The 72089-nt window shown below is 36.5% G+C and overlaps 2 protein-coding genes, 1 long non-coding RNA gene and 2 pseudogenes across 3 annotated transcripts; 4 read left to right on the top strand and 1 right to left on the bottom strand.

The window, feature by feature from the left end:
• Positions 1-2728: 2728 nt before the first annotated feature.
• Positions 2729-23177, top strand: LOC122135775 (annotated as a pseudogene).
• Positions 23178-28228: 5051 nt separating this feature from the next.
• On the top strand, positions 28229-35151 carry LOC109053215 (annotated as a pseudogene).
• Positions 35152-35469: 318 nt separating this feature from the next.
• On the top strand, positions 35470-39853 carry LOC122135774. The gene is made up of 4 exons (XM_042715993.1): positions 35470-36245; positions 37232-37292; positions 38123-38446; positions 39456-39853. The coding sequence occupies exons 2-4, from the start codon at positions 37247-37249 to the stop codon at positions 39851-39853; spliced, it is 768 nt and encodes a 255-aa protein (XP_042571927.1). The 5' UTR covers positions 35470-36245; positions 37232-37246.
• A 2553-nt stretch (positions 39854-42406) lies between these two features.
• Positions 42407-43433, top strand: LOC122136076. Its single transcript, XR_006153902.1, has 5 exons — positions 42407-42452; positions 42756-42794; positions 42897-42937; positions 43074-43115; positions 43393-43433. It is a non-coding gene; the product is annotated as an uncharacterized LOC122136076 (long non-coding RNA).
• Positions 43434-45126: 1693 nt separating this feature from the next.
• On the bottom strand, positions 45127-56607 carry LOC109053131 (protein SON-like). The gene is made up of 10 exons (XM_042715992.1): positions 56487-56607; positions 54729-55111; positions 54522-54653; positions 53452-53670; positions 53267-53377; positions 51926-52042; positions 47883-48030; positions 47743-47808; positions 46901-47016; positions 45127-45698 (listed from the first exon to the last, which is right to left on the bottom strand). The coding sequence occupies exons 1-10, from the start codon at positions 56605-56607 to the stop codon at positions 45540-45542; spliced, it is 1572 nt and encodes a 523-aa protein (XP_042571926.1). The 3' UTR covers positions 45127-45539.
• Between the last annotated feature and the right edge of the window lie 15482 nt (positions 56608-72089).

Here is a 72089-nt window from a genome sequence, read left to right as displayed (position 1 = left end):
TTTAGTCCGCGTGTGCTTCCTCCGTGGCTCGACCGAACATGATCAGATATTTGTAACCCTGCAACGCTTGTCAATATATTTTATAGCCGACTACAAGCGCTATTGATTGCTCAACTCTCAGAGATCAGATTACTCCAAATCAGTAAAACACAAGACCGAGATCCTGCACATCCAAGACCTGCGGTGCCTTCGTGCTAGAAAATCATTTATGATTGGCATGCATGCTATATTATTTTCCCTGGAATTGATCTTTGCTTTCAGATTCAACCCCATTCTAACTATACTGAGCCAAAATTATTATTTATAATAATTGTATTCAGAAACTGCACTGCAGTAAGTATGTGTGTGTATACTGTTATATATATATATAAATAATATTAAAAATAATTATATGATTACTGATCTAATATGATGTACTGTATTTAGGCTATATAATATTTTTTTATTTTTTAATATATAGCCAAAAATTATTATAATTGTTTTATATTACTTAGTTACAAACTAAATAATAGTTTGTTTTTTATGAACATGTCTTTCTTGTTCTTCACTAAAAATCACTCTACGTGGATGTTTTAAGATTTTTAAACACACGAGAAGCCTCTTTATTGTCAGATTAACTGAAATGCATCATATTTGTTTACAATAAGATTCATTTCAGAGCTGAAATAAAAAGACTGACTCGAGTATGCTTTGTGTAATGAACAGGATGATTTGTACAGTGGCTGCATTTTCATTAGTATGACTGATATCAGGATTTGCATTTTTTGTTTTGTGTTTCATGTTCAGTAAAGACAACAAGGAAGATGAGACGTGAATAACACGCATCTCAAAGTGCAGCTCTTTACATTTTGAACACATGAATCAGGCCCCTGTATCCGGAGCAGAACAAGGTCTCTTAGTTCTCTGTTAGTGGTTATGAACGACTGCACAGTTTGATATGACTAATGCAACTTTATCTTGTGAATCTACAACATTCGCAGCTTTACAGATTACATAATTTAGTTTTTTAAGAAGAGTCCATCAGATGTTGCTCTTCTATTTAAATTGAACGTTCTTTCATAAAACACATGCATGCAGGTAAGTATTTACTGAAAATGTTAGATGTAGAAGTGGATTTGGCCTCAAACGTGACTGACTGCAGTATTCACATTTCCTGTAATCCGCCAGACTTGTTCTTCTTCTGTATGTACGCTTCCCATCCCGTGTTTATTCGGAGCATGAACTATTCTGAACTGGAAAAGTGCATTTCTTAAAACAAGGTGTCGAGCTATTATATTTATAATTCATTATTATACTCGTCTCAGTACTGCGCTCTCTTTTAAAGAATTGGCAGTGTTTTGTGAAGGCATGCGCTCTCAGATGAATGAACATTCTGTTCATTTTACTGAAAGATGACGAGAAACATTTCTGATGCTTGCGATTTCCACGTCATGCATCCAGCGCGAGGATCTAACAGACTCCATGTAGCGCGTGTAGATCGTCTGCTGCCCCCTTTTGGCTACAAAACACAGATTAGATCATCACCAAGTCGGTTTCGATCAGACAGGATTTCTTTTACTTATCCCCTTTTGTGTGCGACTTTTTTATTTTTTTTCTTCTTCATTCTTTTTAGGGGAAAAAAAAACCTCTAAACTTTTCTTTTTGTCCCCTGGCTATTTGCCTGGAATTCATATTTCTTGCTTTTTGTTCTTTACATTTTTTGAAGGTTTTTTTTTTCTTCTTCTTTTTTTTTAGACTGGATTTTTTTTTTTTTGATGTTCCTATAATAAAAGTTTTGTTTGCATGATTTACTAGCATCACATTAGTTTCCTGGCGAACAGCGTGATGTTCTGCTGATATCATGTTCCTTCTGATAAATAAAAACAACCATCTTGTACAAAACAAACTTTTTCTTTTTTTACCATCTAATATATGTGTACATTATACTTTTAAACATGTATATGATTTCTTAAAAATAACTATTAGATTATATATATAATTAAACAAACAGTTTTTTTTGCTTTTGTTTAGCCTACATTTTAGATGCCATTTGATAAGTAACTTAAATCCAAACAATTCAGCAGTGAAGCATTTGACGCGAGCGCGCGAGGAATTCCATTGACTGCTCAGATCCACTTTTTCCCCCGGTTCGGACCGTCTTCTGATTGGTCGAGCCTGTTGAGGTCTGTCATCGCTAACCAATTAGAACGTTCGGGGGGGAAGGACTATGCAAATGAGCTCTCCTGGCTGGCGTTCCTGCGTGGCCTTGCCAGTAAAAGCGCGTCGCTGCGAGAGATTCATTCACAACGCATCATCCTTCCACTGCGAGCGCCCGTCATGGATTTTGGAAGAACACTCTCTCTTTAAACAGCTTTATACAGTGTTAAAGAAACTGAGTGCAGGTACTTGTTATACAGTAAAGACGGTGAAAGCGAAAAGCGCTGGCGTCAGGTGCGCGGTTTGCACGGTGCGCAACTTTACGAGCCACACTTTCTAAAGGATACGCGAGCGCAAGATCATCCTCTCTTGATGGCACCTGCTGAAAGAGCAACAGCGTCACCATAAACTGTCTTGAGTTCGGTTCAGGACTGAACCGGACACGGTGTGCACTCTCACCAAACGGATCGTAATGGACGCGGCAAAATTTCCACGTTTCTCTGAGAGTCGTGCCCCTTGATCGTCTGATCAGCTGCTCGTCTGGAGCCTGGATCCTGATCCTGACTGAGAGGGTGTTTCAAAGAGATACCAAATGGTTTTTCTTTGGGACGCCAAATACGGTAAGAGCGTTTCTCAGCTCTGCGGTAACGGCGGTTTGGCGAGTCTATTTTTACGCTTCACGTTTAATGATGTCTTTTGAGTTCATAGCAGGTAATAATCACCGAAAGCTTTAACCTAAGCGAATCGTGCTGTGAATGTGACGATTCCCGATCAAAAAACACTGCAGATTCTCTCTCTCTCTCTCAACTTCAGTTTTCACTTCGCTATTGGCACGACTAAATCTATAGTTATAAACGCCAAAGCAGTTTAAAATACTTTGAATAATATAAGAAAGAAAAAGGATTAAGCAGGTAGTATTTTGAAACCAAAATAGCATTGCATTAAAGATTAGAAGTCAGTCGGCAAAATGAACAACAAAGCAATACGTTATGAATAAGTAAATAAATATGAGTTATAAAAACGAGAGAGATATTACAAAATAAGACTAAATATGAGAGGCAAATCAAATAAGCTGATCTAAAAATGCATCAAAATGTTTGACTTTTTGTATCAGATGTACGTTTTCCATGATGAAGCTTTATAAATGTCATTTTGAATTTGTAATCAGAGATGATTAAGTAGTGTTAACTGTCCCAAAAATGAAGGAAAATGTCACACAACTATTTAAAAAAATGCCAAGTGAATCAGATGGAGTGACGGAAATCAGGTGAGAAAAAAAAAAGCAAAAAAAAAAAAAAGAAGAAAAAAAACAGAGGTGGCCTGCACACACCCTCGTGACTGTCAGTCTTTTTTTTAAATATTGCATTTTTTCCTTTATTCTTAATATTGCATTTTGACCTTTTTATATCCATGAATAAGGACAAACTGGGATCATCTTGATATTTATGTATGAAAAATATTTTTAATATGAAAAATATGATTGGGCATGATTAGATTATGAAAACTTTCATAAAATCCGAAAGTGTGTGTTAGAACTATATAAAAAGCAATTTAAATATAAAGTTACATTTTTTTAGAGCTTGACAGAAGTGTTTTTAGAACAAAAGAAGAAATTATTTAAAAGTCTAGTTTTCATCCCATGAACTGTGCTGTAAGAATAAGTCTTTGCATTGTCATGGTTTTTAAATTCTCAAATGTCTGGACTATGTGTGTAAGTGTATGGCTTCCGGAATGTGTGCTGTTCTGTCTGCGGATGCAAATGTGTGTTTTCTACACCTCATCTCACTCACCCCATCATCAAACTCCAGTTTTAGCCTGATGTAGCGACTGGGTCTGTTTATATTGGGCGGTGGGTTTGGGCGAGAGTGCAGTGGCTCTCACGTGCGCGGCGCTGTAAGTGTGTGTAACTGCACTCATGTGGCATTGAGTGGGTTGGCCGAATGACTGCGGGCCACGGCACTGTCTGACTGTTTTTAATGCTTTTAACGGCCCACCAGAAGCTGCTTGGAAAAAGTTTTTAAAAATGTAGTACTTTGTGCATGACAAAAAACTAAACTACAAGAAGCTTACACCGGAGCACAGCTGCAGATGACGACATATTGTGCAGTAAAGTAAACAATGGAGTGTAAAGGATGTGCACTAAGCGGACTCGCCTGCGAAGAATATTGTTTATGTTTACTAATGTTTAAATAGTGTTATGAACGTTGGTTATGCACAGGGGGCAAAGATTAAACTTACGTGGTTAAAATAGGAGTCCAAAAGTGTCTTAGTGCTTTTAAAGACGCCAGTGGTTTTGGTGCGTCTAAATTAAAATAAAATGATTTTACTAGAAATGAAAATTTTTTTGCCTAGTAATTACAGTGCTGAGAAATTCCAACATCTGAGATTTATACGTAATTAAACTGAACGTGAAGGGTTTTTTTTTTTTTTAATTGTTCTTTCTATTGTGACCATGCCCTTACAGTGATGTTTACGGGATAGTGTTTTTTTTTTTTTTTTTGGCCCTAACTCAAAAGTAAAATCAACTGAAGGGCTTTGCCCTACAAGTACCAGTGTTTAATAAATAATTATTCATTTTACTAGAAATTATTTTGGCGTAGTAATACCAGTGGCAAAGCAAGGCAACCCCTGGTGGCAACTAATATAGAAAGTGTGGGTTAACAGTGGGTGGGCATATCAATAAGCATTAACTGTGTTTGCCTTATTTAATCCCTCAATTTTTTAGACCTGTAACTCAGTCATTTTTGAAACATTTTTGCAAAATTGGTGGACTTATACCTTTTAACGATTTTTTTCGGTCCGAAGTTTAGTGAAAGTCCTGAATGGCACGTTTGTGTTTCAGAACCTGCCGCCCCTGGGCGACGCCTTCAACCGCCTCCCTCGACCACCCTGAGCTCGGGGGAAGAAGTTTGGAGGGGTTGCCCCCTGGGGGCTCAGGAGAGCAGCGGCACCCCTGATAGGCAAACTGCGAATGGCTGAACCGGACGGCAAATGGTGGAAGGGGTGGGCTTTCCCGACCACCCAGGAGAGCCTTGGGTGCGCACCGACAGCCCCCAACTTCCTCACCCTGCTCCATCCCTGCAAAACCACACCTGGCCCCCGCTTGCAACAAGACGCTGCCCCATTGGCCCTACAAGGTAACCAGTCACACCGCAAACCGCCTGGGTTCCTGTGAATGAACATTCTTGGTTTAATAAATATTGTGGCAATATGATGAACTATGCATGCTTTTTTTTTTTTTTTCTCAGCTCGCGAGGACGTTTTAAAATCTTACAATCTGACATTGGCCTTTTTTTTAATGTGCATCCCCCTTAATTAAACTAAGAATTTTGGCGGGAAGCGTCAGTAAAAAAAAAAAATGGGTGTTTAATCTCCTGTTGGTTCACGGGGTGACCGCAAACAAACTTTCATCATCAACATCTTCCGCATTTGGCAAATGAAAAAACGGTAAAAAAACTTGCGAACCACCCCAGTTCTTGCCAAAAACCAGAGCGTAGTGCTGTGAGGCATGTGTGTGCTCCGCTCGAAAAACGTCAGAGAGGAGGTGCTCTGAAAGAATGTGCTGACATTCTTACAGTTAAATAAGCAAATAAATGAACCGCTGTCCGCTCTTTAGTTGGTGGTAGGATGTGGAGATTAGATTGCACAGGACTGTAAAAAAGAGGGATTGGAATGTTGGGTTGGTGTAAATTGGTAGTTTTTGTACCACACCCTCTGCCTTTATTAAGTAAAATACTAAGATCTTTTTGAAGTCTAATAATAGCAGGTTGCACATTTAGTGTTCAATAGTTTGGCTCAGTAAGATTGTTAAAAATAAGCAACCAAATACGTAGATCCATAAATAAATAAAAAGTAGTATGTTGAAAGTTTATGAGTATGCATGAAAATTTAAGCTCTGATCACAGCAATAAAATTTTACAAGGATTTCACAATACCCTATTCACATAGAAAACAGTTTTTATGTTTGCAAAAACCGTTGTAATAATTGAAGCACATAAATGCCAGTGTTTTTTAGTTGAGTATAAAAACTTCTTAAAAAAAAACTTATCTATATAAGTTAAAAAATTAATGGTTTTTTATATATGGATTACGAGTATTATCAAGTTATGTTTTTTGTTCGTTTTTTGCCCCCGCCTTCTTCATTGATTTCGTCCCCTACTTTTATCATTGTGGGTGGAGTTGTGATAACTGATTTTGTTTTTAAAATGCAGTTTTTTTTTGGACAAAGGTGGTTTTTAAACGTTTTACGTACTATATTTTCTTTTTCATTGGTTGACAACAGGATTGGTTGCCCTCGGTGGGACATCCCGATGGCACTTTGGTCACAGTGATGGCCGGCAATGAATGAAAAATTACTCTGCCGAACTCCGCAATGCCAACAGCTGCCATCAAGAATCAAGTGGGCTCGTTTTTAATTTGACCTGCGTTTTTCGTTTGGCCGGAGCGGAAGAGGGTAAAAAATGGCATGCATATACTGCTTAAAAAAAATAACAGATTTTGCTCCTCAACCTAGACATACACCCATGTTTTGAGAAGGAAAACAGTTTCATGTAGACTCACCACTGAGCCGTGACAGAGATATTTTTTAATGCCCAGTTGTCTGCCTTGTGTGTACATGCTGGTTAAATGTGTGTGTTTCAGTGTTGTTTTTTTTTTTGAGCATATAGAACTCTCACCCACACCTCAGTGCAGGACTGTTTACCTCCTTGTTTCGCTTTCACTTCCTGTGGGCAACGTGGCCCCAAGTGCAAGTCAAATACTGCAGTAATCTTATCCTATTTTAAATCACAACGCCTTTATATATCACTTTGCCTAGTCATCCAGTCCTTTGTACTACCCGTCCCCTATGATTGTTTTTTTTTTTTTTGGAAACCGGCCTGTGGTTCACAGAGCGATTTTTTTGTGGGCTTGTGAAATTTTTAGACATATTTTTTAAAGCAACCAAAAAACAATGTGAAAACCTTGTGAGAAAATGAGGAAGTGACTTCTTTTCCCCTTACCTGTATTTGTGATGTACATGAATCGTCCCAGCCTTTTCTATAATGACAGAGTAGTTAGTCAACAGAATGACTGCTAGGGGTCCCGCAACCCGAGTGGGTTCCCTCCCCTCAGGGCTCCTAATTCAAGGCCCGACGTGATTTCGCTGATATAGCCCTCAACGCTAAAAACCACCATAGCTTTTTTTTTAACCTACATGTTCCCCCGGGCCCTGCGATAAATCATCACGTGATGCATAACACACTCCTTTGTCCCCTGCCTCTCTTTTGTGTCTGCGTCATCATTTGAAACACAGCATAAATAGAGGGCAACAAAGTCCGATGTTTTGCAACAGGTGTGAGGTTCGCGTGGTTTGATCAAAAAAATGCATAAATTGAAAATGGAAACTGGGTTTTGTGTACAAAGAAAATCATTAATGTTAGGTCGAGATCATGTTAAACAAAACCATATTTGTGTCCCATTTTAACTGCATGAAAGTCTTGCTTTTCAGTGCATTCAGACATGCTCACAGACTGTTGTTTATCTTAGCAACGCCGATATTTGATAGCACCAAGAGCAGCTGCGGCCTGCTACGAAGGGAAAGTGATATTGAGGTTTAGTTTAGGATGCCGGAAAAGAGTGCGGAATCAAGAAAAAACGACAAATGCGAGGAGCATGTTAAGTAAGGGAGAAATGTAACTAATGTTTGCTACTCTGTATTATTCAGACGACGTAGAGTTAATACAACCAACACAGACTGGAATCTTTTGTGGCTTTTTGTCCATACATCTTTGTTTTCGCAGCATTGTGAGTCACTTGATATCTTCAGGCACATTTGTATGCACACATTTATAAAGTTTCTTGCTTTGTGAGTTTGACTTGCCCATGCACACCAACACACCGTACAGTGCTCTACAAAACAGACACATATAAACAAATTATAAACAAATTCCCCCACAACACACACGCACACACACTATGTAGGGACGTCCCCTTGAGAAACGCTCTGCACTTCCTCCCTGTTTGGCCACTGAGCCTCTCAGAAAAAAACAGAACGTCCCCCATCCAGACGCTAAACCACTGAACCACAGTCACTGTGTACGTTGTGTGTGGTGTGTGGTGTGTGTGTGTGTGTGTTAATGCAGAAGGTTTTGGTCATGATTGTGTGTTAGACAGGAACAGATGAGATTCAGTGTTTTAGCATTTTTTTTTTGCATTTATATTTCTTGAGAATTCATATACAAAATAGTACTATTATTGCCATGTACTGTATACCAGGGTAATGTAAATGTATAAAAACCAGTCATATACATGTGGAAGTACCATGGTATCAGATGATATTGACATGCACTATGGTATTTACATGGTACTCAAAATAACACCATGCTAATACCATGGCACCAAAAAAACATGAGTGATTTTTTTAAGCGATTGCTATGGTATTTAAATGATCCTCCAAGGAACTTTGTGGCAGTACCATGGTATCAGACAGTTGCTACTTTGTTGGTAAATAGAAATACCATGGCATCATGTCCAAAAAAAAAACATGTAAGTATGTTTTGGTACGTGAGGTATTATTGCATGTTTCCCATGTTCCATTGCATAAAAAAGTAAACCACAGTTAATGCCATGTTTTTTTTGGATAAGTACCATGGTTCATGAATTTTAGTATAATTTTTCACTATATTTTCATACTTAAAAAAAAAAACAGTATAGCCTGTTATATAACACATACCATGGTACTAAATGATTAACGTATTCATATATCATGAGATGATATTTACCATAATCCATATGTACAAGTACAATTTTTTTTTGGCAATAAGTGAGTTTTTTATTAAAATCAATGTAAAACCCATGGTACCTTTATACACATATCATGTTACTGATGATTTATTGAGGCTTACTTTTACACTTACAAAAAAAGTGCCCATGGTACTACCATGATTTTACATGATTTTACATGCAAAATATCATGGTACTTTTCTATAAACTGGTTTACTCTGAACGTTTAGTTGTAAAAAGCAGAGTGTTAGCTCAGTGTTACAGTGTTTATAAGTGTGTTTTTCCTGGATTGTGATGTGTGTGTGGTGTGAGATCATTGCAGACAGAAGTGGATCGGTGTTGTCACAGGCGACTGCGCTCAGAAGTAGCACCTGGCATCGCAGGGGTCGAGCGCTGATCCTTGGCGCGGCCCGTGTTTGTGTGTGGGGTGCGCCGCACATCTTTGCATATGTGTGTGGTCAGGCCTCGTAGTTTGTCAGATTTTGGGGAACAGCTTGGAGTGTTTTTTCCCAGCTCTAATTTTTGTTGTTTCTGGCTGAATAGCGCAGCTGCGCGTGGTGTGTGTAACTGTACCTTGCATTGGCTGGCGAGCTTGGGCCCGTTAGCGCCGTGTAACTCAAACCCACTGTTGGCATGCAAGCGGTCACCTCCCTGGGGTCCATCCCATCGTCATAGCGATGACTGACAGGTGAAGGCATCAGGAATTGTGGGAACCGCTCCCCATAATCCTAGTCAAATCCGTTTTTTTTGGTGTGGTTTGGCATATGTGCAGCGCCTCGCCCTCATAATGTCCAGTCCAAAACATGAGAAACAGCTCATTAATGAAATCATGCATCTCATTAGCGTTTGAATGAGTTTGTTGAGTCATAGCAAGAGCAGCCAGAGTGAATTGATATAAACACTGACTTTTAGGGCGGTCTGTGTTTTTTAAAGCTATTTTATTTTGTAAGACTCTTTAGGGGCTCTATGTTGAGGAGTTTTGTTTCACCTAATTTGGCGACAGTGGTGACAACCAAATAACAATTTATCCCAGAAACGTTTAAATAAACAATCAAATGAATGTTTTTTGTGATGCACATTTTTGTTAGGATAAGAAATACCTTTATTCTGCAATGATGCATTAAAATTGACCAAAAATGACAGGTTAAAGACATTTATAATGTTACAAAAGATTTTGAACTTTCTATTCATCAAAGAATCCTAAAAAAATAAAATGCATCATGGTTTTCACAGAAATATTGTGCAGCACAACTGTATTCAACATTGATAATAATCAGAAATGTTTCTTCAGCAGCAAATCAGCATATTAAATGAATGATTTCTGAAGATCATGTGACACTGAAGACTGGAGGTAATGAAAACGGCTGAAAATTCAGCTTTGATCACAGCGAATAATTACATTTTAACATATATTCACATAGAAAACAGCAGTTTAAAATCATAATAATTCTATTGTATTCTATTGTGGGTATTTTTTGATAAATGCTGCCTTGATGAGTCAAAAAAGAACATGAAATAACTCTCAATGACCACAAACGTTTGAATGGTTCTTTCTAATAAATCATAAATCAAAATTACTGACCATAATATAGATGGTTTTCTATGGAGTTCAAAATCAAAAGAAAAAAAAAGAAATTAATATTTTACATCAAATAAAAAATGAAGCTAGTTTTTTTTTAGCACGCTTTATGATGTTTCATGTGTCCTGATGTTTATTACTTTGATTTATAATAATTTTATTTAAATCATTGTTTTTTAAGTAATGAAATCACAAGCATAAAAAAGTAGTATTTAAAAATGTCAGCCAATAATGTGTATGCTTGGTTTAGTTATTTTTGTACTTTATTTATTTACTTTTTTTTACTTTATTTATTATGTTTTTTGGCATCACAGTATACAGTATAAGACTTTTTGCATTAAAGTGGTGATAATTTGGGCTGTGAAATGTGTTTTACTGTCCATGAAAATAATGTCAGTTTTTGCAAACGATCCTAAAAGTCCTAAATAATTACTTTCATATCTTTTTTCTTTGTGACTTGGGGGTGAAATGCAATCTTGGCTTATTTTATGACTTTCACCTTTTCTTGGTTGTTTGTTTTTTATTTGTAAGCATGTATATTATTGCGTGTGAAATCTGTCCATCTTTGTGCGCGCGGCTCCTCTCAATATTCTCACTGTATTATTCTGACCCTCTCTCTCAATTCGAGATCGTCCATGTGTCCTCTGTTTATTTGGGGATGAGGTCACATGATGCTCTGTTTGGCCCGTGTCTCTGCTGTGCTCTCTGAACTCTGTCTCTGTTTAAGGACACAACAAAGGCGACTTTAAATCCCCTTCTGTGTCTGATCGTGGGGTTTTTATCGTGACGTGTCCATCAGACAGATCAGCCATGATGTCTTCATCCAGAAATACACACGCTCAGTCTCGTCTCGCTTACTGTTGTGTTTTACAGTCCTACACTCCTTTTAAATATGTACATCTCACTTGGTAGCTGCTAATAAAAATATATCCTGTGAAACACATGCTAAATATATTCTGCAAATGCTGAATTTCTGATCTGTTTGTCTGTGTTTTTTCAGGCAAGAGTTTTCACTCTCACCATCACTGTCTTCACAAACCCTCCTCAGGTGGCCACGTATCAGAGAGCCATAAAGATCACTGTGGACGGACCCCGAGAACCACGGCGTGAGTTACCATACATGCAATATATGTTTTTACATATAAATAAAAATATAAAATAGTACATATTCACACACACACACTTTTTGAGGTGATACATGTTATATATGTACTGCCAACTTGTGTTTTTACTGTTATGTTCGTTATCAATGTCCTATTTTTCGGTGTAAAACAGCGAATTAAAGTGGTGCTCGTGTTTGTGTTTGATGTGGGTTTGGCTGTTGGTGGCCCAGGATGGGTTTCGTTTTGTCTCTTCTGTGATTTCAGTCAGTTTGTCGGAGTAACGGGTGAGATTTGAGTATGATTAGTATGCTGGTTCACACGGAAACTTTTTATGCCACTTACAAGCCAGTACATTGTAATAGTGATGGTATCTTGCGCGAATACTATGGTACTGAATGTTTTTAAACCATATTTTTAGACGGTATTCAAGGTATGGTAACGAAAACCTGGTGTTAATTTTTGTTTAGTAGAATGTTTTTATTTAAAATAATACTTTAAAAATGACAACTGAAACAGGAAAAAGACATGACTAATATTAATATTGACAGTCAAAACACTGATTTTATTATCTTTTAATTATATTATTATAAGTTTTTTAAATAATAATTTATAATATATATTTATGTCTTGAGATTTTCATTGTTTATAATAATTTTTATTATTATTATTATTTATAGTTTATTTTAACTTGACTTTGGTATATTACATTATTATTAGTAGTAGTAGAAGTATTACTTCTACTTATTAGTAATTTAATTTTTAATAATAATAATTTAATAATTATATCAGTTACTTTAAAAATTAAAAAAAATATATAATATGCATTAAATTAATTATTATTATTTTATTATTATTAAGTGTATTTTTATTAAAGTACCAGGAATGGCCATTAAAGATTGAGTTATCTTTCCCACAAATTATTTGTATTAGTATGTCTCTGTATCGCAGTGGTCAGACTAGTGTACAGTGTGTGTGTGAGTGTGTTTTAATAGCATGTGTCTTTATATGAGTGTGTATCACGCTTGTGCTCTCGTGTTTGGTGGCTGTGGCGGCACATTCCCCGTTGGTCCGTTATTCCGGTCGGGAATCCGTCGGACGGCGCCACCCCACATATTCTGGATCCGCCTGGCGGGATGCGCTGGCCTCGTCTTCAAAGCGCTCAGACACGCTCTCTGGTTTCAGCAGGACTTCCTTTCCTCGCGTGCGCAGGCGCCTGCGCGGATGAGTGCGGCTGATGGTTTCACACAGCTGCGACCGCGTCTTTTCCGTTTGCCTCTTTCTCTCATCGCCTGTGATCATTAATCCCACCGTGCTCTATGTGTGAGGTCAGAGCGCCTCACCCACTCACACACACATCAGACACCACAGCGCCCCCTACTGGAGCAATGCCACGCTCAGTCAGCATCATTAGTAGCATGTGAGATGTACAGAAGTGTGTGTGTGGTCAGATCATGGTGTACATGTTGTGTGTGTGTGTGTGTTTAAGTGACTTTGATTGTGTTAATGGACAGTCAGTAACTAAATCGTTCTCTTTCATCTCCGTTCTGTGTGTGTGTGTGTGGTGTGTGTGTGTGTGTGTGTGTGTGTGTCCAGCCACCGACAGAAGCCGGATGAAGCAAGTAAAGCCAGGCGCGTTAGCTTTCTCTGAACAGTTTGCGGCGAAGTGCCATGATGCGGTGCAGTCCACACCATGGCCCCCGCCACAACCCCCGCCCCACCCCCTCAACACGCCCCCCTTCAGCAGCTCCGCCCACAGCCAGATTTCCGGTGAGTTAGACGGCAAAACCTCTGTACCTCACGCACATCTACATCACAGAGCAACTCGAAGGGCAGAGCTGTTTTTGTTAGCTCTATTCAATTCCCTTCTGCTATTCTATTCTACTCTTCTACTAAAGGAAGACCTGTTTGTTATTCTGTTAAAAAACACCATTCTTCTCTCCCATACTCTTCTATATACTCCTCTCCCACACAGAGCAAAACTGTTTGTTAATTCTATTCCTAATTTCTATTTCCGTTCTATTCACTTCCATTCTATTCTCTTCGGTTTTGTCTTATTCTGTTCTATATTCTACTCTTCTACTGAGGGAAGACCTGATTGTCAATATTGTTCAGTTCTATTCAATTCTATTATATTCCCTTCTGTTTTGTCCTATTCTATTCTATATTCTACTTTTTTTTTGTTTACTGAGGGCAGAGCTGATTGTTAATTGTATTTCAATTCCATTGTATTTTCCATTCCGTTTAGTAGTTTTCGGTCCCTGTTTCTATTCTATATTCCCTACTCTTCTGCCCCTGTGGGCAGAGCCATTTTGTTAGTTTTTTATGTTTGTTTTTCTATTCAATTCCATTCTCAATTCCTGTTCCGCTGTTCTGTCTGTCTTCTATTCTGTTCTGTTCTACTACTCTAATAAAGACGTTCTACAATTCCCCCCCCCCTATTCAGTTGTGTTTATTCAGTTTTCCATTCTATTCCCCCTTTCTGTTTTGTCTTATTTGTTTTCTATATTTCTACTCTTATCCTGTGGGCAGACCTGTTTTTGGTTTAATTCCCCTATTTTAAATTTCCTTTCTTTCTTTTTCCCTTGGCTTTTTTTTTGCTTTTCTGTCCTATTCTATTCTGTGTTCTACTCTTCTACTGAGGGCAGACTATTCTATTCTATTCTATTCTATTCTATTCTATTCTATTGTAGAGGATTTTACAAAAGACTCATTAGAATCAATATTAAAGGTACAGACCTTTAATTTCTGTTTGATAGTGTTCTTCAGTTCCATTTATTTCTATTCCAGGGATTCCCAAACTTTTTTAAATTTCCTGGGTAAGTTTTATTTATTTTCTTTTATTTATTTATTTTATTTTATTTACTTTATTTACTAAAATCTAAGAACATTTTATATAAGTGCGAATATAAATTAGAAATTAACATAAATCAAAAATTAGAAAAAGGAAACAAATAGAAAACTTTCTATAGTTCTCTCACAAACCTGTTTGGGAAACCCAACTATTCTATTGGTTTTGTTTTGTTTCATTTCACTTCTATTCATTTCTATTTGTTTCTATTAATTTCGTTTCATAGTCTTTCAACCCTCATAATCCATCTATAGATAATTCTAGGCATCACTGACCTCATTAGAGTCAGTTTTAAAATCATATTAATTGATTTGCTGGAATAGGAACATTTCATTAAATCAATCAGAATTTCCTGCAAATACTCATGCTGTGCTTTTGCGTTAGTGTGTAATAGTTCAGGGATAGTGAAGGAAGTGTGTGTGTGTGTGTGTGTGTGTGTGTGTGTGTGTGTGTGTGTGTGTGTGTGTGTGTGTGTGTGTGTGTGTGAGTGTGCGCGGCATGTTGTTTTTGGTTCTGCTTGTTCCTGGCAGGTGACGGGGGGAAGTGGGGACACATCACACATCATCGGACGTTCAGACATAACAAATACAGTGAACAAGGCCTTCTTTGATTGGAGCTTAGACAAGCATGCCAGAGCGTGCCGACACACACACACACACACACACATGCAGTAGAAGGGAAAGTTTACAATCAGCAAAAGCCTCGTGGGGGCCCCAAATGTGTCTTTTGCTGCTCTTTCATCATTTCTTTTTTCATACTACAGAGAAGCCAGACTTAAACATTTTGTACAGAAGAACGTTTGAAATTACATGTTTGCTTCAATTAAAGCAGTGGCAGTGCGTTTGTTTCACACAGTCTGAACACTTGAGCATTACAGCATACGCATTAATCCTGCAGATTTATGCCATTCAGAAGTGTGATGCCTTGTGTGAAGCATATTCATTTATTAAATATTTCTGGTAATTTGATTATGCTTTCAGTTATTAATAAGCGGCATTCACACACAATGAGTATTTCGCATTGAAAACAGCCAGATGGAGTGCAGTGTTTTTGAAAGAAGTCTCTTCTGCTCACTAAGGCTGCATTTTATTTAATGAAAAACACAGGGAAAATAGTACATATTATTGTGATTTTTAAATAGCTGTTTTCTATGTGAATATATAGTTAAATGAAATTTATTTCTGTGATCTAATCTGAAATTTCAGCATCATTACTGCAGTCTTCAGTGTCACATGATCTTCAGAAATCATTCTAATATGATGATTTGCTGCTCGAGAAACATTTCTGAGGTCACCGTCCTGGATGAGACCGATGACCTGCACAATATTTGTTTGTGGAACCTTGAGACATTTTTATTTTTCAGGATTCACAGATGAATAGAAAGTTTCAAAGAACAGCGTGTTAATTTGAAAACGGAAATCTTTTGTAACATTATAAAATTGTCTTTACTGTCACTTTTTAATCAGTTTAATGCATCCTTGATGAACAAAACAATAATTTCTTTCAGTCTTTTAGAACAGTAGTGTATATATTAAGAGCCAATCTTCTGAGAAATCGACTGATTACAGCTCTAAGTTTGGCCTCAGCAGCACTTCTGCTTTTCATGCGTTGTTTAAAACATTTCCCAAACTGTAAACACAGACCTCCCGCCGCCGAAATACTCAGATCCTCTCAGTTTCTCTCTCCCCTTCATGGGTGCAGATGGGAGAAAGGTGTGTGAGAGAGAGAACGACAGAAAGACGAACACCACCTTGCAAATGCGTAACGAGGAGGGAGGGCAGAAACACAGGAAAAGAGGAAGTGAGACGTGTTTGACAGGAAGCAGGCTTGTGTGAAAATCCCTCATTCAAAGTGCAACCAAATCTAGCGCTGTTTGATTTTATTCATGGAAATAAGGCCATTTAAAGAAACAAACAGTTTTTAAACCAAAGTGATGTTAGTGCTGGTACCAGTCTTCCTAAATCACCAAAGTGTGCATTTAAAAATCATTTTACAGCTCTGCGTGACAACTAGTGACTCACTGGTGACCGTTTTGATTTCCGCAAAGGAATTTTCTAAGAAACATCGGACGAACTGATGATGGAGTGATGAAAGGCCTGCACAGGGCTGGACTGCATGTTTCCTGCCGGCCAGAAATAGCAGCGGGATTACGACCAGCGGAAACCGTTATTAAGTCATTCAAGAGCACTCTTTTTCTCTCCTCCTTTGCTACTTCTCTTTTCATACCATGGAGATCAGAAGCAGCTGCTCGCTTGGGCCCGATGTGTTAGCGTGCCGGCGTGTTCGGACGAGATCTGCAGTGTGCAGAATTGAGGATGTGCATTTATTTAAATGTGCATCTGCTTTTGTCGCTCGACCTAAAGTGTGCTTAGATTAGGAAAGTTTGGTAGTATTTTTATGTGCTCATTTTTCTTTTTTTAGTGCTTTAAAATTTCTAATTTTAGCTTCTGCTTATATGTGACCCTGGAGCACAAAACCAGTCATAGTCTCATTATATGAAAGCTGAATATATAATCTTTCCATTGATGTAATGGTTTGTTAGGAGGACAGTCCTTTGTCTGAGATACAACTATTTGTTGAAAAATCTGGAATCTGAGGGTGCAAAAAAAACTCTAAATATTGAGAAAAAATCATCTTTAAAGTTTGTTTCAACATGAAAGTTCTTTAGCAATGCATATTATTAATCAAAAATTAAGTTTTTTTATATATTTACAGTAGGAGATTTACAAAACATCTTCATGGAACATGATCTTTACTTAATATCCTAATGAGTTTTGGGCATAAAAGAAAAAATTGATAATTTTGACCCATACGATGTATGTTTTGGCTATTACTACAAAATATACCTGTGCTACTTATGACTGCTTTTGTGCTGCAGGGACACAAAAATTTTTTATTATATTTTAATTAAATTATTTTAGTATCTTTATGGTGCTTTTTTATTAGTATAAACTATTTAATTTATAACTATTTAATTTTATTTTCATTTCAGTTTTAGCTATAGTTTATATTTTTTTCAGTTACATGTATAATTTTAGTTTAGTGTAAGCTTTTATTCTGATATATATTAATACTATTCATTTGGAAACTTTTGGTGTAACGGGAACTTCTATAGTTTTTTTTTTTTTTTTTGTTTGGTCTCACATCACTAAAACAATGTGACATTAACAAACTCTCAGCCAAACTTCTCGAATGTCCTCAGATGCTTTGATTTTTCCCAGTAGTTTTCCGAAACTGAATGAATGGGACGTGAATGGAACTGGAAAGTCTGCTGTCGGATAACTGAGACTTTGGTAACAGCATTCACAACTTTGATCATTCCCACAAATCGAACCTCAGAGGATCGCAATGAATTCTTCTCAGGAAAATGATTTCAGAGCCACTTCTAAAAGACTGGTTTCCCAGTCATTACAAGGAACACATTCCCCAAGTCCCCAGCACTTCTCACTTCCCATCTAGAAAATTATTAGTTTTCATAACCCGTATTGCTGTTCATTTTTTTTTCCATGGATGGACAGAATGCGTTTAGTGGAGCTGGCCAATGATCAGTTTAATAATCAAAATCTGCATGATGCATCTTTCAAAGAAACAGATTTTAAATATATGATAAAAAGAGGTTAGGGCAGATTTAAATATCAGTCTGTTTTACACACAGACCTACTGTATAACTGTAATATAGTGTATATAGATTCATACAGACAGGTTCCTTTTATTTTAGTACTAATATACCTTTCATTTTATTTATGTAGATTTTAATTTTACAATTTCAGTTTTCATTTGAATTTTATTTGTAGTTTGTCGTCCATTTTAATGTTTTTTTTTTTTTTTTTTCATTTGTTATATATAATATATATATATATATAGATATATATATATATAATGAAAATATTTCCAGTTTACTAAAACATTTTTCCGGCTAATATTTTTATTTATTAATATATTTTTTATTACATTTTTAAATTAGTTTTTATTTTTATATACTTTTTTATTTTAGTTTAAGTTTTAACACCATTTTTATGTTTTATATATATTTTATATGTATTAAGTGCTGGGCAATTATTAAACGCTTTTTTAATTATTAAAGTTTTTGTGTTGTATTTTTATAATATATGTGTGTGTACTGTTGTATATTTATAATGTACTTATATATAAGACACACATAGAGTATATATTTGAAAATTTTACATGCAGTGGACATGTATTTATTTATATTCATATAATATATTTAATATAAAAACATTTTTTCTTAATATATATAAATGCATGTGTGTGTATTTATATATACATAATAAATACTACACAGTACACACAATATATAACTTATGTACACAAAAAAAATATAAATAGTTTTAAAAGATTTAAAAGTTAGTTTAGTAATTTTAATACATCAACATAAATCTATTTTAGTTTCTGTTGCCAAGAAGATTTATTTCATTTGTTTTTTCTTTTATTATTATTAATATTTTTGGGTAAAGCTTTAAAGCTTCATTTCAAATCTTTTATTTTTAATTTTAAATAGTTTTAAGTATTAGTTAACAATAACAGCACTGATTTAGTATGTACTTATATTTGGTGTGGTGTGTGGGTGGTGGTGTGTGGGTGTGTGTGTGCTGTGTGTGGGGTGTGTGTGTGTGTGTGTGTGCGGTGTGTGTGTGTGTGTGTGTGGGTGTTGTGTGTGGTGTGTGTGTGTGTGTAAAAAATGAGTCCCTCTCACACCGGGATGCCGAATCTGCCTCCAGCCACCCACCCAGCCATGTGTGGACTCCTGCTCCAGGATCAGCAGGCCCTGAGCCTGGGGAGGGAGGCAGGAAAAGAGTGGGTTTTCTGGGGGGCCTGGCAGCGGGGCCGCGCTGCTCCGTTCATGGCTGCACTTGAAACGGGGCCGCACACATCTTTTGGGCTGCTGTGCATAATTGTCTGCCTTCCTCTCTGATGGCTCTCCCTCCCCTTCTGTCTGGAAGTCTCTGCAGGGTCGATCGGCGAGCGTTTATTAAACCGCGGGGAGAGAGAGAGAGAGACTCATACTGAGAGAATGTCTTCTCCTCCTCCTGTTCCTCTCACTCCATTATTCAGTGTCCTCGTGTTTGTCTTTATTAGAGATCCTTTTTTAATACTCTACTGATTTTGACTGGTATGCACCCTGCCATTCCAAAGAACGTTTTTAAAGAAATAAATACTTTTATTCAGCAGGACACACCCTTAAACTGATCAAAAGTGACAGTAAAGACATTTATAATGTGATAAAAGATTTTATAATAATCACGAATAAACGCTGTTCTTTTGAACTTTCTGTTCATTAAATAATCCTGAAAAATAAAATGTATCTCAGTTTCCACAAAAAAATATTGTGCAGCACAACTGTTTTCAACATTGATAATAATCAGAAATGTTTCTTGAGCAGCAAAATCATCCTATTTGAATGATTTCTGAAGATCATGTGACACTGAAGACTGGAGTAATGATGCTGGGAAATACAGCTATCACTGCGCATCACAGAATAAATTACTTTTTCACACATATATTCACATAGGAAAACAGCTGTTTAAATAGTAATAATATTTCACAATTTTTACTGTATTTTTGATCAAATACAGGCAGCCTTTGTGAGTGCATTAATATGGCAATCTTTATTGCAGTATATTATCATCTGATACCAACACTGCACTGGACGGAAAAACTGTAATGCATAAAAATGTGTATTTGTGCAGGTGTGTGTTTGTTCTCAGTAGCCATTAATAATATTTCTGTACTTCTGAGTGTATTTCTTGGATTTGCTAGTGAAACGGAGTGGTCATAAGCCATTTATTGAGTATGAATGTTTGGTTTCAGATTCTCGGCAGATGCAGACGTCTCCATCCTGGTCGTACGAGCAGTCGTACCCTTACCTGGGTCCCATCTCCACCCCAGCGGTTCACCCCACCACACCCATCTCCCCCAGCCGCAGCGCTATACACTGTGAGTTCCTCCGTGCTGCAGGGACACTCATTCTCTACTTTCTGTGAGGGCTTTGATAAACCAAAACAATACTTATTTTTTTCTTCTTGTACTCCAATGATTATGTGTTTTATTTCTTCTTTTTTTGACATTAAATAAGTATTTAAATAATTAAAATAAATATTGCTTCAGTTATCAAACTCTTAATAAAATTAAGTGTATGATTAATTAATTATGAAATTATTAATATTAGAAAACAACATTAGTTGATCTCTAATCAGTATTCCTGATATAAACATGCAAAAGAACAGTGCATGCCATAAATTTACAGAATTAATAATTACATATAACTAAATCAAAGGTTCACTATTAGATTAAATTTCCATTCTAGGCCAAAATTTGCAATGTGTTATTTTAGTATTGTTTATATATTATAATAGTTTTGTATATATATATATATTTTTTTTTTTACTTATTTAGTTTAAATTCTAGTAAATTTGTGCTTTTGCGTGTTTTTGTACTATTAATTTTAACTAATTAATTAATTTAATTATTATTTATTATTTTGTTTATTTGTTAAACAAGCTTAACTTTATACATATATAAATGCAATATATATATATATATATATATATATAAATATATATATATAATAGATATATGATATATATATATAATATATATATTTATTTCCGCTTTACATTTCATAGAAAAAAAAAAAAAATATTTATATATATATATTTTGAGTTTTAGTTAACAATTATATCCCTGTTTTGCACAAAAATGAGATGTTACTGCAGACAAAAAGACCCCAGTAATCTCACACGCATCTCCTCTAAAGTTTCAGATCTCAACAATCAGAACTCAGAGATCTCAATATGAACTCAAAACATTTCTCATCACATGATATGAGCTGCTCCACATTCATTTTCAGCTTTGAACTCTTACTAAATGACGACTACTAACTCATTGGGGCCTGTCTTTAAAGGAGTTAGTTCACCCAAAAATTAAAATTCTGTTATTAATTACTCACCCTCATTTTATTCCAAACCCGTAAGACCTTCATTCGTCTTCACAACACAAATTACGATATTTTTGATGAAATCCGAGAGCTCTCTGACCCTGCATAGACAGCAAAACAACTGAAATGTTCCTGAACGACATGAGGGTGACTAATTAATGTCTAAATCCAAATTTTTGGGTGAACTAACCCTTTAATTGTCCAAAGGAGGAGTTTTTTAACAATATAACCATTCGAGTGTTTTGTGTTCTTGCAGGTCCAGATCTGACGGCGTTCACTGACCCTCGCATGGGTCTGGAGCGTTCCTTCCCGTCGCTGCCCTCGCTCCCAGACGGCCGTTTCTCGGACCCGCGTGTGCCGTACCCCGCCGGAGCGTTCACATACACACCCACACCCGTCACCAGCGCCATCGGCATCAGCATGTCGGCCATGAGCAGCCCGGCGGGCCGCTATCACACGTACTTACCCCCGGCGTACCCCGCGGGCTCCTCGCAGGCTCAGGCCGGCCCCTTCCAGCCCGGCTCGTCCCCGTATCACCTGTACTACAGCAGCGCCGCCGGATCCTACCAGTTCTCCATGATGCCGGCCGGAGGAGGAGGAGGAGAGCGCTCGCCCCCGCGCATCTTACCGCCCTGCACCAACGCCTCCACAGGCTCCGCCCTCCTGCACCCCTCGCTGCCCAATCAGAGCGAGGGTCCTGGTGGAGGGCCGAGGGAAGCCACAGCAGTTCGCCAACCAGCCTGTCGGTGGAAGCCGTCTGGAGGCCATATTGATGCTCGCTCGACCAGTAGGAGGAGGCAGGGCCGGATTTACACATTCTCACGGGCCTATGCTCGCTCGTCCAGGGAGGCCCAGACACCATAATATTTTTTTTATATCATGTGCTATATCTACAACAGTAAAAGAACCAAAACCCAAGAAGACGAATGTGACCCTGGACCACATAAAAGTCATAAGGGTCAATTTTTGGAAATTGAGATTTATGCCTTTTTAAAGCTGAATAAATAATGATTTTTGGCGTAAAAGATAATTTTGACAAATACGATATATTGTTGGCTATTGCTACAAATATACCTGTGCTGCTTGAGACTAGTTTTGTGCTCCAGGGTCACATATAACAAATAATAGGCTAAAAAATGACAAACAATTTCCATGTTTTCCACCTTTTTTTAATGTACGGAAATCACACTGTCACAGTACAGACATGCACTCGCCCCGTGAATTTATGGCATCGCTGTTCTTGATGCAGTTTAACTTACAGATTATTCGCTATTAGTAGACACTGCTGCTGAACACAGATGAGAGATATCAATGCATATCAGTGGCAAAATAATATTTGTTGTTCTCTGGGGTGTAATATTATATAATAGGGAAGGGGGCCCAAAAATTTGTTATGCCTGTGTCACCATAAGAAGTAAATCCGGCCCTGGGGGTCTGATTGGACTCGACAGATGGACTTTTGTTTTTCACAGCGCAGCATGAGACTCGTTTGTTTTTTAAAGTTGTGGATAGTTTGTATTGTTATTATTAATATTATTGTTATTGTTATTATTATTACTGTTGTCTGTCTCGTCATCACTGTAAAACTTTGTTCATCAGTGCCAGATACGTTTAATGTCAAAAAAAAAACCTCAAGGTCGGAAACAGACTCTACGCAAGTACTCAAACGCTTAGCCGACGTGATGCAAGAAAATTAACACAATTTTGGTGTTAATAAATGTCCCATCAAACAAAAATAAAATATACTAGACTTTGCATAAATATGGTATAATAAAGTAAAATATTAATAATGAATTTTATGTTTTTTATTGTACTCTACTAATTGTTATATTTCTTGCTTTTGTTATTCTCACGATAATTCAATATTTAAATAATTAAATATTTAGATAAATTTTGCTTCAATTATCAGACACTTCATAAAATAAGGCAACAGTTGCAAATTATCATTGCATAAACATAATGCTATATGCCATGAATTTAAATAATTAATAAAATATTTATAATGCATTTTATATTTTGTTAAAGATGATTTAATGTCCGTCTACAGTATCGTGCATTGCATTCTGACACATTTCTGAATGTAACGATGCATGAAATTGATCTTGTTTGTGTTGAACTTGTGTAGAGTCTGTTTCAGGTCTAATACTTTTAAACTGATCTGCAATGAAGAATCCAAATGCGATCCGTTCACGACTGAATGATGTGAATGTGTCGACAGATGCTCAGTACGTTTCACTGTGTTCTGTTCCTGCAGTTGAAGTGAAGAAAGCGAAGCCTCGCTCTTAAGAGCTTCAGCAGATTTCTGACTCTTTACATTTCCAGGTTTACGAGACTTCGCCCGGTCACTGCCTTTCACGCTCGTTCTCTCCGCTAGATTTACAGCGAATTCAAGCTTTCCGACCGATGCGCTCATGTCACGCTTTGCTGGATGGGAGATGGGAGAATCATGGACCTGATTTTTGTGTAAATAGATTGTAAAAGACTCACAAACACTAAAACACTCTAAACTTCCATCAAAAACCACAAAAAATTCAGAAATCAATCTTCATCCTTTTTTCCTTTTGTCCCTTTTCAACATTTCTTTGTTGTGAAGAAACTGCTTATTTCTACATCATGTGTGCTGTGTTTCTTTCTTATTAGTGGTGTATCCTACTGTAGTTCATTATTACATTCACACAACATGGACCTCACACGCTCCAAAAGTACATGCACTGTATGTAATCCAGTTATCGTAGTACCTGGTCCAAAAAATTTAATACCATAGTACTTTTTTAATCTTAAAGAGACCATTGCAATTGCTTGGTGAATTTTTTTCACAGACAAGCAACACTCCAGTTTCCTTTAGAAAGTGATACTGAAGCACACAAAACTATTATTTTAAGGCCAACAAGAAATCAAAACTGGCTCAAATTGTAAACACCTTTCTGTGAACGACTGATGGGTCATTTGAAGTTTTAACCATGCAATCAAGATTTTTATTTGTCACATACTCAGTAAAACCTGGTCAGCTGCTTCGATTGAGCATTAATTATAAATAGGTAAAAAATGTTAACATATGCAACATAATAATAATAGCAAAATACAGCAGCAATATGGTAATAAATCAACTGTTATTTTAGTATCATTGAGATACTATTAGTTTTTATTCTTATTTTGATTTAGTTTTAATTTTATATTTTAATTTTAGTTACAATTTTAGAAATCACTGTTAAATGTGTTTCATTTTTAGTAGATTTTTTAATATGTTCATAGTTGTTATTGATTTTTATTGTAGTTTTAGTTATTTTAGTACAGCAAGATAACTAAACAACTAAACTAAATGAAAATTATATTTTTTATATATATTTTATTTTAGTAAAAGTTTATTTCAAGCAACAAAAATTATTTTTTTTTTATTTATTTTTTTAGGTTTAATTATAACTCCTCCGATATCAGCAGTGCAGTTAAATCAGTAATATTACTGAATATTACTATATATTGTTAATGAGTGACAAGTAGTTAAATGTACAGAGAAGTGTAACCAACAAACAAAAATATGTTCAAAACACGTTTTACCAACATTCCCATTATGTAATGAAAACATTATTTCTGAACATTCTTTTAATATTTATTTATTTTTTTTTTAATTCTTGGTTATGTTGACATTTAAAGAACTAAATGTTAATTTAGAATATTTTAAACCATGTAACATTTAAAAAAAAATATATATATGCTAGATGAATGTCCAGCTGAAGTGTTTCAGAGGGAAAAAAAAACCCCTAACATTTTGAGAACATTTTAAAAGAAAACCACAAAACACACACACACACACACACACACATACACACACACACACATATATATATATATATATATATATATATATATATATATATATATATATATATATGTATATGTATATGTATATATATATATATATATATATATAGTATATGTATATATGTATATGATATATATATATATATATATATTATATATATATATATATATATATATATATATATATATATATGTATATATAAAGAATACTTTGCTCTGATTAAGTTACAAAAATGTTATTTCTGAATATTCTCTGAACTTTCAAAACATCCAGTTTGTAATGGTTTTAAAAACTTTTTAAAACATTATACAGACATTACGGGAACATTCTGTTTGATCACTTTGCAAACATTATATGAAAGTTACTTTTTTAGAATGTTCCCTGTAACAAAACATTTACACCAACATTCCATGAACCATAAATAATGCTTTAAGAACATTCAACCAGATAATATATCCTGATGGATGAAATCAAGCCCTTTACTACATTTATTTTAGAAATACAGTCAAACCAAAAATAATTCCGACACCTTTAACATTTCTCACATTATCACAGCTTATTGGCTATAGTTAAGAAAATGGTAATAAAATATGACAAGAACTGTGTCAGAACAAATTCATCTTGATAATATCAGATAACTTCGATAGAAAGGAATGGAATGAATTTTACTGAGTAACTGTCAGCTGTTAAATTTAAGTACACAATACGATAATACCAATTTAGCTCAACTAATTACCAAGCAGTGTTTCAATTTGTTCAGTCTGGTGTAAAATGTCACGTTAGCAATTAAAGGTCAAAATGTCTTAATAATTTTTAGTTCCCAAATTTTTATCACTTTTACTGTATGAAGAATTATTGGGTATGTCACAGTTTATTTTGCTATCCTCTCTTACATAAAAGATCTATAGTGTCCTGCACTGCATATATCAAAAGTTATATCTGCTGTCTGAATCTGTTTGGTTTGACTGACAGTAAAGTGGCGTTTCATATTGACTTGAGCATCTGGTTTTTCCAACTGCTGTGTGTCGTCTCGTGCGGATCTGACAGGATCTGTTGGTCTAGCGAGCATGTGCCGGTGTACTATTCTCAACCCAGGAAGAATTCACACAGAGACGAGCCTCGACCTGCCCGCGGCCTGCAGATACCACTGATAAACCGCTCTCGCTTAGCTTACAGTGATCCTTCTCCTCGGCTTGTACTTCAGAATCAAACACACTGACCCGCAGGAGACGTGAGGCTAAATAAAGGCAGACCTGTCCCAGGACGCTGTGGTCTAGGAGTCGGGCCAAGGCCTATAAAATCAACTCACTTTTATAAAAAGAGCTGAGGGTGAGAGAGAACATGACAGAAACACACTCCACCGCCGGCCGTCTGTCTGACAGAGAGAGAGAGAGAGAGAAATACTCGGCTGAATGTGTTTTAAAGTGGGCCGGAGTCTGTCTGATGCTTTCTATGCATGGCTTCCTTTGGAAAGAAAGTCCACCGAACAAAAAAAACAAAACAACATCGCATACACACACTCTAATGGTACAGTATATGCCATGAATTAAATAAATTAATAAAAAATATTCATAGTGGATATTCATAATACTCATTGTACTCTAACAATGTTATATATTTTAATAATTAAAAAAATATTTAAATTAATGTTGCTTCCGATACTTAAAACAATATCAGTTCATTTCTGTTTATTATTCCATTCAGGTAGCTGACAGAAACATGCAAAATTACTTTGCTATAAACATGCCATATACATTAAAATAATTACTATTATAATGCATTTTGTGATTTAATTGTTTTGGGTTTAAATACATTTTACATACATAATACATACATTAATTTTTGACAATCATTTAACAATATTTATTTATTTAATTAATTAATTTCCAAATGTACATTTTCGGAAACACAGTAAGCTCATATAAAAAGCACAAAAAATGAGGAAAGGGCATCTAAAAGCAATTTTAGGTATTAAATGAAAATAAAGTAATAAAAAAAAAAATAATAATAAACATATTAAATCTTAGCTATTTTCAGTTGAAAAATTAAATAAAAAACAATTAACTGTACCTACTGTCCCTTTACTTCTTACAGTTGAAATAAACGTCAAAAAAAAGTTGCATTCTTGTTTTAAAATACATATTTATGTACATACGGAGCTTTAAAATGAATACAGATCAGCTCAGATCATTATATCAGAAATGACTGAGTTCTTAAACTGACGTTTGATCCCAGGTTTGGGCTTCTGGAGCAAATCTGAGGCCAGTTTGAGACATTGTTGAGCTCTCTTCTGAACTCTTCAAACACAAGCTTTCTGCATTTTACAAAGCTAACTTTGTGTAAATATATTCTTCAGAATCCAAGTCTAATCTCTATATTATTATAAAAATGCCCAAATGTAGCTCGGGGTCAGGCGGTCATCCATCAGGCGTGTCATCAGGATCGATCTGAAGAGCCAGAACCTTGCACACAATATCCAGCTCCTGACACCTCACATCCTCATTAATCACTGATGAATATGATGAAGAGCGGGCAATTAATCCTGACATTCTCTCATTAATCTAGATGCTGACAGACAGCGCTGACAGAGGAAGTTCTGCTGGCTTGCATAAAAAATAAATAAATACATAAAATGAAAACGCTGGAAAATACTTTAAATCTTTACTGATTAAATAAATCAATATATTATTATATTACATTATTATATTATATTACATAGGCGAAGTTAAATTATTGTAGTCTACAAAATCCACACAATCTTAGTAGACCTACACAATATTTCTGGACAATGTACGTGCAAAACTAAATCCTTGGAATGTATTTATTTAATAATTAACTGTTAATATTAGAAAAACAGATATGTAACAGCAGTGACTTTACGATCATAAACTTATACACTGTACGCAATCTACCAGAATACATGGAGTGTTTTATTTGTTAGGCAATGTGTGCATATTTTATGTTCTTTATTGTCTTACTGCCCGAAATAAACATGAGACAGTGGAGACTTTACATTTGTCGGGTGTTTCGCTGGTACCTCAACGCGCTTATTTGCGTCATCACGCAACGCGCTGACGCAATTACGCTACGCGGGAAATTTGGAGCGTTGTGTTCCAAACAAAACAAGAGACGGTTCCCGCTTCACACGGTGATAAATTAACCGACTGGAGCGTCCAGAATGGCGGAGCTGGGCTGCTACTCTCCCAGCTTTAAAAAACCGTCCGATGTTCTGCGGATGAGACGGAAGCGCGCGCGCGCATGCACCGGAGCACGACGGAGTTCGTCCGTTCTCTCCGGGGCCGCTGCTGGACGCTCCGAGACGAGCGAGCGGCGGCGGGAAGCGCAGAAATCCGTTCGTCAACATCGAGAACACGTACAGCAGTCCCAAGAAGAGAGCGTTATCATCACACAGCGGCGCTCTGGACGGTAGAACGGCGGCAGCTGCGGCTCTGGGCGGGAAACTCGGGGAAGAGCGCGCGAACGCTGCAACATCATTCAGAGAGGAATGAACTGTTCAACACGGAGCGACAAACACAACACGAGATAGAGGTGAGAGAACGGTACATTACAGTCAACTGTACACTGTGTGCGCGTGTGTGTGTGACATTTGTTTCCCATGATATTAAAATGACATTTTAATATACATGTAAATAAATAACACATAACTTTCGACATGTGTATAAATAGAATGCTATTTTTATTATGTTTGATATAAAATATATATTGATTTTTATATATATATATATATATATATATATATATATATATATATATATATATATATATATATATGTATATGTTGGGTACTGTTTTCTATCATGTTAAAATGTTAATTCATATAGTTTTATTATTTGTAGTTTTAAAATAGATTTAGCATATCAAAATGTATTTTATTTTTAGATTCAATGAAAACATATTAAATGTATTATCTTACCTTTTTATTATTATTAGTAAATCATGTTTTTTAAAGCTATTTTTATTATTTTTATAAAATAAAATAATATATTTGCATTTTTTGGTTAAAAATATTTTTCTGTAGACATTTATAAGTCATATTATTCATAATTGATTCTGTACATAAAGTTTTGATTTAAAAAAAATTTAGTAGTGTTTTTGATAATTACATAAAGTGTACTTTTTTATAATAAATATTAATATGTTTAAATTTTTTTTAATTATATACCAAATCAAAAAAGTTTTTATATTCACATTTTGTATTCAGTTTTATTGTTTTTATATATATATATATATATATATGTATGTTAGTATTTGTAGTTTATTTAATATTTATTAATAGTTTTAAGTAGTGGGCTCATTGGGGTCGTGACAATTCATATTTACTCATAATTATAATCATAGTTATTTATAATTTCTCACAATAGAAAGTTTTGATGTATGCAAACTTTGATGTAAGCATGCATTTCTAAATCAGACATGTACTGTGAAAGCTGCTGTATAATATCATATTGGTTATCGACATTATGATAAAAAAATAAATATTGAAGTAATGTGCTAATTCTGTTGTGCTCTGTCTGCAGACGCCTGCTCCTCTGTCTGAAGATGTGGGTTTGTTTGAGGAGGAGAGATCCGCTGCGGCGCTGAAGGTGTGTGTCACAGCTCCTCCTGGTTTCTGTGTTGATGAGCTCCTCTGACGTGTGTTTGTCTCTAGAGTCCCGCTGAAGTGTGTCTGGAGTTCCCCGCCGACTGGTCTCTGAAAACGCGTCTGTTGTTCACGTCTCCTCGGTCGTTCTCCTGGGCCGAGCATCTGAAGGCGCAGGAGGAGGCGCAGGGCTCGAGCTCTCACTGCAGGGCGCGGTTCTCCAGCTTACCTGCTCAGATACAGGTGTGCACACAGATAAAGTGAAGCACGATGTCGATTGCACATTAGCTCCACCCACTAATTTGAGAGAGCTCTTAAGAACTCCATTATTTTGACCGGAAAATACAGCAAAGTATCTTGTTTACGTATAGTGCGTCAGTTCTGCATGGTATGTGAGACTCTCTCGCTCGGTCTCTCTCTCCGCGCGTGTGTGTAAGTATTTGTGGTGTGTGCTGCAGGAGCCGCGGGGCTGTGTGGAGCTGCGCTGTGGCTTTCATCAGTGTCTTCAGTACTGGCAGCATCCGTCGCTGCCCTGGCTCTCGCTCTTCCCGCAGATCGGAGCGGAGTGCATGTTCTCTGGCAAGTGTGTGCCGTGGGCGCAGGACCCCGCGCTGCAGCAGAGTCTGAGGAGCGACTGTTAGGTGTGAAGTGCGTGTAGGGACGGGCGATATCTTATCGTTTCAGAGAGGGATGCACGATATTATCGGACCGATATCTGAATCTGACGATAGTGGACACACATACACTCTCACACACACATGCACATACACACACACACATACACTCTCACACACACATGCACACACACACATACACTCTCACACACACACATATACTCTCACACACACATACACTCTCACACACACACATACACTCTCACACACACACATACACTCTCACACACACATGCACACACACACACACATACACTCTCACACACACACACATACACTCGCGCACACATGCACACACACACATACACTCTCTCACACACACACACATGCATACACACACATACACTCTCACACACACATGCACATACACTCTCACACACACATGCACACACACTCTCACACACACACGCACACATACACTCTCACACACACATGCACACACACACACACACACACACACACACACACACACACATGCACACACACACACACATACACTCTCACACACACATGCACACACACACATACACTCTCACACACACATGCACACACACACACATACACTCTCACACACACATGCACACACACACACACAAAGCAAGAGCTGCTGGTCAGAATACACACGTGTGAGTGCCCGTCGGTGTGCCGCTGGTGTGTCAGAGTCTCATTCAGCTCCTGCAGCTCAGCGTCAGAGCAAATGCTTTCTGCTGACACTCTCTCACACACACACACATACACTCTCACACACGCATGCACACACGCACACACATGCATGCACATGCACACACACACACACACACATACACTCTCACACACACATGCACACACACACACACATGCACTCTCACACACACATACACACATACATACACTCTCACACACACATGCACACACACACAAATACACTCTCACACACACATGCACACACACGCACATACACTCTCACACACACATGCACATACACTCTCACACACACATGCACATAGTATACGTCAGAATGATAGATTTCTCTTTTATGACAAAAATCATTAGGATATTAAGTAAAGATCATGTTCCATGAACATATTTTGTAAATTTCCTACTGTAAATATATCAAAACTTAATTTTTGATTAGTAATATGCATTGCTAAGAACTTCATTTGAACAACTTTAAAGATGATTTTCTCAATATTTAGATTTTTTTGCACTCTCAGATTCCAGATTTTCAAATATTGTCCTTATAACAAAACATAAATCAATGGAAAGCTATTTATTCAACATTCAGATGTTGCACCTCAATTTTGAAAAATGAACCCTTATGACTGTTTTTGTTGTCCAAGGTCACAAATGTTGGGAGTAATAATTAATAGTATCATTTTTCGTTTGATAGAAAGTGAAAACGGCTCCCACAGACCCGAACACCATCGAAGGGTTAAATCTGGCGTGTGTGTTTCTGACTGAGGGTTTGTGTGTGTGGTAGGTCTGTGAGTCTGACGTCTCTCTACAGTCTGCTGAAGGCTCGTCTCTGTCCGTATTTCTATCTGTGCTCGTATCAGTTGACGGTGCTGTTCAGAGCGGCCGGTCTGAGCGGAGCTGAGGGCCTCAGTGCACTGCTGTCCCCCACCACTAGAGGGCTGCGCGAGGCCATGAAAGCCGAGGGTAAGAGCTAGGGTTGGGTACCGTCATGTTTTAACCAGTTCTGTACCTGAAAATTGGTGCAGTTACCCAAAAGATCCTTTTTTCGATATTTTACTCTCTGTAATAACAAAAACATTTATTTCAGTGAAAGTCCAAAACTCTCAATTTCAACATTTTGAACAATAGGGCCTTACAATCTTTTGCAGAAATGCTTGTTTACATTTTTCTGAAAGTCAAATGAAGGCATTAAACATTTATTTATTTATTTTTAATCAAATGAAAACTAAACTCTTTTATTTTTTTGGCAAACACGCAGAGGTTTACAGTTAAAATTAATACATGGAAGAAATTTTTTGTGAATATTCCTTTAAATTTTTTTTAATATTAACTGAATTACAATTAAGTGGTTAATCTGGTTGTAATATTTATTTTTATCCTTCGATTGTTTTATTTAAATTTGCCAGAAAATAGAATATATATATATATATATATATATATAATAAGACGTACATTATACTGTACAAAAATAATGCAAGAGTAATATATTTCTGTTAAATGTTAAGCTGGACTTTTATTTTGACAGGTTGCCGTGATGTTTGTGTGTGTGTACAGTATGATATGATGTTTGTGAGCATGTGTGTTTGTGTTCAGGGATAGAGTTCTGTCTCCCTCTGCTGGAGGACAGGAGGAAGAGCGAGGACTTGTCCGGCGGCGCTGTGTGAGTACAGGACCGCTGACCGCGTGTGGATCTGCTTTCAGTGCTCATCAGTGCGTTCCTCGTCTTTGCTTTCACAGACTGAGTGAGCACAGTGAAGAAGAGGAGGAGGAGGTTTTATAATTATAGTTTTATAAATTATTGCATTTTCTACTTTTTATCACTTTTAATTTTATTTTATTATAATGTTGTTTTATTTATTATTATTATTTTTCTTTTTTTCTTTTTTTCTTTTTTTTTACCAGCGTCAGTATATTGAGGCTATTACTGGACCCAGAATACATCATGTATATTTCTAATGAGAGTGATTTGTCTGTGTCTCTTCTGCTGTGCATGGAAACGCTTCAGGCCCGGGCTGTGAATGTGAAGACTCGGGTGAGAAAGGGCTATCAGGACGTGTGCAGTCTGGAGGTGACGGGACCCATCATGCCCCACACGCTCCACGCGCTGACGCAGCTCCTCAAACCCGCTCAGAAAGGAGAGTTTTCTGTGGGTCTGTACACACACGAGCCCACGGCTGTGCTGAACGTGCCCCTCAGCCGGACCTCTGAACCTCAGCAGCTGGTGCGTTCTAACACATGCACTGTTGCTCTGAATTTGGGTTACATCCACACTGCAAAACAAACTTGTAGGATTTACTTTAAATCATTTTTACAATTAATTTCAAAGAAACGGTAAGTCACACATTGAATTAAATATGAAATTTAGGTTGTAGAAAAACTGAAATAATATTTTCTTCTAAAACATGGCACCAATGTTTTTATTTCTTTTAATAATCATATTTTCAGTGTGCAAATGCATTCAAATTCTAGTCCGGGCCAGGCATTCCCAAACTTTTATTGTCAGGCATAACTCTTATTTTCTTGAAATACCCCTGAAATTTTCAGATTATATTTAAATTAAGCAACACATTTGCATATTAACGGTTTTCTGATGTTGGCTTTTTTTATTTATTTTTTTAATAGTAAGTGGATTTATTTATTTATTTATTATTTATCTTATTTAGGGCCGCATGAAAAAAAAAATTAATTGTGATTATTTTGTCACATTTTGATTTGAACTGTTATTTTTATTATTTTAGTAGTTTTTAAAGTTAAAATGGTTTTTAAAATGCTGTTTGAAAATACATAATTTAACAAAGTAAATAATTTTTTATTTATTGTTTATATATTGTATATATTAATCATTTATAGTTTGTTTACTGCTAAATAATTTTAATTAATATGTTATTAAATAAATACGTTTTTAGTTTATATATTTTTATAAATTTATATACAATTTTATTAATATTGCTGATTAACTAATTATGAAAAAAACATTTAAAATTATAAATATTAAAATGATAATAGTTTATATTACACTAAATTATAATAATAGTAATATTTCTGTCATAAATTCTCATAAACTCTTTAAAATAAAAGCTTTTATTTTGGCGAAATGCTGTAAACATCTGTCCACAAAACTGCTGGAAATGATGCAGATGTGTATTTAAAGTAAACTTGGTGCCCATTGCATTCCCAAACACACATTAATCAGTTCATTTTTCAGTATTGCATGCTTTTTGGTTTTATTAATTCCTCTCGTGTGTGTGTGTGTGTGTGTGTAGTCAGAAGCGCTCATGTTCTGGTTTGGTCTTTGGTTTCCAGGAGTCTGTGGTACAGGATCTGTGCAGATGTGGCCTCCAGCAGAGCTCCATTCAGCAGCTGGCGACGCCGAGCATGCTGGGAAAGAGTGTGCTCAAACAGCTGCACATGAGAGACTATTCGTACAGCTGGAAGTGCTGAGACCAGGCCTCCCTATTAATATCTGTGGCGTATCAGGCTTCCTGTGACACTCACTCACTGTAGTTATCTTGTATATAGTGTTGCTTTTAGGTCTAACTTGTTGTTTTAAATCAGTTATATTTTTATGGGCTGCAATAATGTGATTTAAAGTAGAATTTTTAATCAGCGTCTCTTGATGAGAAACAATGAATGACTTCCTTGGGAAGTAAAATAAGCTCTCATGATTATATTTCTGACTGTTGAAATCCTTTCTGCCAGTGTATTTATCACACTTGTATGAATTTATTAAATTAATAAGTTGAATATTTTCTGCTGTGTATTTCTCTTAATTATGGAGGACGAGAAATCACTTGTGTAAATAAATGAAGAAATAATTAAATGCTGAAATAAATAGATGTAGAAATGACTTAAGTATGAATAAATACATAAATGCAGGAGTGAATAAATAAATGTAGAAATACATGAATAAGTATAAAAAAAAAGGTACAAAAATAGCACAATTGAAAATGACACTTGACAAATTATTAATTCATGCATGTCTGCATTTATGTATTTCTACATTTATTTATTTCAGCATTTATTTATCGATGCTTTTCTGCATTTATGTATTGATTCATTTCTGCATTTATATTTTTCATTTATTAATTAATACTTCATTTATTTAGGTTTTTAATTATTTATTAATTCATTTATTTATTTATGTATTTCTACATTTATTTATTTATACTAAAGCCATTTCTCTTTAAAAAAAATATAAATTGGAAAAATCTAAGATTAAAATCTAGATTACTAATAATATTTTTTATTGCATTTTTAGGGCCATAAAGACCATTTTCGTGAAAAAATATAAAAAAAAAAAATATTTTTTTTTTTTTATGTAAGATTTAATATCATAACATGCATATATATGTGTGTGTGTGTACTTATTTACATTTTAAAATGTTTAATGGCATTTCAGTGGGTGAAATGGACATTTTTGTAGCCTTTAAACGTGCAGTTTAATATATCAGTCTACCAGACAAAATAAAACGTTAATTGGTGCAGGTTTTTGTTCTTTTGTAAGTCGCTTTAGGTTTAAACTATTAAAGCAGCTAGGCTTCTACAAACTGCTCGGTCTTTGTGTCATTGTCGTCGTGTGAGTCCGATCAGTCTTAAAATAGAGCCAGAAGTGTTGAAGAGTGTAAATACTTGAGCTCAGGCCAAGAGATGCCATCATTCAGAAGATGATCCTGGAGCTGTGTGCCTCCACGTCTAACGTTTCACAGCCACGACTTAAACATTAAAAATACTCAGAGTGCTGGACAAAACATGCGTGAAGGACGAATCAAGCCTAAGCTATCAAACCCATACCAATGCACTGCAGTATTGTAAAGGCAGTATTGTTGCTGCAGTGTAATGTAATTAATTGTGACGTTGCTTCAGGTCGTATATTAGCACCCGTGTCACCTCGAGTCCTAAACATAAAGCAGCATCTGTGCAGCATGACCCTCACGGACAGATCTTCTGGATTCATGTTCTCTCTGTTCAGCATGTTACTCGGCCCTCAGGAGCACTGGACTTCATTGTGAACTCAAGACGAGGTGAGAGTGGCTTTAAAAACACTGAATGAAGGAGAGGGAATATAAAGCACCAGCTGAATAACTGAAGACTTGGTAAGCGCTGCCTAATTTCCTCATTATATCTTACGTACTGTAATACAGTCTATTAATGCATTTTTTTTAGGTTTAATTTTTATTTCCTCAAATTTGTTTGCCTTTCCATCTAACTTGATTTACTAATATAAAATATATCCGATGCATACACTGTTAGTCAACATCAATGGTTAAATACAGGTTAAGTCTCTAATTCTGATGACTAAAGTACGTAAGTGTTGTAATTGTTAACTAAGATTTAAATTTAATTTAAAACATCTTATCTTGGCAAAAAACTGATATAAGTTCAAATAAATAAAATGTAAATTACATTTTAAAATAAATTTAAACAAAAATGCAAGCTTAATAGATTTTTAAAAATACAAATAAAAAATAAGCTAACTCAAAATAATAAATACTAATAAGTAAAATAAATTAAATATGAATTAAAATTTTAAATAATAAATTAAATAATTAAACATTTTAAATAATGAACTATAAAACAAAAATGCAAGCTAAATAGATTTTTAAAAATACAAATAAAAAATAAGCTAACTCAAAATAATAAATACTAATAGTATATAAATGCAAAAATAAATTTTTTAATCAATAATGGCTTAAATCCCTTGAGCTTAAGACAAACTTTTGCTGCTTTGTGTCTAACAATTATATCTATAAAAAATATATATAAAAAAAGTAAAACAAATATTTTTTGTAACTAAGCCGCCAGTCACCCGCAGGCCGCGCTGCATGAGATAATTCATCTGCGGAGTGTGGAGTGTTTAGTGTGGCTCTGGTTTCAGGCTCAGGGTGACACACGTCAGCACGATTAAATAAAGCTTTGGAAGTGTTTGTGAGAGTCACGGATCACTGGATGATCCTTCTGCTGCTCAAAACACCACTCACCACGTGCACCCAACAATATACCTGATTATTCATATTATTCAGAAGCATAATAGCATGTATTAGGTTTCAAATAATAGGTTTTTTCTTTCACTATTTCATAGGTTTTCTGAGAGGAAATGCATATTCTTGGGACTACTTTCTTTTTTATTATAGCCCTCAAGGGTAAGTGTTCTTCTGTTTAGTGTCTGTGTATTTGCTGATATTAAAGGAACAGTTCACCCAAAAATGAACATTTGTTGAATTTACTCACTGTCAGGACATCCGAGATGTAGATGAGTTTGTTTTTGTAGAAATGTAGCATTGCATCAGTGTCTCAGCAATGGATGCTCTGCAGTGAATGGGTGCCGTCAGAATGAGAGTCCAAACAGCTGATAAAAACATCACAATAATCCACAAGTAATCCACAGCACTCCAGTCCATCAGGTAACACCTGGAGAAGACCAAAGATGAAACAAATCCAGCATTAAGATGTTTTTAACTAAAACACGAGTCCATAATCCATAATAACACTTCCTCCAGTGAAAAAGTGCAATCCTCTGTTGTCTCTTACATCAAAATCCAGACACATATTAGTTTAGAGCTGTTTAAACGCTGCTTGATCTGTGCAGATTTCTCTCCTGATTCACACCAGAACACTTTTTCACTGGACAAAGTGTTTTTATGGATTATGGACTCCGATTTTAGTTAAAAACATCTTAATGCTGGATGTGTTTCATCTTTTGTCTTCTCCAGATGTTATCTGATGGACTGGAGTGGTGTGGATTACTTGTGGATTATTGTGATGTTTTTATCAGCTGTTTGGACTCTCATTCTGACGGCACCCATTCACTGCAGAGCATCCATTGCTGAGACACTGATGCAATGCTACATTTCTCCAAACCTGATGAAGAAACAAACTCATCTAACTTTCGAAAAAGCAAATTTTCAGTGTTTGGGTGAACTGTTCCTTCTAAAAGCTGTGGTTTGAGGAATTCCTGCACTTCCTCCTGCAGTCTGTGTAGGTTTCTTCCTTCAGACGTCGGAGGTCCAGGTGTATGTTGGAGAAAGTGTGGTCTTGCGCTGCAATGGTTCAGGGTTCCCTGTGGAGGAGCTGCATGTTCACTGGGAGGCGATGGGCAAAGACGTGATCTCTCTGCGAGGAGACGCGGTCGCGGTCGGGAGAGGGTTTGAAGACCGGGTGAACTTCCTCAGAGATCCTGCAGAGTCCGAGGACTTTTCCCTCATTCTGTCAGATGTGATGCTGAACGATGGAGACATATACGAATGTCTCTGGGAGGGAACAAAACCCATTTGCTTTGTGTTTCTACAAGTGTCCAGTAAGCTGACAAATAATAGTTATAAACATCTCAGGAAACAGTGCCTTAATTATTTTTTATTGTTTAATTTGTAAAAAGGTATACTTCTGGACTGTCAGGCTTAAAGTATAAATGTGTTTTCATTGAAATAATAAAAATAATTGTTATTTTATAAATAAGTTTTTTTTTTAAATAAACTAAAAAAATTACTTGAAATAAAAATAAATGTAAACCTAATAAAACTAAACCTGAAATAAAAATACATAAAAACTATATGGAGAAAACTAACAAAATTGACAAAAACACAACAAAATAACTATAACTTTAACTATAAATTTAACTAAATACATTTTTATTTAAATGTAACTCAAATTAAAAACAAATTTAAACTATAATATTATTTAAATGATACTAAAATAAGTATATTATTTCAGGATTGACTTTATTTCTGTAAACCATAGATATTTTTAATATTCTCATGTTTTCTTTTTTCATTACATACCAGTAGACTTCAGTTTATCAATAAATGTGTCTAAGTTCAGAGAGAATTAAAAAATGTAAAAATGTAATTCTTAAAAATATAGGTTCCTCAACAAATTTGCAATAAAGAACTTGTAATTAATTATATTAATTGTACAGAGTTTTTGAATCGACTGTTTGGTTAAAATAATAAAATAAAATTAAATTAAATTAAATTAAATGAAATTAAAAATAAATAAATAATTAATTGTACAGTAATTGTTTGTGAACTGCTGTTTAGTATAAAAATAGATTTAATATAATAAAAATAATAATAAAAAAAACATAAAGTTCTTGAAAAAATAGTAAACATGTCTCATTTGTTAAGAAATACAAAGATTTCACCAAAGTTTCTCTTTTGAAATCAGAACCTGTTTTGGAACTTTATTTTTAAGAAAGTAACGAGTCTTGATGACGTCATAATATCAATGTTCCTGTAGAAAAAGCTTCAACAGGTTAAAAAAGGTGTAATATAAAACTCAGTCTCTCTGTCTCTCTTGTGTTTGTGCAGCACCAGCGGTTTTCACTGATCATGTCCAAGTGTTTGAGGGCGTCGATATCACTTTGGACTGCTTTGGAGATATCCCTAAAAACAAGCCATGGGAAGAGATTTACATCCAGTGGCTGAAGGATGACCGAGAGATCCTGCGCTTGAGCTCTGGACAGATGGACGTCAGTGTCGATTACAGCGTGCTGAGGTTACCGGCCAAACACGACATCAGTCGCGGCATCTTCTCGCTGAGCATCGCGTCGGTCAGTGTCTTCGACCGCGGCGTGTATCAGTGCCGGTACAAGAGCACCGATTACGAGGCGCCGCGGAGCGGGTTCCCGGAGACACAAACGCTCACGCAACCTCTTCACTCTAAACAACCACTAATCGCATCCAAAGTAAAAGCTTTGTATACATAATATGTGTGTTTATATCAAAATGTGTGTGTGTGTGTGTGTGTGTGTGTGCGTGCGTGTATATATAAATACACACACATGCATGTATACATTTCAGAAAAATGGTATGTTTTTTATATCAAATTGTTATATTTATATATACTATAAATTGTATGAATATAAATATACACACACACACATATATATATATGTGTGTGTGTGTGTGTGTGTGTGTATACATGTACATATTTACAAAATATATAGCCTACTGTATGTGTGTATATTTATACATAGGCCTACATAATAAATATACAAAGTACACACTTATATATTATGTAAACAAAAACTTTATTTTGGATTAATCGCGATTAATCGTTTGACAGCACTACTAAACAATTACTTTTATTTTATTATTTATCTGTGTGATGATTCTCTTGAAATTAAACATATTTATGTCTGAAGTATGTCATTTCTGTTGGCTTTGCAGCCGAAATATTTAAAGATAAAATACTATTGGTCGATAGCCACGCCCCCAACTCACGCTATTGGTCGAGCCAGTTGTGTAGAATAAGCAAACAAACAGACAAACAAAGGTCAGTGTAGAAAGTATAGAATTATTTAAAATAATTCTATGTCTCAATTATATCTCATGTTTTATAAAATTATTACTATAATATATTTTTATACCATATTACAGTAAAAATTTAAATAAATAATTGTTTTTTCAGTAAATATAACACAAGGGCAGTACCAAAAAAATATATATATTTACATATTTAATCATTTATATATATTTATATATTTTTGTAATTTTTACAGCAGATCTCATTACTCTAATACATCATTTTTATACAAAAACCAAAACATGATACAGCTGTTATTTCAGTAAGCATAAAACAGCATAAGACAGTACAACAAATGCAATACATAAATACTTCATAATTCAAATACTGTATAATATTATATTTATATTATGTATTACATATTATTATTTACTGGTTTTAGTAATTTTATGCTGTTTCTCTCATTCAACTCCCCTTCTAGTGATGGATACGTCCGTCACAGAGACAGACACTGATTCTGGTAAGTGCCTTCTTGTTTCTGTTTGACTAATAAACACTGAGAGTCTTTTATATTTCTGTTCTCATTTTTACAACAATTATCTTTAGTTTAACTGAAGTTTTATATACTGTATATATAATTATTTCAGCGTGAAATAGCATTGAGGTAGTACAATACATTTCTTACATAAATATTACATAATTGAAATATGTGACGCTGGAGCACAAAACCAGTCAGAAGGGTAATGTATACACTTAGGAGGAAAGCTGAATAAATAATCTCTCCATTGATGTCTGGTTTGTTAGGAGGACATTATTTGAAAATCTGGTATCTGAGGGAGCAAAAAAATCTAAATATTGAGAAAATCATCTTTAAAGTTGTTCAAATGAAGTTCTAAGCAATGCATATTACTAATCAAAAATTAAGTTTGAATACATTTACGGTAGGATATTTACAAAATATCTTCATGGAACATGATCTTTACTTAATATCCTAATGATTTTTGGCATAAAAGAGAAATCGATAATTTTGACCCATACAATGTATTGTTGTCTATTGCTACAAATATACCCCAGAGACTTAAGACTGGTTTTGTTAATGATACTTTGGAGGTAAAAGTGTTAATTGTCATTATTTTTGAGACCTGCACGTCAATGTTGTCATATAACCTCTCTCTCTCTCTCTCTCTCTCTATGCTCTCTCTATGCTCTCTCTCTCTCTATGCTCTCTCTCTCTCTCTCTCTCTCTCTCTCTCTCTCCGCAATGCTCTCCTCCTCTCTCTCTCTCTCTCTCCTCTCTCTCTCTCTCTCTCTCTCTCTCTCGCTCTCTCTCTCCGTCCTTCAGAGGTGTGGAGCAGCACAGTGTCTCTCTCTCATACTCAGACGGTTTGGGCTCAGACTGAAAGCACAGCTCTGTGCTAAACACTGACATACGCTGAGAGAGATGGAGGTACTGTTGACTACAGATGCTCCTCACACACACACACACACACACACACACACCTGTCCTGACTGATTGTTTTAATGTCACTCTGCTGCTGCGGTCTAATCTAATCTTGCTTGTATCTGTGGTTTCTCTGTCAGCTCTGTTCTGGTGAGAGTGTGCATTTCAGAGGTGTATTTTACATTACTCAAGTAAATTAGTAAAAAGTAGTTGTTTGATATACCTTTAATACTCAAGAACATTAAAAATGTAGTTCTTTCTTGTACTCAAATAAATCTTTGAATGACTTTTAATTGAGTAAAAGTAAGAAAGTAATAGATTTTTTAATGCAATTAAGTATTAAATGATATTTAATATGCAGTAAAAAGTACAATATTATGCTTTGGAATGTTGTGAAGTAAAGTTTTCTAAAGAAAAACACTTGAAAAGTACTTTTAAAGCAGAGTAAAAATACCTCACTGCTGTCCGCCTCTGTGCATGTGTGTGTTATCTAGTTATTGTATCTATATTCCTTTTATTATTATAAATATTAGTTAGTAGTTTTATTCATTGTAGTCTTTCAACTCCTCTTCTAGCGCCCAACAGATACATCGGTCACAGAGACAGACCACCGATTCGTGTAAGAGCTGAATTTGTTTCTTTGTGACTGTACAGTAATAATCATAAACACTGAGACACATTTATGCATTCAGAGAGTCGTTTATAAATGTTATGTAGGGATAACTGGGATGTTTATTAAAGCTTTTTATCATATTTTGAATGCTTTTTTTTTTTTCGATTTTAATTTTAATTTTAGTTAAACTTTTAGTCATTTTGTTGGGATTTTAAAAAAGTAGTTTAATTTATTAATTTATTATTATTATTATATAGCAGTTTTATTCATTTTAGCATGTGTTTTTCACTTTTTTAACTCTACTTCTAGTGACAGATACATCAGTCCCAGAGACAGTCACTGATTCTGGTAAGTATATGCATGTGTGAGTTATTTGGGTATTATTTCAATATTTTAGTATTTATTATTTTTTATCAGCTTTATTAATTTTTTTCCCTGCTCTGCTTCTAGTGACGACGGATACATCAGTCCCAGAGACAGACATGATTCTGGTTAGTATATGTACAGTATGTGTGTGTTATCTACTGTAGATATTATCTATATATTTAGTTTTACAATTATTTACTGTATTATTATTCCTCAGATTTATTCATTTATTTCTGAGTTTGTTTTCTGCTCTAATTTTAGTGACGACAGCTTTATCAATTCCAGACACAGACACCGATTCTTGTAAGAGCTGAGTTTAGTAATAATAATACTAAACACCTGAGACACATTTATGCATTCAGAGAGTCGTTTATAAATCTAATTTATAATATTATCTGCATATCCCTGGGATGTTATTAAAGTTTTTATTAATATTTTGAAATGTTCCCCCCCTCCCCATTTCTGTTTTAATTTTAGTAAGTGTTTTAATAATGTTGTTGTACTTTTTAATAGTTTAAGTTATTAATTTAGTCGTTTTATTAATTTTAGTCTGTGTTTTTTTCTTTCAACTCTATGAAAGATACGTTGTCAGTCACTGAGACACACACTGATTCTGGTAAGAATTGAGTTTGTTTCTGTTTTACTGTAATAATAATAATAATAATAAACACTCAAAACACATTCATGCATTTTAAGGAGTTATGTATAAGTTATAAACATAGTTTTTGAGGTAGTCCATGCATACTGAACACAACATTAGTGTGTGTGTGTGTGTGTGTGTGTGTGTGTGTGTGTGTGTTTTATCTGGATATTATTTATATATTGTTGCATTAAACAGCGAACAGTGGCAGCTCCTGTTCCTCTCGAGCTGAAGCTTTAGAGGTGAAGAAGGAGGGGAATAGGTCTCCGTGTGTTTTAATGTGAGAACTCATGTTCCTCTCAGCTCTCAGCTGTTCTCGGATGAGATTCCCTGGATCCGCATCGCTCATCAGAGCGGCGTTTCTGCTCCTTACCGCTGTCTTTCTGGCTTTATTGCTGGTGTTTGGAAGAATCTGAGTCGTCGAGAGAAAACCATTGTTGCAGACATTTCCAGGAAACAGCTGATTTTGTGAACTGTGAAATCTACAAGTAGTTCAACAAAATATGATGTATTTTTATCTGCTGTTTATTTACAGAACTTAAAACTGTTTGATGCTTTATCTTGATAGCTTAAAACATATTTGTGACCCTGGAGCGCAAAAGCAGTCTTAAGTCTCTGGGGTATATTTGTAGCAATAGACAACAAAACATTGTATGAGTCACAATTATTGATTTTTCTTTTATGCCAAAAATCATTAGGATATTAAGTAAGAGATCATGTTCCATGAAGATATTTTGTAAATGTTCCTGCTGTAAATATATCAAAACTTAATTTTTGATTAGTAATATGCATTGCTAAGAAAAATTCATTTGAACAACTGTAAAGAATGATTTTCTCAATATTTAGATTTTTTTGCACCCTCAGATTCCAGATTTTCAAATATTGTCCTCCTAACAAACCATACATCAATGGAGAGATTATTTATTCAGCTTTCAGATGATGTATAAATCTCAATTTTGGAAAAATTGACCTTTATGACTGGTTTTGTGCTCCAGGGTCACATATATCCTGTAAATATATTATATTTTCATCTATTCATATAGTTTTAAAGAGCTCTGTCATGATTTTAACTAAGCTCACATTTTCACTAAAAACAGACTGAAATGGGGAGTTTGTAATTTGTTTTATATGAACCTCTTGAACCTTTAAATATGGTGCTATTCATTTCTAAAGCTGTAAATGGTGCTGCTCATTTTTCTGTATGTTCGTAAAGGTTTCTTTTATTTTTTTGTGCCTGATCATTAAAGCACAAGGCAAAATATGGCTCAGTAAAATCAAAGCCTGTGTAGATCTACTAATGTGTGTTTTTTTTTTTTTTTTAAGTATTCATTTTTTTTGCAGCGCATGCAAGATTTAATGCCATTAATTTATGATTTTAAGTCTTTCTGCTCTGATTTAAGGCCTTTTTTGTGGAAGAGTGAATTAAGACCCACAAAAACCCTGATTATAAACTACGTTTTTGCTAAACTGCTAAAATTGAAAATTAGGAACATGCATTTTTTTTTTTTGCTGTTTGTATGAATTTAACACTGAAACTGATGACCTAAAATGAGTTTTACATATTTTGTACAAAGCTACTTAAGCTTCGTGTGAAGTGAAAGCTAATGTAAATTATGATGTAATTTTCATCTAAACAGTAGATGTGAAACTGACCAGACACAATAAAGAGCTTTGTTTTCCAGTGACAAGATATCTCATTTATTGTTTCATCACAAAACATGTTCTCTGCCAGCAACAGAACACAAGCCTTCAGAAATAAAAGAAGTAATGAACTGGGGCTGGTTAAACTTTAAAGCAAAGAAAAAAAAAAAAAAACATTTATAAAGATAAAACAATTTTACAGCATGCATGAAACATTTACAAGTTTAAAACAATGATGCCGTTCAGTCAAATGCATCAAACACAAACCTTCACAGTTCAAACCTAGTCAAATACGAAGTCTCATTCTCACTGGTGTGTCGAAGGCCATCGCTTTACCAAACCGAGGAGGACATGGGTGAAGGAAATGAACAAAGTACTGATAGATATGCCTTATCCAGATGATATTGCTTTAACGGAAACATGGGAAGTGAAATGTTCGGGGCGTGTCATGTGCTGGTGGCGGCGGTGAAGACGGGGCCCGCATGAACACCGTCTCCAGCCACCTCTCCCATCGCCTGCAGAGCCACCGTCGCTGCCATCGCCTTGGCATGCTTCTTATTGGGACTGGCCGTCTGAGGCTGATAATCACACCCGTTCACCACCACCTGATACACACACACACATATATCTGACTGACAGCAAACAACACATCTGTGCACTCAGCCCCAAATCCTTAACGTCAAAAACAATTCTTTAGCATTAACGGATCACAAAATTAAAATCATATCTCTCATATACTTTCAGTTAAGGGATGCATGATGTATTCAAGTCAGTAAGCATGTCCCAAACCTGTAACAGGAAGCATTCATAAAGCAGCTGTACAAGTTTTAATTGCTCCCTGTGGTTTTTCTCCAAAAAAAAAAAAAAAAATTAAATTAAATTATATATTATATATATATATATATATATATATATATATATATATATATATATATATATAAATTTTTTAATTTATTTTTATTTATTCTATTTATATATATATATATATAACATACATATATATATATATATATATACATATATATATAGTAAACATTATTGTAATTTATAGTTGTACTTTAAAAGGAAATTATAGTATTTATTTTACAATGCAATAATATTACAGTAGTAATATTTTAGAAATATACTAGATTTTTATGTATTTTACTAATTATTTATTTTTAATAAATATAAAAAAAATTTAATAAAATGATGACAGAGATGAACACAAATTATTTATCCTATTAGGTTTTTTTTTAATTATTACTTTAAATAATAGTTCATTTTATTTATTTAAAAATATTATTGAATAATTATTTTATTTCATCATTTAAAATTTACAGAATAATAAGAAAACATTTGAATAAAATTATTTTAAGGATACATTTAACAATAAAAATCAGACTGAAATACTGGATTATAAATCACAATAGGAACAAGTGGAAAAGTCGCCTCTGATTTCTCAGAGATTATAAACTCATTTTATTGGTACTGAAAGTTGTCTGAGTTTATTTCAAGTGTGAAAGCTCAAATTTGTACTAAATTGTTTAGCGATTAAAAAGTTTTTTTTTTTATTATTTTCTATGTAAATACACTCCCCTCCAAAATCACCACAGCCACTCTAGAATGATTAATTATGTCCAAATATTCAAGTTATATAGTGAACATTATTGTCGTTTTTCATATGGCAGAAAAACTAAATATTGCAGCTGTAGTTTCAATTATAATATTGCAATGTCTACATTCACATTCACACTACTGGTTTCACTTGAGTGTGTTGTACATCATTTTTAACGATGATATTGAAAGTAATCCCTCTTAAACTAACCTTGAAGAGGAAGTTCTTGCGGTGGTCTGGTCCGCTGTGGTGCACCATCACAAACTCCGGCTGTGGCCACTTCTTCTTATTGCACATCTCCATCAGAGCAGACACCGGATGCTTCCCTGCAGAATAAACATCACGTCAGGATTCCCGTGAACCAGCCGGAGCGGAGATGTGTTTGTTTTTGTATTTTTATAAACGGAACAGTTAATAGAACCTCAGGCAAAATCTAAAAGTCTAAAGAAACAAGTTTGAAAACAAGTGTTTTCTCTTTGATCCATCAGGCTTTTATGCCTCATATAGTGAGAATATGGAGGAAAAACTGCTCAAACTCAAACTGAGCAAAAATATGCAACTTGCTGCAGATGCTGATATTTATATAATGAAATTCATCAAATGTAAATCAATGAGATTTTTATAAAAGTACAGCAGACGCTGACATAAAATGCAAAAAAATAAAGGCTCCTCAGAAGATCAAAAATGCAAATATCAGCGCTCGCTCTATATCTGCAGTAATGTGTCTCAGTAAGATGAGATGTAAATGATCCAAACATATAATGCAAGTGATTGAGAGATGAAGAAATAAAGGCTCCTCAGAAGATGTGAGATGTTCTGGAGGCTTGTGAAGATCATTCCTCCGCTGAGGAACAGTGAAAATAAAGCTTCTGGAAACAAACGCTCCTCAAAAGATCCTGATGATCAGATTTGAGACTCTAAAACATGATTGATGGAGAATCAAGTGAAGTCCAGTAAGAGTTCATCTGGAGATATTACTGCAGTTATTCTGACCTTTACGTGATGAACATTGTTTGATCATAAACACGCGCGTCTCGTGATCAAACACTCACCTAGAAGATCCTTCATCACGACGATGTTGCCAGATTTCTGGGTTTTCTCTCCTTCTGCTACGAGGCCTGCGCGGAGCGAAACATGAGCATTAAGATCTCAGTGATGATCATATGACACGCTGATCCCGGTCTCTTCTTACCCTTGCGGTCGGTTTTGAAGTCGATGATGATGGGCTCCACCGTCCCTTCCCTGTGCTTCCCCAAACCCTCCCCCGACCTCCATCCCATCTTCCTCATCAGTAACTCCCCCATCCCGCCCGAGACCGGCGCCGCCCGCAGGAACTGGTCCTGAGTGGAACGGGACAGATCCAGACAGAGAGAAAGAGAGGCAAACCAAGAGAGACGGGAAGCAGTGAGAGAATGGCTCATTCGGTGAAGTCAGGTCACTTCAGCTGGAGCCGTTTAAATTAATATCAGATATCAGATAGAATAGCCTTCTGTTTTAACTATGTCAAGAATATGCATAATGTTTAAATGCAGAGTCCTTTATTTCTCACCTGCTGCAGGTCTAAGTGACTAAACAAGTACAAATAGAAATAAATAAACAAATACACAATACCGGCCAAAAGTTTGGAATGATTAAGATTTTGAATGTTTTTAAATAAAGTCTCTTCTTCTCACCGAGGCTTCATTTATTTGATTAAAAATGCACTAAAAACAGCAATATTTGTGAAATATTTTTACAATTTAAAACAGATGTTTTCTGAGTGAATGTATGTTAATCTGTAATTTATTTCTGTGATGTGCAGCTGTATTTTCAGCGTCATTACTCCAGTCTTCAGTGTCACGTGATCTTCAGAAATCATTCTAATATTTGCTGCTTGAGAGACATTTCTGATTATCATTGTTAAAAAGGTTTCTGCTGCTTAATATTTATGTGGAAGCACATTTATCTAAGATTACGTTTATTCAGCAAGGATGCATTAAATTGCTCAAAATAACAGTAAAGACATTTATAATGCTACAAAAGATTTACATTTCAAATAAATACTGTTCTTTTAAACTTTCTATTCATCTGTGAATCCTGAAAAATATTTATAACATTGATAATAATCAGAAATGTTTCTCGAGCAGCAAATCATCATATTATTATGATTTCTGAAGATCACGTGACACTGAAGACCGGAGTAATGATGCTGAAAATACAGCTGCGCATCACAGAAATAAATTACAGCTTAAAAGATACTTGCATAAAAAGCAGCTATTTTAAACAGCAAAAATATTTCACAATTTTCAAACAAATAAACACCGCCTTGATGAGCAGAAGAGGCTTCTTTCAAAAAACAATCCCCATCTTTTGACCGGCAGTGTCATATTTTCCATCACACATGAGTAATAAGTTGCGAGCCTTCAGCAGGGCGAAGCATGATCGCTGTCCCGAGAACAGATCTCAGGCTCTGAGTCGGTTCAGCGCAAACAAACAGGAGGACAAGGCAGAAATGCATCAGTTCACACACAAATCCACATGAATAGAAGGAAGGGTGCTGGAGGACGTACGTACCTAGGCCCCCATCACCGGCCGAGCATCTGACGTGAATAGAAGGGGCCTGACTGTGACCATGGCAAAGAGGCAGCTACAAGGACTGACCCTGCAACAAGTTTCCATACAGAGGGGTGAGAGTTCACAGGTCAAACTGTGAGCCCCCGCCCCTCGTCCATCCGTGTCCCAACCCCACCATCCCGAGCATTGAGCTTGAACCTCGCACCCACTGGATGCCAAACCCCACACATTCTTTTGACTGCAGTTAGTGCATGACCAGGCCCTTTTGACACGCCAATCACATTTGGACTAAAAACCGGGAATCAGATGCAACCTTCGGTGTTTGGACCCCGCTCTCAAGTCAAGAGTGAGCTCCAAACATATCCCAGTCGTATCTAGGCAAAGTTGGCCATTTGCGTGAGACTGCCAGAGCTGTATTTGGTTGTGTGAACGTCTGGTGTCTCTAAATAGAGACCGTGCTATTCTGCAAGCGTGTATTTACCATCACGAGTCTAAATAAAAACTGTGTCTTAATGTAAAGGTCTGCATCCAAAGCCTTCAGGATGTTGTGTACATTTAATACGGTTAACACATGAAGGCAGTGATTTTATTTTTTTAGAAACGTCTAAAAACTCTTTGAATAACTATAACAAACAACTCCCAAGTGATTTATTGCTTTAATCATATGACAGGAAACATCTATATAATAAAACACTCATTCATTTTCAATGAATAACTACACCGCTGTTCAATATTTGGGGTCAGTAACTGTTACTTTTATTAAGCAAGGATGCTTTAAATCGATCAAGATTGACAGTGGAGACATTTAGAACGTTACAAATGTGTTCTATTTTCATTTCAAGTTTTAGTCATTTTGTTACATGCTTTTAGATATTTTAATATATAACCGTATTTTTATTTAAGTTTAAGTAACTTTAGTATTTAAGTAACACTTATTTAGTTCATTTAATATTCGTTTTACATGATTTAGATACTATTATAGTATTTATGAATGTTTTGAAACGAGCCTTTATTTTTATATATTTAGTTAAGTTTTAATTTTGTTATCTGCATTTGTCATTTTTAATTTTTTTTTATATTTCTATATATCTTTATTCTATTTCAGTGCTAGAATTTTTTGTCTAGGCAATATTTAAAAAAAAAATCTATTTATATTTTATATTATTTAAATCCTATTACATTATGCATATTTTGAATGCCCTTTTATTTTATATTTTTTGTCAAATTTTAGTATCTGCTTTTGTCATTTTTATTAGTTTTTTTAATATGTCTATATTTCTTTATTCTACTTCAGTTTTAGAAATTTTTTGTCAAGGCAATATTTAAAAAAAAAATCTATTTATATTTTATATTATTTAAATCCTATTACATTATTTATGAATATTTTGAATGCCCTTTTATTTTATATTTTTTGTCAAATTTTAGTATCTGCTTTTGTCATTTTTATTAGTATTTTAATGTCTATATAACTATTTTTATTTAAATTTTAGAAATTTTACAAACTTTCAAATAAATGCAGCTCTATTCCACTTTCTATACATCAAAGAATAAAATGTAAAAAAACGTAAAATGTATCACAAATGTTTCAACAAAAATATAAAAGCTGTTTTCAACATTGATAATCAGAAATGTTTCTTGAGCAGCAAATCAGTATATTATTATGATTTCTGAAGATCATGTGACACTGAAGACTGGAGTAATGATGCTGAAAATACAGCTTTGATCTCAGAAATAAATTACATTTTACTGTAGATTCACATAAAAACAGCTATTTGAAATTTAAATAATATTTCACAATTGTTACTGTATTTTTGATCAAATAAATGCAGCCTCTGTGAGCAGAAACACCTCTTTTTTAATCTCACTGACCCCATATTTGTAAACAATAGTGTCAAGATTAATACATATCATGAATCTAACTGTAGGCTGTAAACGTGTGGTCACAGGTGTGCTCATCCAATCAGATTTCGGCTCCTGATGCGCATGTCTCTCCTCATTGGTCAATCAGAGGAGGGGGCAGAGAGAGACATCCTCTTCCGTCCTCCCCTCTCTCAAAAGACACTTTTAGAGGAGTACTGTGGGTTGCGTTGCCCATCCATCATTGCATCTGCCACGACAGAATTTCAGATTTAACACATCTGTGTGACCGTGCACAAGTGGTGTACCTGTTCAACCGCTCCCGCGCCCAACGGTTTCATCAGAGAGACTCAAAACATGCCGATCAGGTCTAATATTTGCACTTTTATTTGCCGTTTTATTTCTTTCAGCTGACGTCAGTAAAACAAGTCTATTTCCAAGGACACCCTGACGTCATCTTCAGTGCAAAATCGAAATGAAAAGCGCTCTGATCGACGACTCGGAAGGGTACACCAATTGGCAAAGCAATCACAGATGACAATTCTTATGTTTATGACTTTATAAGAGTGCATGATGGGTGTTTTGAGCGTTTCAGGGTCGGTTTCACCCTCCGTGTGTGACGTGAGCGTATGTCAGAAGAGTGCAATTCTCAATTAAGCACAAGAAGTCAAAAGGGTCTGACTGTACTATGCCAACTTGCATGAGGAAATGACGTCTACTTTGATTCTTGGGAATTTAACACACAAATATGATGCAAAACACAAACCGTCAAGCACAATATATGTCCAACATCGTAGTAGGAGTGGTGCCGTCGATTTGCTGTACCTTCTTAATCCAGGCCTGCGGGCCGCTGTTGGAGAGCTCATCGGACGAGAGCACTTGAGCGCCGGTGGAGCCTGTGAAGAGGCCGGGGATCGTGTTGGACTGGGCCCATGCATCAACCTGTGAACCACAAGTAATAAATACAAAACCACAATTCTCAAAGTCTCCAGCCCAGGCTGAAGTTGAGCAGTTCACATGGAGAGCTTTGAAAATTGTGCCAATGTGTTATACGTGACCCTGGAGCACAAAACCAGGCATAAGGGACAATTCTTCAAAATTATGATTTATGCATCATCTGAAAGCTGAATATATATAGCTTTTCATTGATGTCTGGTTTGTGAGGAGGACAATATTTGAAAATCTGGAATCTGAGGGTGCAAAAAAATCTAAATATTGAGAAAAAAATTTTTCAAGTTGTTCAGATGCAGTTCTTAGCAATGCATATTACTAATCAAAAATTAAGTTTTGATATATTTATAGTAGCAAATATCCTAAAGATTTTTGGCATTAAAGAAAAATGTATAATTTGACCCATACAACGTATTTTTAGTTATTGCTATAAATATACCCGTGTATATAAATATGACTGCTTTTGTGCCCAGAGTCACATTTTAGTATTATTCATATACTTTAGCATTTATTAATATTTTTTAAATGAGGTTTAAGTTTTATATTGTCCATTTTCATATCAGGTTTTAGTAATTTTGGGATTGTGCTTTTGCTATTAGTTTTTGTCTATATATATATAATATATATATAATATATATATATATATATATATATATATATATATATATATATATATATATATATATATATAGATATCTATATATATATATATATATATTCTATAGGAATTTATTATTATTTATTATTTTAGTCATTTTACTATGACAACACTTATTTAGTTCATCTAATATTTGTTTAATATTCTAATATTACACTATTATGATTTTCATGAATATTTTTGAATGCCTTTATTTTTTATTTTTTTTTCAGTTTTCATTTTAATCTTAGGTGGAGTTTTAGTTTATATGCTTTTGTCATTTTTATTCGTTTTTTTTTTTTTTTTTTACATTTCTACATATTTCTTTATTTAGATTTCAGTTTTAGTAATTTTTATAAGCTAAATCAATCATATTTAATTTAATCAAGGCAACATTTCTAATATTTAATATAAGGTTTTCATCTAATATTTAAATTTTATATCATTTAAATATTACATTTATGAAAATTTTGTAAAAGCCTTTATTTTTATATTTTCTGATTCATATTTTAGTACAAAATTTGTCAATTATATAACACACGAGCTTCTCAAACCAGTGTCCTTGAGAGGAAACGTACTTGCTCCTGAGCCCGATTTAGCATACACATGGCATTGATGTCGAAAGGGTTTTCCGCCAGTCTCTTCTGAGCGACCGCTCTCTCACTGACGGCCAAAGTGATGTCCACCGGCTGGAAACCAAAGACAAGAGCTCGGACAAGCTGAACCAAATCCTCATCTGAGATTTGAGAAGCTGAACACTTACCTGAGAAGGCGCTTCAGGAAAGACACTATCACTGTCCTTGCTGGTCTCCTCAGGCCCAGAAGAACTCGATGCAGATGGCTTTTCTATTTTCTTTTCGACCGGCACCCACTCTCCATACGCACCATCGGCCTCCTTCTTCCTGTGCTGGGAGCCGGAGGACACCGGGAACTCCTTAGCGAAGACCGCTTCGGTTCGGACGGACGGCTTTATGGAGGTGTTCTGAAGGAAAAGAGGCATATGGGACACAGCAATAATAAATCACGTACAATACATTTAACAGTGTTATTAAAATATTAGATTAACTTAGACGAGCATTAAGAAGCTGTATATAAAATAAATAAATAAATAAATCAAATATCCAATATCAACCAATACTGATAAATCACTACAACTGAATTCAGGCATCACAGCATTATAATATACAGAATGCAGAAATATTCATTTTATAATCTGCTGGTGTTATTAGAGTTTTTAAAGAATTATTTTGTATGAGCATCAGATGATGCAAAGGAATTCTAAATGCAAGCATAATTAAAAATATCCAATATCGACCAATGAAAATAGATTTGTAAAAATCTGAGATAAAATTCATGTTTAATCGGAACCATTCAAATTCTATATCCTTTTGTCTAAACAAATAAAAATAAAAACTACCAAAAAAAAAAAAAAAAAAAAAAAAAAAAATCAAATAAACATAAAAGCTCTCTCATAATTTGACAAAATTCTGTCTACAGAAATATATTAAAATTCTATACTATTTTGTCTAAATAAAAGATAAAAGAAACAAAATGCAAATGCAATTTTTTGTGTTTTTTTTTTTTTTTTTGTAAATTTTTGGTGAAACTGATTTTTTTAAAAATGCTACAAGTTAATTTAGGCATCACAGCACATATAATTTGCAGTATAAAAAATAGATATAATAGGGTTAAACTATCAAGCTGCATAATTCAATGCAAAATTCATGTTTATAACATAAACAGCTTATGCCAAGATGTAACAGGATTAAAGCTAACCCCTAAACTCGAGTATGAAGGACAGTAACAGTTTTGAAGCAAAACGTCGAGACTTACACCGAGACTGAACGCGATGCCTTTATTCTCCTTGAGGGAAGCTCCGACTAGCCTTTCATCGTCCTCATCGTCCGACACGTGTGGTTTTGCGATGGCCATCTCTTCCTTGCTCTCGGCGATCTTCTTGCATCTCTGAAGGATTAAATAAAGCATGGATTCAATGCAGATCAAGAAACACTAAAGTGCGGGGACACGCACAAGCCTTACCTCGGTCAGCTCTTTAATGCTGAAGCTGTTCGCCTGCTTCGTGACTTTCTTTTTGGCTTCTTCGATACTGGCGAGGTTGGGTGTGGCGGAGGACGGCGGCTTGTTGACGATTGTCGGTAACGGGGCCAGCTGTGGCAAGGAAGCCAGAGCACCCATGCTGGACAAAGCAGCGGTCATGGTGGCGGCGGTCATACTAGCCATAGCAGCGTTCATCGTCATGCTTGACATCACTGGCAACTGTAAAGACAAGGATGTGGGATTTGGGGTTTGCAAGGGCATCTGAAGAACCGATCTGGGCCTGAGACTCTCTGGGATCGGCACGCCGGCCTTGGCACACATAGCCGCAGCATTAGCCTTCGCTATTTCCAGCAACTGCTCCTTATCTGAGAAAAAAGAGATTAAGAGAAGACCAATGCAAGATACAGTACTGTGCAAAAGATGGAATAATTAAGTTTTTTTTATGTTTTTGAAAGAAGTTTTTTCTGCTCACCAAGGCTGCTTTTATTTGATCAAAAATGCAGTACAAATTATTAAATATTATTACAATTTAAATAAACTTTTTTTCTATGTGAATATATAGTAAAACGTAATTTATTCTTGCCAGTTTTCAGCATCATTAATCCAGTCTTCAGTGTCACATGATCCTTCATAAATCATATTTTTCAGGATTTTTTTTTCAATGAATAGAAAGTTTAAAACAACAGCATTTATTTGGAATAGAAATATTTTATAAATGTATTTACTTTCACTTTTAATCAATTCAATGCATCCTAAGTTAATGCAATTAAAGTGTTAATTTTATTATTTTTTTAATTTTAACTTGTCTGTTTTTTTATTAAGCAGCAAAACATTCATAATAATGTTTTCAACACTGAAAATAAGAAACGCTTTAAGAGCTGAAAATCTTTACTTTTTTTATGAAAGAAATACATACTTTTATTCAGCAAGGATGCATTAAATTGATCAAAAGTGACAGTAAAGACATTTAAATGTTAAAAAATAATCCTGAAAAATAAAATAAAATGTATGATGGTTTTCACAAAAAATACTCGGCAGCACAACTGTTTTCAACATTGATAATAATCAGAAATGTTTCTTGAGCAGCAAATTAGCATATTAGAATGATTTCTGAAGATCATGTGACACTGAAGACTGGAGTAATGATGCTGAAAATACAGCTGCGCATCACAGAAATAAATTACATTTTACTAAATATGTGTCCCTGCAGCACAAAAGCAGTCTTAAGTCGCTGGGGTATATTTGTAGCAATAGACAACAATACACTGTATGGGTCAAAATTATTGATTTTTCTTTTAAGCCAAAAATCATTAGGATATTAAGTAAAGATCATGTTCCATGAAGATATTCTGTAAATATCCTACTGTAAATATATCAAAACTTAATTTTTGATTAGTAATATGCATTGCTAAGAATTCATTTGAACAACTTTAAAGATGATTTTCTCAATATTTAGATTTTTTTGCACCCTCAGATTCCAGATTTACAAATAGTTGTATCTCAGACAAATATTATCCTCCTAACAAACCACACATCAATGGAAAGATTATTTATTCATCTTTCAGATGATGCACCCAGGGTCACATATTCCCATAGAAAACAATGGTGAATATTTCACAATCTTAATGTTTTTACTGATTGGTGAGCAGAAGAGAAATCTTTCTAAAAACACATATAATAATTCCAAACTTTTGACCTGCAGTGTAAAAGCAAAGAAAAGACTATCGATAGTTTACTCACCAAGTTCTGTAAGACGTGGCGGCGTCTTGCTGGTGCTTCGTCGAGTCCCGGACGCTGATCTTTTCTTCTCCTCTCCGGAGGGATGAGGGAACGGAGATCGGACTGGGTTCCCGTTTCGCATCGGTCCCGCTGGTTCAGCGCGCGGCTTCCGAAACCTCTCCTCCCAGCGCGAGCCGGATCGGGATTCCTCTATCGAAATCGCTTTCGCGCGAGCGGCGACCCTCTTCCTCGACTTCGACCGTCTGCTTCTGTCCGGGGGTCCGAGACTTCCTCCGACGGGTCCGACCGCGCGAGCGATCGATCTCGACTTTCTTCTTCTTCTTAGGCGAGACCGAAGACTTCGAGCGCTTGCTTCTCGTCCGGACTTGTGCGATTTCCTCCCTCAGGGGGCGAGCGAGGACTGAACAGCGCGAAGGCGACCTGGATTTTTCTCTTCTTCGCTGGCGGACTTTGATCTGGACCGCACAAGGTCGACGGCCGCTCTGGATATTCTGTGACTGGGATTTGGACGGCGATGTCTCGCTTGAAGTCAAAAGTTGGGTGCGGCGCTGGTTTGCTTTCTTCTCGGGGTTGGCGGCACTCTGGGAATCTTCTGGCGCAGCGGTGGAGGACGTCGAAGGTTCTTCGGACACATCGGTCACTTCCGAAGGCACCTCTGGTGTAATGCACTTTTGGGAAGACTTGGTCTCAGGCAAGAAGGGAACCGGTCGCCAAGATCCTTTAAAGCCCGGATTCGAGATGTTGGACGGCGTTTCAGAGTTTGCAGCCAACTGTCGGCGCCCCTGACTTTCTCTATTCTCAGTTGTGTCTTGAGACACATCTGTTTGCATTTTCAGAACTTTTACTTTCGTCCACTGGCTTCCGACTCAGTTTCCCAGTTTCAAATCAGACTTCAGAAAGGACCTGCTTCGAGACTTACTCCCGGCGGACTCGGGGGAACGGCGTCCACAGTGTACCCCCCAATTCGCCGTGGCATCGAGCGGGACGGGACCTAGATTTTCGACGTAGACCTTCTGTTCCTCCTTAAGATCACGACGGACACCTCGATCTGGTCCGCCCTGGATCTTGAGCGCTTGCCTCTAGCCTGACGCAGAATGTCGAGATCAGGACAGCGAGTCTTAGACCTCGATCTACTTCTCTCTGACTCCGTTGGTGAGAGTCTCTTTTTGGAGCTATTTCTAGACTTGGATTTGGCGTTGTCGTTTTTCGGGGACCTCGATCTGCGTTCTGACTTCCGTCGGGGTGATCTAGATCTGGATCGTCGTCCTCTGGAGCCTCCTTAACTTTTCGATGTCCTGCTAGAAAAAACTCTATTTTCTTTTTTCTCTTTTTTCTCTTCCTCTCCCTCGGGCCTTTTGATGTGCCGTGCTCCGTGGACCCGAGAATTCTCAATCTTGGGGAATAATGTCAGCAACTCCGCGAGGCTTCGGCCAACAGCACACGAGTCTTTTGAGCTCGGGGCTTCGAAGACCGAGCTGCTGAAGACGGCTTCGTATTTTCACTCGGTGCTTTCGACTCGGACTCGGACTCGGAAGCAGACGCCGAAGAGCTTTCGGATCGGAAGAGCCCAGGTCTTTGAACTTTGTCTGCATCTTTGCTTTTTTTCTTCTTTTTTCTTTCTTTTTCTTCTCTTTCCACTTTAAACAACCCACACACGTGGGAACAAAAAACAGCAAAACGTAAGAAAACGAAAGGAACATTGGAGTTAATTCTCGCAGTGGGTCAGAATTTAATTTTAATTTTTGGACAAAGTGGGACGTTAAAATCATCTGTGTGTACGCTAACGTATTTGTTCATTTGTAATCGCCCCTTTCTTGAGTCTCTTTGTCGGACTGTGGTGTCTGAGGAACTGCTGTCTTTTTTTTTTTTTTTTTTTCCCCACCCTTCTCTGCGTTTCTTTTTGTTCGTTTCTTTTTGCTTTTGTGTTTTTTTTTGCTTTGTGAGTTTTTTGTGCTTCTTTACTCTTCCTGTGTTTGGTGCTGGATGTCCTCTCTTATCGTGTGCTATCTCGGAGGTCAGAGTCGCGTTGTAGACTTTATCTGACCGTGCCAGAAGGAACATCACACACTATTGGTCACAAACGGACAGGACACTCGTGTCAGCCATCGAAGCATTCCAGTGTGACAGAAGAATCGGTGAGTAACTGCTTGGCCAGAGACCCTGCGCTCATTGTGTTCCTCCTTCAGTCCGTCTTCTCTGTTCTCCGTCACCAGGCTCAGCACTGTGGCGTCATCTGGCACACTGCATCAAAAGCATTGTATTATTCACTTTTTAAACATGATTTTGTGAATTAATATCGTGTGTCTGGGCATCTATAAAATGTACAAGTGATCTTTGAAAAACAAAAAAAAAACGTACACGCCTTTCGAGTAACATGTAACTGACAACATACACCTGTAAGGCACTAATATAGCATATATTAGTATAGTATTGCCATCTTTTCCTCACTGTACTGTACTGTACTGTAGTGTAGATGTACTGTAAGTACAATACTTTGCAGCATATTTCTGCATAGCAACGCAAACATTAAGAGCAAACGCTATATATATATAGATATACCTATATATATATATATATATATATATATATATATATAATATATATATAATCCAGTCACGACATAATTCAACTTTAGTATGTTAAGACGCGTTTGTTTGTATTTGTATTTACATGATCATTTAGCGCTAATGTTTGGCTACCGTTAGCCGGCTTAGAACAAAAACCAAGTAACCGTTACGCTGCGAATAATCGTTACGGTACAACGCGAGGCACTGGCAAAAGATCGGGGAGTTTTACTGTGTTTCTTGAGTCTCATCTTCGATTTCTTTAATCTTATTCATTACGAAAATCCCTGAAAATATGCTACGATATTGGTTCGCCATCACGTAGTTAAGAGTGTTGTGGGGTTCGCCAGATCCCAGAAGGCCTCAGCCAGATTCTTCTTCCGGTCACCGCAGCGGGCCAAAATTACGGGCGCGAAACGGCGTGCACGGCGGCCACAATCCGAAATGTGAAGAATGGTATTGTATTGTACATTTAAAACGATTATAACAATATAACTTTGGGTTTTTGTTTCTATTAAACATTAATTTAATACCAGATATACTCGAGGATCGACATCAAAGTAATCTTGACAAAGATAATAATAATGATGAAAAACTATTATTATTTATAATAAATCAATGTGGAATATATTTTTCTCTTATACGTAGTGACAAGTTACCCCAGTTTTGATCTTCGATTATCCCTCTTAAGCTGATATTGTTTTGATATGGCCAAAAAGTAAGATTAAATTCTGGTAAATCATAATCGGGTAAACTTAACTTGCTTCAGTCCAGCTTTTTTTTCTTTTTTCTTTTTTTTTTTTCTTCTTCTTCAGTAAGTGTTCATTTTTGTAATATAACTTAGAATGGAACAATTAGTATTAAAATTTAACTCATAAAATCAGTAAAAAATTTGACAGCAAAAAGACACGTGAAACACTAGTTGAAAGGTGATGTTTGTACAAATTAATATATATCTAAAAAATAAACTTTTTCACTTGATGATGAAAAGTCATAAAACTACAGGCCAGTGTGAACCCACGGAAGCAGGTACTAGATTGTGTGCAACAGAGTTTTTCAGTAAAGTTTTGATAATGTTGATCATTTTAAAGGCTCACTTAGAAGCTTCATATTAGATATGATCATAGTACGAGCGCTGTAATATGTGAGGGTTCACGCAGCTTAGACTAACCTACGTATCTTGGTACAGCCATTGGCAAATTAGAACAGCTTTTGATCATCATGTGATTGTTTCTCATGTCTGAGACAAGTGCATGACAATGCGCGGTAGGGTCAGCTGCGCGCCCGTCAAGCAGTGATTCTACCGTTACGCAAGAGGTATTCCCAGTAGGAAGAAGAACGAGCTGGAACAGTTTGAACCGTTGGATGTCTTATCTGCGGGCTGCATAGCAAACAGTTGTGTCTTATCCCCCACACAACTCTAAGACAGCCAAAAAAAAAAGGGAGTACAGTTATGCGCCAAAAAAATATTGGACCACACTTGGTAAATAGGATCAGACTTGTAAGGCTGGCGAACAATTCCATCTGCATTGTTAATCCTATATGATCTTGTTATTTTAACATTCAGAAATACTCACAGAAATCTGATAATACGCATTTAAACTGGGTCATTTGATATAAGATTTTCAAAATTAGGGGGAAATCTCAGTATGAAAATTAATGTTTTTCTCAAATACACATCTGCGACACAATTATTGGCACCCCCCTAGAAATTCTTATTGGAGTAAAATAATCTCTGAAGTCATATTCCCATTCTATTCACAATTTTTTTGAGCCACTCCAAGGGTGATTATGAAACATGCCCCTTATCGATCATTAGGCTTCCCTGTTTCACAGGAAATATAAATCTGAGTGCTTGAAAACAAAGCCAAATTCCCTTCATCATCCATCACCATGATGAAAAACCAAAGAATATATTTCTGAGTGCAGGTGCCCGAAGCACCTATTGGCTTGCGCCAAACTTCCCCCCATTCCCATTCCAGCCAACAGGGCAATAATTAAACCGAATTCCACGCCACACAGAAAATGTTATTATAAATCTGCCTGCCGAACGAGGACGTGTGTACTATATCGTCCTATCTGCACGGGTGAGGAGGAGAGCGTTTGAGTGGCTAACAGGACTCTGAGTGGCATAAGACTCTCCCCGGCGTCACAGCTGGAGACATTGCCCGGAAAAATAGTTTGAGTCCTCTGGCCGTCCACGAACCCTTTTTTTTTTTTCCACAAATGTCAAACCAGCACCTACATCAACACATGCTGTTTGCGGAGGTGTTTCAAGAAAAATTCTCCTTCGCCTTCCCCCCTCAAAAACAACCCCTCCCTGCAATTCCGTTATCAGACACTCCTGGAACTTCAAATGGTGCCTGGCTTCTATGGTCCGACTCCCCTCCCCCCTTTTGCTTTTTAGCCCGCAAACACTCCACGTATTGGTTTGGTGAACACAGCCCCGCCGCTTAAAAAGTATACCCATGTGCTCCCCCTGAAAGTATACCTGCTGTATCGTTTGCTGTTGTGGCGCCTATACCTGGACATCTTGTTTTAGCCTACTGTGGTCATCATGGATTCTATCAAATACCAACAGATAAAACCCCTCAGTAAGTTTGATCTGACTACTTATAATGGGTCCCTGTTTAGGATCTTCCCCCCGTACAATCAACCCAAACTCAAACCTCAAAAACAACACAGAAATGGGGTCACGAGTCTCAAAACCACGCTTCTGCCTCCAGCCAGTTCCAGTCCTCTGCCCCTGAAACCCTACCAGAAACTGCCGAGGATGGTGCTGAATCCTTCGGCGAAGAAGTCTGAGCACCCCCCCTTTGAGCGTGGGCTCCTCCTCCCTAGGCTGTTCTGGAGTCTCTCTGGCGTGACCGGTCCTGGTCTCTGTTCTCTTGTTCAGGTGTTCTCCCCCCTCATCAGGCCTTTAGGACGAACATTTAACTCTGTCTAACAGATGGGTCTGCCAACCTGGAGGTTTTTTCGTTGTTTCCCCTACGCTTGAACTAACAAGGGGATGACCCTTACGTGTGACCAAGGTGTGGCTTCAGAGAAAAAACATTTAGTTTTCTTAATGATAATTTCCCCCCATTGTTAAATTTCGTATTATCCAATGAAAGCGTTAGATTTTTGAGTTTTTTTTTTTTAATATAAAAGATCAAAAGGATTAACCAATGCCGATTAATTTTCACAGCCTTCTTTGATCATATTTGACCAAGGTGTGCAGATATTTTTCGGCCATGACTGATATGTCTCATCCAGCCCCGTCACTAAAACGTAAAAAAACATGTTAACAAAAGACCAAAAATATGATTCTTGCGTAATTGCCCATCTTATTTTGTTTTTTACAGATATAACTTGCTGCAGGTCATTCCAAACTATCGCATGACCACTTTTTATTGCATTGATGAAACCTGCTGAATTACAACAGTACAGTCAACTAGATGTTCTGAGCATGAGTCTTCATGCAGTCATAGGGCGTACGAACACAGCCAAAACGTTTTGTCCACCAGGCAAGCTCATCTGGGGAAAAAAATGCACCAAAAAAAATCAGTATTTCCTGCATGCGTGCAAGGCCATTTTTTAATAATAGCACACAAAGTTCAAACATGTTCCAAATGATGATGACAATGAATAGTTATGCTACTTAATGGTGTCATATTAGCCCAACAAGGAACGATAACGTCCATTGCATAAGGAAAAGCTCACCAATTCTAAAACACGGCTGACTTTGCTAACGTTATTAAGCCGCTTTACTGTTTGCGTCTATACAATTGTCATGCATACTGAGCATCTGCAGGGTGTGCGGCTGGGCTAACTTCAGGCTTGTCTGCAACTCAAATCCGGACTGGAAGAACACACCAGTATTGTAAAGATAGTTCACACAAACAATGACATTTTTTTAAGCTTCCTTCTCTAGCATTGAAAGTTCTGAGCTTAAAAAAATGGTAAGATAAATGGCACTCTTAAAAGATAAGGTGGACCCGCAACAGCTCTTACCAGCTGACCAGTTACATAAAAAAAACATTCAAGTCTTAGAACATGGCTGATATCACGGTTCGAAGGCACTCACATGGCGCTGCGTTCCTCTGGAGCTCTGTTAGAGATTTCCAGCCGTTGTCCAGTTCTGGGATCCACCAGAGTGGCGCAAGAGAATTCTGGGTATCCCTTCCCTCATCTCATCAGTGGAGGGATTGTAGACTGTGGAGAGAAACAAAAAAAACCCTAGTTAAATATGCCCAAAAGGGCTACTAGGTGCACGGATATTTAAAAAAAATGACTTTAGCAGACATTACAGCCGGGAAACTCTTCTGTTCCATTTCGCTACCTTCGTGTGCTTGAGCATCCCAGTGTCCATGGGCCCTCAGGAAGCGTCTGGAAGGGTTCTGTTCCCTTGCCTTCTTCTCAATAGCTGCTGGATTGTAGACTGTGGATGAAAATAACACCTCTATTAAAGGTATCCAAAAAATTCTATTCAATGTCATTGTTATACTTGATTTCTCTTAAGAACAGCTTGAGTGTTTTTCCATGCAGTTTGCATGTTCATGCTTGACATTATATATAATACGTAGGGGTTTTAACAAAGCAAAGCACCACTAAATTCTATAATGCAAATTATTTGCAGACTTAACAGCCGGAAACTCTGTTAATGTTCATTTCGCTGAGTTCCTCCTTGGGCATACAGTGTTTGTGTCAATCAGGATGCGTCTGGAAGGTTCTGCTTCCTTGCCTAAGGATTCTCAAACAGGAACTGCTTTGTGGTTCTCCTTATGTTCAGAAGAAGTCCATCTTATTTTCGTGTGTTCGAGTATAGGCCGGCGTTCAGGTCCATCAGGAGGTTTCTGGAAGGTTCAGTGTCTTGTTTTGTTCATCTGAGTTCTGTAGGATGTAAGGCTGGTACCAGGCCTTTGTCTAATCATCCACTGTAGAAGAAAAAAAAAAAACAGAAAGCAGAAAAAAAAAAACATTTGTAAATTTTAGAGATGGTACGAATAGCATGAATTCATATTTTTGAGAATCTTTATAATATACCAAAATTACAAGTAGTGTAAAACTTCCAGTCTTAGACACATGGCTGATTCATGGTTCGAAGCACTCACATGGCGTGCGTTCTTTATCTCTGTTAGAGATTCCAGCAGTTGGTCCAGTTTCTGGGATCCCCACCAGAGTAGTGCGAGAATTCTGTGTTTCCTTCATCATCTAATAAGCTGGAGGATTGTAGACTGTGGAGAAAACAAAAAACTGATTACATATAGTCAAAATCTATTATATGCATTGACATTTTAAAGTACTTTAGAGAGACATACAGCCGGAACTTCTTCTGTTCATTTCTGCTAACTTCGTGCTTGAGCATCCAGTGTCCATGTCCATCAGGAAGCCGTCTGGAAGGTTCTGTTCCTTGCCTCTTCTCAATAGCTGCTGGATTTGTAGACTGTGGAGAAAATAACTTACACTATTAAAGGGTATCCAAAATCTATTCAGTGTCATTGTTATACTTGATTTCTCTTAAGAACAGCTTGAGTGTTTGTCCATGCACAGTTTTGCATGTTCATGTTGTCCTTAATATAATACGTAGAGGTTTTGAAAAAAGCAAAGCACCACTAAAATCTTTAATGCAAATTATTTTGCAGACTTCACAGCCAGAAACCCTCTGTGAATTTCGCTGAGTTCCTCCTTGGGCATCCCAGTGGTCAAGTCATCAGGATGGTTGGAAGGTTCTAGTTCCCTGTCTGCGGATTTTCCCCCCTCAACCGGAAATCTTTTGTGTTTCCTTATGCTCAGAAGAGTCTTGGGCGCTTCTTATGTTCTCAGGCTCAGAAACCACTTCCCATTTAGCTGGCTACTACAGGTGGAAAAAGAAAACACTTAGTCCGGACAGGAAGAAAGCTAAAATTCTATGTAAAAAGACCAGTTTATTTATTTATTTATTGGTGTTTCGTGCAGTTGGTATGGTTTGTCACTTCTGTACTGAGGCATATCAATGGACAATCTCCATTAGAAAGTTGAGACTTACAGCCCCCTACTCTCCTGTCCATCTCATTTCCTGTGTTCTTTGAGCAGACACCGGCGCGTTAAGGGCCATCAGGAGGTTTCTGGAAAGGTTCCAGTGTCTGGTTGTGTTTGTTTTGCCGTCTGAGCCTCACCTGTAGGATGCATGGCTTGGTACTTCAGTGCCTTGTGTCTGAAATCATTCCACTGTAGAGGAAAAAAAAAACAGGGAAAAATTGTTGTAGCAATTTGAAAAAGGATAGGTCTTACCTCCACTCAACGTTAAGTTTCTTCGAGTGCGTGAACAGTTCAGCTCTGAAGATTTCTGTTGGAACACAAGACAACAAAAAACATTTTGGGGGGAAAAATGGGTTACGATGGTAAGAAATTAGAACAAATTTTAAATTTTTTTTTGTGATGAATTCCCCTTTAGATCCAAAAGTGCAATATATGTACTGTGACGTTTTATATAACTTTACAAGTCTGTAGAACAGGGCTTATATAACGTTTTGAAGGCACTCACATGGCGCACCGCTGGCGCTCCTCTGGAGGCGTCTGATTATTGAGAGAGGTCAAAGAGTAGATTGTTACATTTCGGGGACTCCAAGCCCGAGCTGGCGCCGAGAATTCTGGCGTCCATGAAGTAGATCACTTAAAGTTGGAGGGAGTGTAGGCTGGAGAGAAACAAAAAAACATGAGTAAACTCCATAAGAGCCCAAGTCCTATTATGCCATCATTGATATGTAACAAACGCAGGAAGGACACTTATGCATGAAGCATTACAGAAACGGAGGGAGAACGAGGGAGAAAGTAGAGGATATTGCGATGTGGTTCAGTGTTATCGGGCGTTTAACGTTGTTGCGTGTCATGAGCGTCGTCTGAGAAGGCTTTCAGTGTGGTAGAGCGGCTGTGGCGTAGGTCTTTCGAATAGCTGCTGGAGTGTACAGAGTGCTGGAAGAGAAGGAAAAAATCAGAGGCAGCGAGTAAACTAAATCGTCTAAATATCTATTCTCAATGTTAAATTGGTATACCTTGGATTTCTTCTTAAGAACAAGTTTGAATACTTGTCCATGCAGTGGGGGGTTGAGAAAAAAAAAAAAAGATAGAGAAAGGGAGAAGGGTCTGAGAGCAAGCAAGCAAAACACTAAAAATCGTAGGGTATGCAAAATATATTGGTTTGCAAGACGCATCTTACGGAGCCCAGAAAACTCTTCTGGGTCACACGTTTCGCGGATGTTACGCTACATGGGGATCCCGGTTATAAGGCAATCAGGATGCGTCCTGAAAGGTTATGTCACCCTGGTTGCGAAGATCTACTAAAAACGTGGATGCAGCCGTATCTGTGATTCCCTATATCGGAATGTTGCGGGAAAGAGTCTTGGCTTGTTATAACATGCGATCACAGGCTCAGCATAAATCATTCGCCACATTTTAGGGAAACGCTAATGAAATCGGTTTCCTAAGAGAGAAAATGAGACCAGACAAGGTAACGTACTGTCTGAGGAACCCACAGAATGAGCTGCTAATGCGGTGCAAGAAGAATTAAAACGAAGAATGAAGGACGGCCAGACTGGCGTTGTAAAGGATAGCTGCTTGAGGTAGACCAAATTGACGCTGCCCATTACACAGTGAGATCCACTAAGCCCTTTACTTTCCTGTCCTCTTGTTCATGTATGCTTTTGAACTCAAACTGTATAGTTCAGGTCCTTTTGCTTCCGTTAGATCATTTTTTAGCAATGTAGTTGGGTTTTTTGCTCGGAAGAGGTGGAGGAGGCTCCTGTTGTTTGTCTTCTTTCCCTTTCTGTTCTCTCTCGGCCATCTAGATTGAGTCAGCTTGCCGAGGTCGGGAATTAGTGGATTTATGACGCGTCTGAGGGAACCCGGGCACCTGATAGGCTGCGCGAAGGGGAGTAATGTCACTCTACATGGGACGGGCGATTATTATGAGCTAACGCGATGACTTGCAGGCGTTGTGCAGGGGGTTCTCAGTGCCCTCGTTGAGCTTCATACAACTGTAATGTAAGAGTAGCAGAGGAAGGACACAGAACCGCCGACAACAAACACCGGCGGGCGGTTAAGATGTTGCAAATTGAGCCAGGTCGTAAATGGAAACTAACTATAGGTTTGTAAATCTTGTTATTGATTGCCGTTAGGTTTGCAACTTAGACGATATGTTCCCAAGTGCGATGATATGTTTAAACAACCAGCAATTGGAAACTATTGCTGAGGTTTTCATGTATGCGATGATGTTTCTCTTGAAAAAAAAAAGAAGACTAATATCATGAGGTAGGTTGAGATCCAAAAACTTAGAGGGAGATATATGTGTGAGTTCTTGGGGCTTTTTTTTTCTCATGAGAACCATTGATCAATTAATTAAAAAAATGTCAATTTCTGAGACTTCTCTTCTATTTTTCTGCCTGGCAGTCTCCGGCTGGTTACTGAACTGCTGCTCCTTGAAAATGAGAAATTGTTTCAAAAATGTTTCAAACTGCACAGAACAAACCAAAACCACAAACACACCACAACTTTTGCCATAAAACCAAAGTTTTTGCAATCAAGAGCATTTTCATCATATTCTCCCAGCTCCTAATAAACTATGCAGTTCACCCCTAATTTTACCAGTCCCATACTTCCTTACTTGTATGCCAATCCGCATACGTTTAGTGTTATATGTTTTCCCCCCACTTGGTTTAAAGGCCGGTCTATGGAGATGCACGAAATTGTGTGTATCAACATAGCGGTGACGTTCTGTTTTGCTAACATCCAATTGAAAACTTGGTGGAGACCTTTAATTTGGGTTTTGCCACCAACCCCTGAAGTTTAAAAACCCCTTAGAATCCCCGATATATGCTAACATCATCACTAAGCGTTAAGTGTTATGGTTTCAAAATCTATAATGTGCATTGAATATCTTAAGCAAATTGACTTTGGAGACCTACATCAGCCTCGCCTGGTCGAAGACTTTATCATTTCGCGTTCACGTGACGCTGATTTGCCCAAACAAACAACAATCACCGATTACGAGCCCAACAAAACAATTCACCAGTGTATCCCGAGTCCGGCAGGAAGCTTCTGGAAGGTTTCGTTCCCTTGTCTCGCGAAAGACAAACTACATCGGGAACTGGTAAGCTATGCTTCTTAGGGTTTCACCATCAGTGTTCAAGCAGGCGTTCAGAACTGAGCTAATCCCTGTTCCATGTTCCATCTTTGGGACCATTTGTGGCCCAATTGGTTTTAAGTTACCATTTGGGGAACGGTTGCAGGTGGTCTCTGCATGGAGACCTAGCAACACACAGTCCTGAACAGTCAAACCTGCTGCTTGAAACATAAGCTCCTATCCGTTTCATATCTCCACTTACGCCCAATAGCATTACCTCTTCCGTTATTCGACAAAGCCATAAAAAACTGATTTATGACTTGTCGGCTACTTCTCAGTTGTTGAAACAGGATAATCAACATGATTTTATCAAGTCAAGATCAAGAATGTGCTTATGTTGCCGCAGAGACGAAGCAGATCGCGTGGTCAAAATCCGAGGCCTAGCCTAGCCAATAAACATTCGGTAAATGTTCAGGTCAATTAGTACATTTCTGTTTCAAAAACCCGTGAACTATATAAGGGAAAACCAAAACTTTAACACTGAAGTAAGCAGTGTTTCACTAACTAATGCCATACCTAACAAATCTACGCCTAAGATTGTTCTCATCACAGGACTGTGATAAAATTTAGAAAAGAAAGCCATTATAATGTGATAGAAAACTACTAAATAAATAAAACATTATATAATATATATAATAGCTATAATAATACAATATATATATATATAATATATATATATATTTTATATATATTCTTTTTGTTTTTTGAACCTTCTTGGGCACTGTTGAAAGTGATTCCATATTGATTTATACACAAAATTATTGTTTTAGAAAAATGCATAAACCATGATTTTAAAATAATAATAATAATTAGATCCCTTCTGCCTGTTGTTTTTCTTCGGGCATCCCTTATCAGTTTTAATTACATGCTGGAATTGCTTTTAGAGCAAGCAAGGACAGATAAAATTAAAACATACTATTAGAAAGTTATCAAAAATATAGAAAATATATTCATGAAACCTTCTAAAACTCTCAAAGGTGATTGCAAAACCCATATTAATTTATTATGTCATTAAAATTATAATAAAACAAAAATATTATTATTTTGGGCAAATAGGATCTAAGCCAGTTTTATCAATATCCAAGTAAGGGTTTTTTTTTAACATCAACCTTCACCAGTTTAAGGTATTTTAAATAGCTGCAACTGCTAGAACTCATGTTTAAAAATCAACCAGAATGTTAAAAAAAATATATATAATGTCAATAAAATCCAGAACAAGAAATGCCAGGTCAACATCTCACCAGCCACACTGGCAAAGCAGGAGCAGCAAGACCCTGAACATCATGAGATGAACCCTGGAAAAATATGGGAAAAACAATATTTAACAAGTGGCTTGCTGGCAACCCCTACACGAAGAGGAAACTATCCGCTTTCTAACAAACAGTTTGCAGGCATGTCTGACATGATCCCACAAGAGCACAGTAACAACACACATTGAAGTGCTACCTATGAAGCGACGTTCTGTTCTGAGAAGGAAGGGATAAATAGATCAGTGTTCTTATGTGAAGAATAGACTTAGCCTGCTCTGTTTGAACTCAACCTCACACAACACAGGATCTTGAGTGCAACTCCCGGAGTCGTGGGCATTTAAATAACGCGGTGGGAGGAGACTCAGATAATAAATTTGGTTCCAAGAGGTTGACGCCACCCCCTAATTTAAAAATTCCTCTCTCAATTCTTTTAAAGCTTTTCATCTGCCTTTGACTCTTAGGACACTGATAAAACATTCTGCTCTTTGATCCTGATATTCTGACACACGACCCAGTTCAGCTGATATTAGTGTCGGGACATATACCTGGAATCACGTACTGCCCAGGAGATGTTTTATCAGGTTACCAGGGGAAAAAAAAAACATTGCTCAGAACTTCTTCTAAATGGGTTCTCATATATTTCGATTTAATGTTTCCCTTACAGTCCTGGGAGAAAGAAAAACCGATTAGAGTCATTGGTTGTCATCCAGTAGAAAGAATGTGGTTGCGGACAAGAAATGTTTGGGGTTTCAAGTTGAGGTCTCTGACTTTGTTGGCAAATCTGAGTGTGGTTTGAGAATTATTGAGACCGCTGACTTAGAGGGCAATGTCACCGAGGCGCGTCTTATTAATTATCAGGAAAAAAAAACATCGAAGAAGTGGGGGAGACTTCAGCAAAAGTCAAAAATTTAAAAAAAAAAAATAAAATAAATAAATGGTGTAGAAGCAAACTTCCACTCTCAGAAATTTGCTAGAAAATTTCACAAAAAAGTCTATTTACTGTACTTTTTGTTCCAAACTGTATATGTTTCTCTTCTTCTGATGAACACAAAATGAGATACTTTGAAGAATTTGTGTATTTATATAGATATATATATATATATATATATATATATATGTTATTTGACTGAAGACTATCCCTTTAATTACGAGGATTTCTTTTTTTTTTTCATGAAATGAAATGAGAAATTTCAAAGTAGAGAAAAACTGAAAGTGTATTTTCTTGTAAAAACATCATTAATGATAGATTGTTGGCAACTTTGAAAAGTAATTTTACATAATTCAGTTTAATATATTTTTTTAATTTCCTAGGACAAAAAATTGAGATGTTAAAGTGATCTTGTACACGGATATTTAGGGCAGTTTGCATTATTGTTAACGACTAATAATTATCAGTGTTCAGAGGAGTTCTGTTCCAGACCACCATAGAAGTGCAAATGGTCTTACAGTTCCTTGCAGTTGTTTTGAAAAGAAGTCAAACGTATATTCTGAGACTTAAGAAACATTATGGGTTGGCTTCTTACATTCAGGGCAAGAGATTAAAGAGATATTAAGACAATAAAGGAAATGTTTAGCATATGGCGTTGGGTTTTCCTCTTCAGAAGTGACCTATCTGTTGTTTTTAGGAGTTTCTACATGGCTCAATGAAGAGTCTCCCAATCAAGTATCTTATTTATCTGGTCTCTGTATATGGTCTTTTTTGAAACACAAAAGAACTTCTAAATTGGTTTTCAGTTGACAGTTCTTTTTGAGTTTTTTTTTGCACAATCTTTTTAAATACGTCTTAGTTTAGTTTTAGTAAATGTTTCTCTCAATGTTTTAGATTTTTTTTTTTTTATTTCCCCTTCTTTTTTGGCTTTTTTCAATATGGAAGCATAAACACACTGGTAGGATGGTTTGAAGTGCAGGGAACAAGATGTTGATGGGGAATGAAAGTATGATTCTGTTCAGTTTATGTATTACCATCGTAAGTTTTCTTTCTTCATGCTTGTTTTTTCGTGTATTGCGAACTGCACTTGCAGATCAGTGTCGAAAGCATAAGTTCGCTTCCCTACCCTGCTCAAGAGACAACACCACAACAGCCAGCAGACCCAGCTTGATAATGTGAACAACAGACTTTGACGACGAAGTCCCCATTATTATCTTCTTCCTTCTTTTAGGAAAGAGCGCGTGTATGCCTTTGACACCACACACACGCTCACACCACACACACCCACCACACACAACACACTTCAACAGACACACCATCTCACACTCACAAACATTTTTGTTTCTTTCACCACACTCTCCACACACTCACAACACACACACTTCATCAACACCCTCTTGCAAATCACACTACTGCCACACTGGTTTCCACACGTTTCACACACACACACACACACACACACACTTGTGTCACAAACCTCTCCTCACACACACCCGCACACACACACACTACACACTCTTCGTCACACATCTCACACACTCACACACACAACAAACAACACACACACACACACACACACACTCACCACTCTCTCACCCCATACACACACACCAACACAACACACACCACTCACACACTCTGTTCAACACACTCCACACCCTACACACCCACACACACCCACACACCACAACCACCTCACACTACCCACACCCACACATCACA

The sequence above is a fragment of the Cyprinus carpio genome, chromosome B1 (assembly GCF_018340385.1).
Source record: "Cyprinus carpio isolate SPL01 chromosome B1, ASM1834038v1, whole genome shotgun sequence".
Lineage (NCBI taxonomy): Eukaryota > Metazoa > Chordata > Actinopteri > Cypriniformes > Cyprinidae > Cyprinus > Cyprinus carpio.
Note: the sequence above shows the minus strand (reverse complement) of the source record. Positions and strands in the feature narration are given on the sequence as shown.

What these genes read in the sequence shown, in the direction of transcription:
- LOC109053131 (XM_042715992.1), bottom strand. Translation starts at nt 56,607, where the DNA reads ATGCGAAACGGGAACCCAGTCCGATCTCCGTTCCCTCATCCCTCCGGA. An exon ending in TAAATCGGGCTCAGGAGCAA is followed by an intron (nt 52,043 to 53,266) that starts GTACGTTTCCTC and finishes TGTGGTTCACAG; the next exon opens with GTTGATGCATGGGCCCAGTC. An exon ending in CTTCAAAACCGACCGCAAGG is followed by an intron (nt 47,809 to 47,882) that starts GTAAGAAGAGAC and finishes CGCTCCGCGCAG; the next exon opens with GCCTCGTAGCAGAAGGAGAG.
- LOC122135774 (XM_042715993.1), top strand. Translation starts at nt 37,247, where the DNA reads ATGCATATTCTTGGGACTACTTTCTTTTTTATTATAGCCCTCAAGG. An exon ending in TTTTATTATAGCCCTCAAGG is followed by an intron (nt 37,293 to 38,122) that starts GTAAGTGTTCTT and finishes TTCCTCCTGCAG; the next exon opens with TCTGTGTAGGTTTCTTCCTT. An exon ending in TGTGTTTCTACAAGTGTCCA is followed by an intron (nt 38,447 to 39,455) that starts GTAAGCTGACAA and finishes GTGTTTGTGCAG; the next exon opens with CACCAGCGGTTTTCACTGAT.